Here is a 72,089-nt window from a genome sequence, read left to right as displayed (position 1 = left end):
TAACCATTTTTGAAGGACTGCAAAGGCTTGTGATCAGTTGCTAAGTAGAATTTTCTGCCATACAAATAGTGGTGGAATTTGATGACAACATTCACAATAGCCAAAGCCTCTTTTTCAATTTGTGAATAGTTACACTGAGCTTTAGACAACACTTTCGATGCGACAGCAATAGACCAGTCTTTATCACCAGTTCTGTGCGAAAGCATTGCATCAATTCTGTAAGAGGAAGCGTCAACTTGCAATACAACTGTTTTGTCAGAATCAAAGTGAACTAAGCATCGATCACTGAGCAATGCGTCTTTAAGTTTTTGGAAAGCAGCCTGGCACTCATCTGTCCAAACAAAGGGGACATAGTTGTGACGCAAGCGATGCAATGGAGCTGCGATTTGTGCAGCATTCGGTGTGAACCGAATATAGTAGCTCATTTTCCCTAAGACTGCTGCCATTCCGTGACATTGCGAGGAACTGGCAGATCTCATATGGCTAACAGATGCGACTGAAGAGTATGTACACCTTGACTGTCTATGACATGGCCAAGATACTGCAACTCAGGTTTAAAAAAATGACACTTGTCCAGTCTACGCTTTAGTCCTGCATCTGATAACACACTAAACAAAGCACGCAAATTTGCAATTTGCAGATGTACGACCTGCTACGACAACATACTCTAAATAGTTTGAACAGTTTGGCACTTGTGCAGTCACCTGTTCCAAATACCGCTGGAAAATGGCGGGTAGGGAAGCACTGCCAAAAGACAAACGCAAATATTTTAACAAGCCCAAGTGAGTATTCACTACACACACTTTTTGAGATTCTTCATCGAGCGGTATTTGAAGATACACATCGCGAAAATCAATTTTTGAAAAGTAGCGACCAGCGCCTGATCTGTCCATGAGATCATTTGGGCGTGGCAATGGATAAGTATCAATCACAGTTCATGGATTGACTACAGACTTAAAGTCAACCCAGAGGCGAATGCGACCTGAAGGGTTTGGGAGCAAAACCAGTGGACTTGCACATTGACTAGCTTGTATGGGCGCAACGGCTCCACTGTCTTGCAATTCTTTAAGTTCAGCAGCGACTTTGTCCCGTAATGCAACGGGAACAGTTCTGACCCGGAAACATTTCGGCTGAGGAATGTCTTTCAGAGTAATATGTGCAACAAAATTGTTAGCCTTGCCTAAACCTTCAGAAAAGAGTTCCAGGAATTCTTTTAGCATGCTAGCTACTCTGTCTGTTGCATGGAATGCAGACACTACAACACAATGTCTTGAATGTTAAAGCCTAACAAATCAAATGAATCAAGACCAAATATGTTCTCACAATCCCGTGATTCTAGCATCATAAAAGTCACTGTTCACATATGCAAATGATACATGACAGGCAAAGTACATTTTCTGAGAACGGGAATGTCTTGTCCATTTCAAGCCGTCAGTTGAGTTCTAGTTTTAGACAGGCGTCGGAAGCCTGACAGATCATATGTGGGCCGATTTAGCACTGTGACAGAGGCACTGGTGTCCAACTAAAATTTCCCACATTTCCCACAAAGAATCAAATGAACATAAAGTTTGTTAGACTGGCATATCAGTGAAGAAACTGCATGCTTGCTAGTTTTGCTAATGCCTGTTGCAGACTTTGAATACACTGCATTAATGACACGGGCCTTCTGACTAGATTTTTGTGAGTGGGCAGTATTCTTATGTTTGCTCCGTTGCAAAGATACGGATTGACATGTCCTTTCCTGCCACAAGCTTAACACTGTACTTGTCGGGAGGGGCAGTCTTGGAGTTTGTGTCGTGAATAATACCGAGGGCAAGACGTAATACTGTTCGCCTGTTTAGCGAGCTGCTTCTGCGGTGTGGAGAAGTGTTTACGCGGTGTGGCGAGCACAAGCTGCTACTGAATTGGCCGGTCGCAAATACGGGACTCAACCCGACAAATTGATGGCTGCTCAATTTTAACGGCCGACAGGGCGCCTGAATCGTACTGATCTAGTATTTGTACTACCTGCTGAAATGATGGATCGGGCTGTTCCAAAATCTGTTCTCTGAATTTGACATCAGTTACAGTGTTCACTATCATAACACGCAATATAACCTCTGAATATAAAGCACCACATGCACATTTGAGTTTGCATTTCCTCGTCATATCCTGCAAATCTGTTACCCACTCGCGATAAGTTTGTTCTGGCCGGTTTTCGCAATTAAAGAATTGATACCTACCTGCCACCACATCACATTCACTTGTTGGTCATAATAGTTAGTTCCCGAATCTACAACCTGTTCATATGCAAGTTTACTCGGAGTAGCGTTAGGGAACAGTTTCAGGGTTAGTCGGAACACTGCACTTCCACCATTGAGAGAAAGTAATGGCTTTTCACTGTGCCTGATACGTTGTGAGCAATTACAGGGGCTTCAAACTGGTGTAACCACTCGAACTAGTCCTCTTCTTGTTCACGAAACTGGCGAAAAGGCAGTACAGCTGTAGGTGTTGCTGTAGGTCGTGCTTGTTCTGTCGAGCACGCAGCGGTGGCCAGTAGCTGCTGCACCGTGTTGAGCAGTGTAGATATTTGCTGAGTCTGGAACTGAAACATCTGCATTAGCCGTGTTGCATCTAGCGCTGGCAGCTGTGGCGCCTCAGCAGGGGGTGCGGTTGGGGCGGGGGGGGGGGGGGCATTTTGGAAGACACAAATGCAAGAAACAGACAAGGCAAGTATGAAAAATAAGTAAAAATGGCTCTGAGCACTATGGGACTTAACTTTTGAGGTCATCAGTCCCCTAGAACTTAGAACTACTTAAACCTAACAAGGACATCACACACATCCATGCCCGAGACAGGATTCGAACCTGCGACCGTAGCAGTCGCGGGGTTCAAGACTGTAGCGCCTAGAACCGCTCGGCCAGTCCAGCCAGCGAAAAAATAAGTACAAAAGCAAAGAAAATTTCTGCAACACCCGCCTGAAAACACTGATTAGTAAAAACGATAAGAGACTGTTAAAGCAAGTAAACGCCCCTGCAAAGGAAAGGCAAGAGAGAATTAAGGCGCCAGCAAAACAAAAGAAAATTCCGTGACCGCGAGTTGCGGGGTTCTTCTTATATCACGTCGCCAGTGTAAGATCCTCCCCACTAGTCTAATAGGTCTATAGGGTGTCAGGGAAGCTGTTTTCTTGGATAGCTAGAAGACATGCAAGCAAATCTTATTAATGAAGTTTATTACAGTAAATTAAAGTGACAATACTTAACTTTGCCTTTTTACAAAGAGGAGTCGCAAGCAATTGGCGACTTGCAAATAATCAGTGTCCCTCGATATATACAATTTCCATGCAAGCAGTTAATATAGATTACAAGTCACGGCTAAATCGCTGGATCACAGCTCGTCTTCTAGTGCAGCTCTCCTAGTGCGGCCGAGGATAGCCGTAGCGGCACTTATATTCTCTTCATAATGTGGCCTACCATTCCGGGGACATCAGCTGTCTTCACCAACCTGCTGTTTCGTAATAATGACTTCCAGAGTTTCAGCCTGTTGCCTTTCCGCCATATCAGTAGGCTGATAGGTGTTCTTGTGAAAAATTTATTCTCTCTTACGACATCAAGCTATGCTGTTGCAGTGATGCGATGTCTGCTCATCGCTGAGGTCATGTTGCTGAGTTTATGATTCGAACTTCTCGATACGTGAGGCGAGGCGTTTTTTCCGCGTTTATTGTACTTTCCAGAAAGTCGTCTTTCTGTCTGTTTATCGTTCTTCAAAAATTGTTCAAATGGCTCTGAGCACTATGGGACTTATCTTCTGAGGTCGTCAGTCCCCTAGAACTTAGAACTAGTTAAACCTAACTAACCTAAGGACATCACAAACATCCATGCCCGACGCAGGATTCGAACCTGTCACCGTAGCGGTCGAGCGGTTCCAGACTGTAGCGCCTAGAACCGCTCGGCCACTCCGGCCGGCGTTTATCATTCTGATTGCGACACGGGGCGTTGGTTTGGCTTGCCGTGGTTTGGTGCGGGCTGAAGAGAACTCCGAGAAAATTTTACCTGTGTAAATAACATATTTCTGCTGTGTAGCATTCCCCCTTTTTTAACAAATTCATCCCGAATTTCCCTACTTTGCATCTGAAACAATCTCATGAAATGCATGTTGCATAGATAATGCAACACTGTACAATTTTCTATTATTTACACGTTTGGAAAGCTTATTCACACGGTTTTTTTGATCTGTTCTTAAATCTATATTGTCTCTTGAGTCCTATATTCTAATATAAGTTTACAATCTTACTCTACGTTGCACTTCTTGATTATTCTTTGTTGCTATTATTTTGCCACTTGACAGCTATTTGATGGGTTTGGTGATTCAGTTGAATGTGTGGTTTTTCGCCCCAAGCAAAAGTAAAATGCACAAAGTGTTAGAAGCATGACAGCACTGGTAGTGGGAACGCTTGTGGTCGTGATGTCATGTCACTGTTTCTTTCTATACCTCTGAATGTGGTGGACCATTTGTTCTGCGGTAATTCGTCCGTTTTGTGGCGCTACAGCTCGTCTAGCGAGCGCAATAGATCGGGGTTTACGGCGTTGTCGAGTAATGTTAGGTTTTGTGTGGGTAACATTTCTGACGGTTTTATGGCCAATACAACGTAGGTTGCGAGAACTGGAGCATTTCGTACCCGTGATCGTAACTGGAAGACGAAATTGTGCTCCTGCTATATCGCAAGTTGTACCGTCTAGTAATACACCACTGTTTCGTAGTTCTACTTTGGTGACGCTCATGGGTATTCCATTTTAGTAACGGTTTTTACGATGGCAACTTCCTGTGTGATAACTGAATAAACCCAATGTGCTCTAACAGTCTGTAAATACGATTGTGGACTTATCACTTCTCTTTGACGCAGTGATACCTCCGGTTTCCCAAAATAACATTGTACTTCATACGCAGGTACGTTAGTGTGTATCACTCTGACAGGACAAATTGTGATGCTTTCTTTTATACAGTCTTGTAATTGTGCTAATGACTCGAAGACGAAAGCTTCTATTTACTCCGAAATTAACAATGTTCCCGTGCATTATTTAAATTTTGTTTATCTTCATTGTCTGCCATACCGAAGACGGTTGTCAGTATCTTCCCTCCTGCACATAGCCATCCCATTTTTTTTCTGATCAACGTCTATGGTCTATCCGCCTTGGTTGCTGTGGGGTCAGCACGGCAGATTGCTAACCAAAGGGTGTCGGGTTTGACTGCTGACCGCGTCTGAGATTTTCTCCTCTCGGGGACTTGGTTTTGTGTTGTTCTTATATTCGTATCGTCATAACTGACTCAAAAATCGCCTGCATGGCGTCACATGACAGGTCTAAGCCTATGTAACTTCGTACCAGCGTAAAAATGGAACCCAGTGATTATTCTGAATTGTCAAGCACACTGTCGGAGCGTCTTTCCACTGTTCGGGTGGCTGTATGGTCAGGTACGAAAAGCAAATAAATTTAAAAAAATATATGTTTATGGTACCGTTTCTGATTTAGCTGTGCTCTCCGTTTCTCATATGAAAATCTTAGCTCATGACTCTGTGTATTTCCTGCAGAATATTCTCTTTCTACGCTTCTTCATGATATTCCGTAATCCCCCCGTAATCTGCGTACCTCTCACTATGCATTTCCCACATGTCGAAGGTTAATCTTAACGTCCACTGATACATCCGGTTGTCTGGAGAACAATAACCCACAATTGAATCGCTGGTTTCGAGCTGTATTCAGTACTCCTTCCTTGACGAGGAGAAGCGTTATTAGGACTAGGGTAACTTTCCTGTGTCTCCATAATGGTTCGCCACATAAGAGAAAGAAATATCTCATCAGTTCCTTGCCTTTTCGAAAATGTGTACACGTAATGAAAAGAAAATAAACCCTACCCTACTCAGTACAAAACTTCTGAACTAAATCGTACATAGTACTTCAATAAATACATAGCAACACTTAAAGATAGCGCATGTGCAGAAAACTCTAAAGCAACATAAAAAATCTCATCATAATTTCTTATTTCTCTATATGAGTGGATAAGGTATATTGTGTATCTCTTGATCGTCAGTAGATATTCGTTTCCTATCGTTTTTGGACGCGTTTTTCGAGACTAGTGCAAACGATGGAACTTGTCATAAAGCATAAACAGCTCCTTTGAACGTTTTCGCTCTGCTTATGTGAACAGCAAATGTTTCTTTGGCATTTGCAAATTAACATTTACTGGTTGCGTGATTTCAATAACTTGGTACAGTCTGTGATACTTAGTTAAAATGTTTTTGGTTTTGAGTTTTGGTGTATATTGGTTTGTGAACAATATCTACGTCCAACTCTGTATTCTGGAACTTTCCCTGTACGTTTCTCTGTCTATTCCTGACATTCTAATGCTTTTGTGTTGGTTTGTTGTACCCTTTGCCGAACGTCACGTAAACGTTTTGCGAGTTTTGTTACTGACTAGCTGTTCGCTCCAAGCTTGAGTTTAGTTATGTCAAAAGGGGATGTCACTTTTGTGCAGTATACTACCACGTGTGGTGAAAGATTGGCGCTGGTGTAAACTTTATAACTGTACCGCAAAATTATGAATGCTAGGTATGTGTCCCAATTATCGTGTTGGTTGTTAACGTAATGGCTCAACATTCTAGAAGTCGTCCTGTGAACTCTTTCTGTTCATCCATTTGCTTGTGGATGGAAGGGACTTGTTCTTAAATTGCGAATGTGAAGCAAACGACACAAATGTTTCTCTAAATCCTATATTAAATTTATACCTTGTTCTGTTATGACGGTATCTGGTACTCCAGACTTGTGAACCCAAATGCTTCTATGTTAGTTTGTTGGTCCGGGATTGGTACCATTTTGATATATCAGGAAAAGTGATCCATTACAGCCAATGTGTACTTGTTTCCTGCATGGTTTTTACTGAAAGGCCCCGAGACATCCAATCTAAGCATTTCACAAAGTTTGTACGTTTCTGTCAATAATTACAATGGAAATTTTCTGTGGCTAAGATCAGCCCTTTGTCCACTAGGTATACAAGTTCTTATATTCTCTTCCACATCACGTTGCCTAGTTTTACCGTTTTTTTTTTTTTTTTTAAACTTCGTCCCTAAACGCTGCTGGAATTATTACAAGTGGTCCACACTTTGTCGCTCTGCAGAGTAAGCCATCGTACATAACGAACTGTGGCTGCACTTTAAATGCTTGGCACCCTATGTCACTCTATAGTTTTGCTTATTGCTTATAGTACTCCGATTTTTCTGCTTAATGGATCAACGTTTGATTGTTTCCTTCCTAGTGTATGAATTACTTGATAGTCAGATTCATTCAGTTTGAGTGCCCACCTCGTTATCTACCAGAAGGATGCTTTAATCCTAACAGCGATTTTAGCGATGTGTGGTCTGTTACTACTTTGAACTTTTGGCCATGCACATAACAACAAAAGCATGTAATTCCATAAATCACAGCTAGCATCTCCTTTTCTGTCACAGAACAATTGTGTTCTGCCTTGTTAAGTTATCTAGATGCATAGGCGACAGGCTATTCCTTACCATCTACATTCTAACTGAGAATACACCCTAGCATGATACTACTAGCATGATATGAAAGGATGAATTCTTTTTCGAAATCTGGGAATATAAGTATTGGATCTGATGTCAGTATTTTCTTCAGTGTCTCAAATTCTATTTGGTAGTCTGTTTTTCATTCGAATTTTACACCTTTTCGCAACAATGGGCTCAATGGCTCAGTAATTTTTGCAAAATTTTTAATGAATCTCCTGTAATTTCATAGGCCTAAAACTGACTGAAGTTGTTCAAGTGCATGCAGTGTTGTGAAGTCACTGACTGCTGAAATTAATCAGGCATCAGTTTTTATATCTTCTGCACTAATTACATAGCCAAGGTATTTCACTTTTGCTTGTGCAAAATGGTGTTCATCGGCGCTGACGGTTAAATGTGCTGTTCATTGTCTGTTAAATATTTCTCCCAACGCTTGACATGTTCTTCCATGTTTCTCGAAAATACGATGATTTTGTCTTAGGTTACAGTTCACAAAGTACGCCATCCAACAGTCTCTGGAATGTAGCTGGTGCATTTTTAAGTCCAAATGGCATTCTCCAATACTGGTAATGGCCTGATGGTGTCGTGAAGGCAGTTTACGGTGTATTGTCTGGAACTACCTCTAATTCGTGATACTTATTTGTTAGGCCCATCAATGAAAAGTATATGCATTGACCCAGACTGTCCAATGTCTCCAGAATATTGGAAACCGGGTATGCATCAATGAGGGTTTTGACTTTCAGACATCTGTAATCACAACACAATCTGTACTACATACCATTTGGTGAACTTTTTTGAACAATGATGAGATTTGCACTCCGTGGACTATCATTATTTTCTATTATTCCCTTGTCAATAAATTCTTCAATTAACGGTTGCAAACACTAGGGAACATGATATGGTTTCCTATAGACTGGAGTGTTGTTACTTATGTGTATATGATGTTGCACAACAGTGGCACTGGTAAAAGACTGTTTGTTAAAAAATCTAAAAATCGGAGCAACAATGCTTCTATTGCTTGTCTCTCACTTCCTCAGAAGTTATTCACTTTCTTACTCAGTGCAGATCCATTAACAGTTTACTTGTGACTCAGGTCATCATATGACCTATCTATGTATTCTTGACCCAGAATATCTTAATTAGAAATCAGTAAGCCCTTTGGCAGACTGACCTTATCTATCCTAAAATTATTTAGGATAACAGGAACCATAAACTCTCCATTTAAACCTATAATTTATGCTTCTGCATAGAAAACAGGGGATTTTATCGAACTCTTCGTTACTCTGTAGTGGCTTCACCATACACGAAATTTCTTGGATATATCGGTATCCACAGGAATACAAACCAGCTTTCCTGTACCTGGTGGTATGTTATCATGCGAACTAATCTTCAGCATACATGGCCACAGTTCAGTTGGTAATACTGTCCTGAATGGTGTACCTTGCAACATACCCTTTAAAACCGGTATTACCTCGACGTATCATAAAACGCTCAAAGGACTAAGCGGAAGGACTGGACCTTAGGGCAGGGGAGCATTCACATTTTATTGCTCACAATATTTATTGAAGTCAGTCAACAGAAATAACAATTATAATAAGCTTCAAGTGAGAGAAAATTTTTACATGAAGCCTATCAGTTGGCTTTAAATACCAAAGAAAGTATAACAACTTTTCAAATGAGAAAGACAATACCTTTTCATAAAAAATAGAATACGCTGAACGCCTAAAGGGCTACCTTGAGTTCACTTACAGTTTCAGACCTTGCCCAAATATACTCGTTTTAAAAAAAAGGGTAACCTTATATATGAACTGTGAGTAACTATATTTTGTATTAACAAAATAGTGAAGAAATAACATTTACAATAATAAACTCCCAGTGATAGAACATTTATACATGAAGCCAGTTGGCTTCAATTACGAATTAATGTATAACAGCTTTTAGAATTAGAAAGGTAATACCTTTTTTATAGAAAATAGAAAACACTGCACGCCCAAAGGACTATCCTAAGTTCACTTACAGACAGTTTTAAAACCTTGCCCAAATCTATTGGTTCAAAAGAAACAGTAACCTTACATACGGACTCCCAACTAGACAGGCAATAATATACACCAGACACTTCTCTTAGAAATAGTTCCCAGGTCATGGCATCGGCCAAGTGCGGACATGAACGTACTGCGGAGCAGCCAACACGGGCCACACCTGGTTGTGCCGCTCGGGCCCGACCGAGGACTCGAATTACGGTAGGTGCGTCCGACTTCATTCCCCAGGTGCCCCTCTCCCCGAACGGTTAACTCAGAGGACTGTCATTGGGTGCACCTGGGCCTTAAAGAAACATTCAATTCTGTCAGATGCAAGAACAAGCGAGAACTTGAAGGTGTAGCCCAGAGCCACAACCTAGGCACAGATGTAGAACAAATTGTCAACAATTATAGTCCACCAAATCGCGTGTGCTGACGCAGCAACAACATGCTACAACCAAGTGTCTCAAACAGTGCTATGTTAATAAAACCAAAATCAATCACTTAAAACAACTTTAAATAAAACGGCATAGTACCAGTATCGCAAGAGTTAAAACAATGGTGACTGCTAAATTTAGCTTACAAGTAACAGTTAAACAATACTCACGGTTGTGGTATTTTAAGTAACCGATTGAGCTCACTTCCACACGTGATGCACACTTGTAATACGGAAGGCAGAAAATGCATGGCCAGTGAAGGACATAAATCGAATGATGTCACCTTATCAGGTTGTGACGGTGCGATTGCGCGAGGAGGGGAGGTAACCCGGTCGGTGAAGAGGTGTTTTGAAAATGACTGTACAGGCGACAGTTTCACTGGCCCTGCATTTTCTGCCTTCCGTATTACAAGTGTGCCTCACCTGAAACAAACTTTTAGCGAGTGCTGAGTTATGAAAACCTGTTAGTAATCCATGTTGTGGTCGGACCCTACGCAATTTGTTGCATCATCCCGATCGAACAGTTGTTGCTTGCTGTCTAGTAGCGTCGCCGTTCTGTCTGATCTTCCAAGCCGTCTCGTCCCCACCTCCAAACAACCTCTCACGCTCGCCCGTCGATCCGCTCACCGCCGTGCCACCTCGCGACCGACCCACAAGCGCCGAAAACTTTGCATCTCTGAATGAGTATTGATAGCTGCAGAGCCAGCATGGCTCTCCCTCGCTTGCTGTTGTTGTTCCCAGTTCCCCTACAACCTTCACCAACATTTGGCAGCACTTCCATGTATTCCTAAAAACTCTCAGTTCCAGTGATAAAGTCAAGTAGTGTTGTCCCTAATAACTTCATGTCATAGTCACTTACTCCACGTAACCTTTATCGTGGAGCCCTCTGTCTCTTCCTGCCTAAGAGGTCCAAACTAACGACTGACACATGTACACCCACGACTGCTAAACACTTATGTTCCCCGCCCTGTACTATGTCTGACAAGCAGCATTCTATCTCTGTATATGTGTGTCCAGCTTTCCGTTGTAATGGGATTGCCTTCAGACAGGCAATGGATTGACGTTTGCGTTTGATGGATGCTTTTTCTCATTATGTTTTCCTTTTTTTTATTCCTGCAATCCCATGCCTTATGACCAGCTTTACCATATTGATGACGAATTGGTTGGTGGCATTGCTTCTGCAGACAGTCCTTATGTCCTAATCTGTAACAGTTAACATCAAAGGCAAAGCCCCTATGGTCATCACATCCTTTCGTCACAGCATCTATTTCCACCAGCCACTTGGCAAATCTAATACCTTTGGCCACAACACATGGAATGTTCAACTGACTCTGTGTCACAAATTACGATTGGAACATGAAGAGGATCCTTTTGATCCAACCTACGCAGCAGGCATGTTTTTATGTCTCAACTTTGGACTCCGTTTTCTTTTCCTTTATTTTTCAATACAAAAGGAACATTTTCTTAGTTTATATGTACACTCTATAGAAAGCTGAAGGTTTCGAGTTGTACTTAAATATATATTTTGCATCACCTTAAGTTATTTTTGATATGAGTAGTGATGTTTTTAAAATTTTATCAGGAAAATAGGACTGAAATTTAAAAAGAAAATCAAGTTTAGGGAAAAAAATTATATCTTCGCTTATAAGAGATAATACTACACTACTGGCCATTAAAATTGCTACACCAAGAAGAAATGCAGATGATAAACTGGTATTCATTGGACAAATATAATACTAGAACTGACATGTGATTACATTTTCACACAATTAGGGTGCATAGATCCTGAGAAATCTATACCCAGAACAACTACCTTTGGTCGTAATAACGGCCTTGATACGTCTGGGCAATGAGTCAAACAGAGCTTGGATGGCGTGTACAGGTACAGCTGTCCATGCAGCTTCAACACGATACCACAGTTCATCAAGAGTAGTGACTGGCGTATTGTGACGAGCTAGTTGCTCGGCCACCATTGACCAGACGTTTTCAATTGGTGAGAGATCTGGAGAATGTGCTAGCCAGGGCATCAGTCGAACATTTTCTGTATCCAGAAAGGCCCGTACAGGACCTGCAACATGCGGTCGTGCATTATCCTGCTGAAATGTAGGGTTTAACAGGAATCGAATGAAGGGTAGAGCCACCGGTCGTAACACATCTGAAATGTAACGTCCAGTGTTCAAAGTGCCGTCAATGCGAACAAGAGGTGACCGAGACGTGTAACCAATGGCACACCATACCATCACGCCGCGTCATACGCCAGTATGGCGATGACGAATACACGCTTCCAATGTGCGTTCACCGCGCTCGACTAATCCCGTGCGGCGCTCCTGTCTGTGATGCAGCGTCAAGGGTAACCGTAGCCATGGTCTTCTAGCTGATAGTCCATGTTGCTGCAAACGTCGTCGAACTGTTCGTGCAGATGGTTGTTGTCTTGCAAACTTCCCCATCTGTTGACTCAGGGATCGAGACGTGGCTGCACGATCCGTTACAGCCATGCGGATAAGATGCCTGTCATCTCGACTGCTGGTGATACTAGGCCGTTGGGATCCAGCACGGCGTTCCGTATTACCCTCCTCAACCCACCGATTACATATTCTGCTAACAGTCATTGCATCTCGACCAACGGGAGCAGCAACGTCGCGATACGATAAACCACAATCGCGATAGGCTACAATCCGACCTTTATCAAAGTCGGAAACGTGATGATACGCATTTCTCCTTCTTACACGAGGCATCACAACAACGTTTCGCCAGGCGACGCCGGTCAGCTGCTGTTTGTGTATGAGAAATAGGTTGGAAAGTTTCCTCATGTCAGCACGTTGTAGGTGTCGCCACCGGCGCCAACCTTGTGTGAATGCTCTGAAAAGCTAATCATTTACATATCAGAGCATCTTCTTCCTGTAGGTTAAATTTCGCGTCTGTAGCACGTCATCTTCGTGGTGTAGCAATTTTAATGGCCAGTAGTGTAAATTGCTATAACTTCAGAAGTTACGCAAGGAACTTACCTAAGAGCCATAAAAATTTCAAAACTTTTTGCTGCATTGTTTGCGAGACAAAGTACCTTACAATGTACCTAATTTTACGTTATCAGAATAGGACATTCTGTTTTCCCTCAAGAAAGTGTTGAATTTGGAAGGATATGAATTCACTTTACAGCACTGTGTACTTTGTATAGTAGAGAAACACGTCGGAGACGATGATCGTTTGTATCTCCATAACAATGGACACTGTCATAAGAAAGTATGCATGAGGCAATTGTTTGTTGACAATAATATTCCTGAAATGGACTGACCTGCACTGAGTCCTGACCTGTACCCAAAGGATCACGTTTTGGATGAGTTAAAAAGTCGACTTCGCTCCACACACAAGCATCCAACATCACTACCTTCTCCGGTTTCATTCATTGAGAGAATTCCCAGCAGAGTTCAAGGCGTCATAAAGACAAAGGGTGGAAACGTCCCGTATTATTGTCCAGTGTAACAATTTTACTGTGAAATACGTGACAATTTTTTACAGTTTTGCCCTAACATGGCATCAATGGAATCATTGTTGCGTTGTAACAACCAGATTATCTCTGTGAAGGCAACACAATAAATTACGAATGAAAAGACAAACAGAACCACATAATCAAAAGAAACATGTAGTGAAACAGCATAAGATGCAGTAGCAGGTTATTCATTGAGAAAGGCAGCTAATAAATATGGAATAAATTTCATGATGCAGCAATGATTCCGTCGAAAAATGAAACCTTGTTCTGCTGGTAACAATATTTATAATTATGTGTACTTCTACAATTTAATGAGCTTAGAAAACATAGTTTTATATAAAGCTACCGAGTTAATATTTTAACATAACTTAATTTTCAAATTTATTGCTATCATCCACAACAAATGCAGAGCATCAATATGTAAAAGAACTTTAAATACAAAAATTATATAATCTCTTAGCATCATATAATGGAGATATTAATGAGATATTATTCTCCATTTGAGACCCTAATCCAGCTGTGCTCAATGTTGGATATAAAACATCTTGTCAGATTTTGTCCGAGTAGAAAATCCGAAAGATGGCAGATCACGATGAAGGACATGGAGCCAAGGAAAACAACGTATTCCTAAAAAATAAAGGCGGAAAAGAAGAAGAAGATAATGATGATGATGATGATGATGATGATGATGACGGATATGAGGAGGACGATGGTGATTGTGTTGAAAAAAAGAGTCGCGAAAGAAAATTCTCAGGGTTACCAATGCTTATAAGCAAAGCTATCTCTCATACAGATCTTTAAATTCAAACAAAGACTATAAATGAACTCAGATCGTTAAGCCAGCATTAAATAAAAGCGATGGATAATTGTTAAAAGATAACGACGTACACATCGATCTGGGAGAGATCGAAAATATACTGAATGTTCACGATAGGAATAATCTCTATGAATTGGTGGAGCGATTAGTTTTCTTGCTAGCGTCAAGAGTGGCGGGCAATATTTCACATGATAATGAAATAGTATCGGTTGAAGAGGATCTTTGCGAAGCATCAGTTATTGCTGGAAGTTTGCGGTAACTCTCGAAAATAATAAAGTTCAAGGCGCAACTGAAGAATGGTACGTTGCGTATGAGAACATTCCATGAGTTGAAAGACGCCTATAAAAAGTGTGTTTCATAGATTTGGAAACAGTTCACATAATTATTGCACGAGATTTCATAGCGTGCGTTGGATCTTGGGAACAGATGGCGAGGGATCATATTCGAGTTCAGAGGAGAATTAAAAACAGGCCGAATTATAGCGCCAATATTACGTGCTCACCTGGCGCTTAACAGAGTAGGCATATAAGGTACCACTGTGCCTTGAGACTGTCTTATCTTCCTTTCCGGGAGGTGGTCAATATCCACACATAACTTCAGACGTGTACCGAAAAGGTGTGATTATTTCCAGTTAATGTGACTATACAGCACAGTTGTGTAGAGAGGCATACCTTCATTTGAGTTCACACGAATTTGACAATTGTTTCCTGTTACTTGAAATGTAGAAGCACAACGCGTGAATTTGAGACAGAGTTTCCTTAATTGTGTGTATCCTGAAGCACACATACCATCAAGATCACGTTCCTTGAAATTCGGAACGAAATACACTACTGGAAATGGAAAAAAGAACACATTGACACCGGTGTGTCAGACCCACCATACTTGCTCCGGACACTGCGAGAGGGCTGTACAAGCAATGATCACACGCACGGCACAGCGGACACACCAGGAACCGCGGTGTTGGTCGTCGAATGGCGCTAGCTGCGCAGCATTTGTGCACCGCCGCCGTCAGTGTCAGCCAGTTTGCCGTGGCATACGGAGCTCCATCGCAGTCTTTAACACTGGTAGCACGCCGCGACGGCGTGGACGTGAACCGTATGTGCAGTTGACGGACTTTGACCGAGGGCGTATAGTGGGCATGCGGGAGGCCGGGTGGACGTACCGCCGAATTGCTCAACACGTGGGGCGTGAGGTCTCCACAGTACATCGATGTTGTCGCCAGTGGTCGGCGGAAGGTGCACGTGCCCGTCGACCTGGGACCGGACCGCAGCGACGCACGGATGCACGCAAAGACCGTAGGATCCTACGCAGTGCCGTAGGGGACCGCACCGCCACTTCCCAGCAAATTAGGGACACTGTTGCTCCTGGGGTATCGGCGAGGACCATTCGCAACTGTCTCCATGAAGCTGGGCTACGGTCCCGCACACCGTTAGGCCGTCTTCCGCTCACGCCCCAACATCGTGCAGCCCGCCTCCAGTGGTGTCGCGACAGGCGTGAATGGAGGGACGAATGGAGACGTGTCGTCTTCAGCGATGAGAGTCGCTTCTGCCTTGGTGCCAATGATGGTCGTATGCGTGTTTGGCGCCGTGCAGGTGAGCGCCACGATCAGGACTGCATACGACCGAGGCACACAGGGCCAACACCCGGCATCATGGTGTGGGGAGCGATCTCCTACACTGGCCGTACACCACTGGTGATCGTCGAGGGGACACTGAATAGTGCACGGTACATCCAAACCGTCATCGAACCCATCGTTCTACCATTCCTAGACCGGCAAGGGAACTTGCTGTTCCAACAGGACAATGCACGTCCGCATGTATCCCGTGCCACCCAACGTGCTCTAGAAGGTGTAAGTCAACTACCCTGGCCAGCAAGATCTCCGGATCTGTCCCCCATTGAGCATGTTTGGGACTGGATGAAGCGTCGTCTCACGCGGTCTGCACGTCCAGCACGAACGCTGGTCCAACTGAGGCGCCAGTTGGAAATGGCATGGCAAGCCGTTCCACAGGACTACATCCAGCATCTCTACGATCGTCTCCATGGGAGAATAGCAGCCTGCATTGCTGCGAAAGGTGGATATACACTGTACTAGTGCCGACATTGTGCATGCTCTGTTGCCTGTGACTATGTGCCTGTGGTTCTGTCAGTGTGATCATGTGATGTATCTGACCCCAGGAATGTGTCAATAAAGTTTCCCCTTCCTGGGACAATGAATTCACGGTGTTCTTATTTCAGTTTCCAGGAGTGTATGATGCTTGTGTTGATAGGACATGGCTTTATGACTATCTGCACTTTTTTGCCTATTGGATCAAGATATAACTGGTTTGAACTACTTGACATAGCATGATGGCAGTTGGCCCACAAAATGTAATTCAGTGTCATTTCGATTGGTTATCTAACGGAGATTTCTCAAATATTTACTCGAATTTCAGAAACCAACTCTTTGCAATATATGATAGTTTTAAATGTGTTGAATATATTTGAATTAGGATATTTCCACTGTTTGACAGCACAAACACTCAAACGATTTGTACCGCAAGACAAAGTTAACTATAGTTTTAGTGTATGTGTGAAAATGTGATTTATTGTATTAAATTGTAAAAAAATTACACTGAGGTTGTGGGGCGGCGCGTGGAATAATTGTTAATGTTCCTATTATTTATTTAATGCTGTTGTTTGCCGTTCTCAACACTGGCTCTCTAACTACAATATTGGCAACCAGAAAGTGATTAGCAAAACGTGAAGCTTGTAATTAGAATTCCTAACGCCCACTTCATCTGAGAAATACATTTATAGCTACAGCTTATAGCTCTGAGGAATTAGGAGATTGTCTGGGATTCATAATCAAAAACCACTCTCTCTAAAATGTTCACTATATTCTGAAGTCACAGACCAAAAAGAATCCACACAATCCAACTACCAGAGCAGCTCAGAGTCTAATGCGCTGATGCAACTATAACTGTTCAAATTAAATGTTTAAGTGAATGCTCGCCGTAATTTGATGATAATGTTCATCAAACGCCACGCTAATAATGGTAGAATGTCTGTCCTGCAGCGACACGTGAAAATACGACATACGCAAACTAAAGATCATTAACGTCATCCCAAAATTAACACTTCACTCGAAAACGATTTCATGGTTACGCGTATCCCGAGTAACTTATTACTGCATCCGAGGCTGTTTATATCAACGATACCGACGCGACGCGACTCCCAGCACAAGTGGTGCGCTAATCAGCGTCTGGAGAAAACTGGGGCCTTCTTTTTCTCGCGCAGCGTTCTTACATATAGAGCCGCGGGACGGCTAAGGGAACACCTGATCAAATCTGCTCTCCCGACTAGCCGCTGGGCTAGTAGTGCACCACTTTAAGCTATCGAATAAATCATTGCTTCCTTTGCTGATGGCCGATGAAGCTCTCAATTTAAATGTGCAATCAGCACACAGGTAAGTAATCATAATAAAAGTCTGACGTGGCTAAGTCAAATATTTTGGGCGAGATAATTAATTTAATTACACTACACGCAGTAGATGAGCTCTGAACTTGCCCTTTGGAGATACGCTATCCCTATAGTTTTATAGTTATTCTGTTGAAACTTCTCACATTTTTATGATTATAGCGGATCTCCTTCTACTTAAATTTAAACATCCTAGCTTTATTTATTCGCCTACTTAATCTATCTTGCTTCCTTAATTTCTAAGACAAAAACCAGAAAATCATGAATTTCAACTAAAATTTTAATTTGTGAGATCCAGAATACTGTTTCTACTAAATTATTATGCAAAAGGAATCTAAATATAAATTTTTAAGTTTCTAGCTCTTTTCTTTTGCGCCAATGATTTTTACAGAAAAACATCCAAATTTCGAAAATGGTTAAAGTTATTGAACTGATATCCAACACATATTGATTTTGTATTACTCCTGACATGCTAGAAACGTTTCAGGTTATTTACTTCATTTTAAAGTATTGCGCAATATTGATGACGTCAGAGCTAGTTACAGCGGACTAGGCTGGCACACAATGGAAAGACTGATGTGAATTTTATAAGGCGTGAGTATGTTGCTTCCCTACAAGGTGATAGAATTCATGGGACACCTCCTAATGTTGCGTCAGACCTCATTTTTCCCTGCGAAGTGCAGCAACTCGACGTGACATGGACACAACAAGTCGCTGGAAGTCCCCTGCAGAAATATTGAGCCACGCTGCCTCTATAGTCACCCAAATCGCTTCGTTCGAGTTGTCTAGAATGTTCTCCAAAGCAATAACGAACAATTGAGGCCCAGTTACATGGCGCATTGTCATCCATAAAAATTCCATCGTTGTTTGGGAACATGAAGCCCATGAATGGCTGCAAATGGTCTCCAAGGAACTGAAAATGACCAGAGTCCACAATATGTAAACACAGCCCATATCTTTAAGTTGTCACCACCGGATTGCACAGTGCCTTATTACAACTTGGGTCAGTGGCTTCGAGGGGTCAGCGTCACATTCTAACCATACCATCAGCTCTTATCAACTGCAGTCGGGACTCATCTGACCAGGCCACCGGTTTCCAGTCGTCTGGTGTCCAACCGATATGGTCACGAGCCCAGGAGAGACGCTGCAGGTGATGTTGTGCTTTTAGCAAAGGCACTCGTGTCGGCCGTGTGCTGCCAGAACTGCACTGTCCAAATGGATACGTTCGTCGTACATCCCACCTTGACTTCTGCGGTTTTTTCACGCAGTATTAATTGTCTGTAAGCATTGACAATTCTACACAAAAGTCACTGGTCAGGGTCGTTAAGTGAAGGACGTCGGCCACTTCGTAGACCGTGGTGAGAGGTAATGCCTGACATTTTGTATTCTCGGCATACTCTTGACACTGTGGATCACAGAATACTGAATTCCCTAACGATTTCAAAAATGGAATGTTCCATGCGTCTAGCTCCACCTACCATTACGCGTTCAGATTCTGTTAATTCCAGACGTGCGGCCATAATCGTCTCGGAAACCTTTTCAGATGATTCACCTGAGTACAAATGACAACTCCGCCAATACACTGCCCTTTTATACCTTGTGTATGCAGTGCTACCGTCATCTGCATACGCCCATATCGCTACCCCCATGACTTCTGTTACCTCATTGTATAATACAATTTACATCTCTAGTTTTTTTTGTTATGGTTTCTTCCTCCCATTCCCTCTGTAATATACTACAACGTTGTTGTCTCACGAAAGTAAATAAATCAGAGGAATAGAGAGAAAAAGAGGAATTTGCAGAGGCAGAACATTATTTGACACAAACATTTTTGTGATGTACAGTCAGGGAGACGACATTTACTGATTATGGTGATGATGAGGCAGATGTGAAAATATTGTACATAATTTTTTGGTGTTGTATGCGCAAATGTGAGACGAAATTTAGTGACAAGACAGTACAGAGAGAGAGAGAGAGAGAGAGAGAGAGAGAGAGAGAGAGAGAGAGAGACAGAGAGAGAGGGATGAAGTACACAATTAAAAGTTATGCAGTGTGCGTGCATGTGTGTGTGTGTGTGTGTGTGTGTGTGTGTGTAATGGTACCAGTTTATGCTTTCGGGTGGGACATAACTTTTTGGCAATACGAAGTCCATAATATGTTTCCCATATGTAGGTGTGTGTGTGTGTGTGTGTGTGTGTGTGTGTGTGTGTGTGTGTGTGTGTGTGTGTGTTGTTGAGGGCTGGAATGAATGACCTGATGGGGTTGCGATGGGATGATGGGTTGTTATCATGATGTTGACTGGTGGTTGTTCATGGAAACATCATCATTAATCAGACATTTTCCTAGTGTACAAGCTACAACAATCGTAACGACGCTCTGTGGTCGCAGCACCGTCCCTGACGTGTGCTGAATGAGACATACGCTGTGAAGACGCTGATACAAGCAGGCGGCACGCAGCCTACGGTGACGGCAGCGACTGAACGCGAATGCTGAAGTGACATGCGTGTGGCTGCACGTACAATGTCTGGACACAGCTTTGTAGCTAGTGGCACTGGATCATGCGGAATCCCAGGGTAGACTCTGTAGAAGAAGACAGCTCTGAACAGTTATGCGTCCCCTTGCAGCCAGAGGTAGACAGCGACAGTTTGCCCACACAGGCGAAGGTGTGTATGTGGGTGTACCTCCCCGGACTCGAGCAGCTGCCCTCCAGGGTAGGAGGCTGGCAACGACTGGGAGTAGATCCGGAGGTGGCCGACTGGGTGGATCGTGCTGAGTCTATAGCATCAAACTCAGAGCCAGCAGTAGTGCTGCCGCTAGTGGAGGTCAAGTCTTGTGGTGGCAGCTTGCAGAACCATGTAGACTCATAAACAGGTGGAGACCTCACCTCGTAGCTCACTGCTGCCGGCTGCATGCATCTATCTAAAAATGAGGGGTATTTATTCGGGGACATCGAGTCTCACCACGTAGTACCAACAGAGCGTACAATGTGGGCATAAAGCTATTGGGGCTACTACGACGCAGTAGTTGAGTGTTTCTGCCGTGTCGCTGGTATTATTAAGCAGGTCGCTCGCCTGGTCCTCGATCGGGAACTGCCTGGTGAGGCAGTGGTAGTTCTTGTTCTATCAGCAGGTAGCCCCTGAGATAGCTACACTATGTGATCAAAAGTATCCGGACACTGGGCTGAAAATGACTTAAAAGTTCGTGGCGCCCTCCATAGATAATGCTGAATTCAATATGGTGTTGGCCCACCCTTAGCCTTGATGACAGCTTCCACTCTTGCAGGCATACGTTTAATCAGCTGCTGCAATGTTTCTTGGGGAATGGCAGCCCATTCTTCACGGAGTGCAGCACTGAGGAGAGGTTTCGATGTCGGTCGGTGACGCCTAGCACGAAGTCGGCGTTCCAAAACATCCCAGTCGTGTTCTATACGATTCAGGTCAGGAGTCTGTGCAGACCAGTCCATTGCATGGATGTTATTGTCGTGTAACCACTCCGCCACAGGCCGTGCGTTATGAACAGATGCTCGATCGTGTTGAAAGATGCAATCGCCATCCCCGAATAGCTTTTCAACAGTGGGAAGCAAGAAGGTGTTTAAAACATCAATGTCCGTCTGTGCTGTGATAGTGCCACGCAAAACAACAATGGGTGCAAGCCCCCTCCATGAAAAACACGTCCACACCTTAACATCACCGCCTTCGAATTTTACTATTGGCACTACACACGGTGGCAGAAAACGTTCACCGAGCATTCGCCATACCCTCACCCTGCCATCGAATCGCCACATTGTGTACCGTGATTCGTCAATCCACACAACGTTTTTCCACTGTTCAATCGTCCAATGTTTACGCTCCTTACACCAAGCGAGGCGTCGTTTGGCATTTACCGGAATGATGTGTGGCTTATGAGCAGCTGCTCGCACATAAAATCCACGTTTTCTCACATCCCGCCTAACTGTCATAGTACTTGCAGTGAATCCTGATGCAGTTTGGAATTCCTGTGTGATGGTCTGGATAAATGTCTGCCTATTACACATTACGACCCTCTTCAACTGTCGGCGATCTCTCTGTCAACAGACGGGGCCGGCATGTACACTTTTGTGCTGTACGTGTCCCTCCACGTTTCCACTTCACTATCACATCGGAAACAGTGGGCCTAGGGATGTTCAGGAGTGTGGAAATCTCGCGTACAGGCGAACGACACAAGTGACACCCAATCACCTGACTACGTTCGAAGTCCCTGAGTTCCGCGGAGCGCCCCATTCTGCTCTCTCACGATGTCTAATGACTACTGAGGTCGCTGATATGAAGTACCTGGCAGTAGGTGGCAGCATAATGCACCTAATATGAAAAACGTGTGTTTTGAGGTTTCCGGATACGTTTGATCACATAGTGTATGTCTGGCCCGCTTTGGTCTGACCCGAGCTATGAACTCTTGCAAAACCCGTGGCAGCGTCATTATTTTACTCAGTAGCGCCAAAAGACTGTGGTGGCTCTACGTACCTCCAGTCCCCGGTTGGTCTGGCCTCCAGATCTTAGCTAACTGTAATTCTGCAAAGACTCAACATTCATCCTACAACCTGATAAATGTGCACGTTAAATTTTCATTAAAAATAGTCAGCTTAAGTCACAGGGCTCATTCGCTTAACCTAAACAGTATTAGCCCACTGGCATTTATGACTGTTAACTCCAACTGTTTGACTATCAGAGTAATGTTATCAGATTATTTACTCTCGACTGAGCCCCCAATAACAACTTACAATATATGTTATTGGGGTGCGGTAACTGAATGTACTATTAGTTGAGTCCAAACGTCTACGTAGCAGAACATTTAATTCTTACTATGGTGCAGTAAAAGCGGTCGCAAATTTCACTCTAGTACTGAAAATCATGCACTTGCTTCACAGGGTGGCACTACAACACAAACGTGGCAACACATAGGAAACAACAAACAAAATTTATTAAGAGTTATAATATAAACTTTACTTAACTATTGGTAACAGTCTGTTGCATGACATTTCAAGTCCTATACGTAATATAATAACATCTAAACAACTTTTCGGTCTCTTGGCAGCCACTGATATTGTCACTCTGCCTGAAAGTAATTATGCACAAACTGTCATCACATGTCCGTACGATCGTGATCTGTACGTAAGATGGCATTTCAGTCAACGGACAACCACGCCAACGATGACGTCAGGTCACTTTATGAAACGGGTTAGTGTTTGCTGGGTGGTCCCACGTCTACAGTCGCTGTGTACGCAGTCACAGACGGTGTAGTATGGCACAGAGAAGACTTCTAGCAGACACTCTGCGGTGGATGCGGTGGAAGGCCATAGGAAAAATGGGAGCAGGGCAGTCACAAACTGATGTGGCACGATGGCTTAATGTGAATCGTTCTGTTGTTTCTCGTATGTTTGACAGTTTATAGAGACCGTAACTGCATCCCAAAGACCAGGGCAGGGCCGACCACGTGCAACATCAAAAGAGAGGACCGTTATGTGGCTGTAAGGGCACAACGGCACAACCGTACTGCACGGCAACTGGTATCTAACCTTGCAGCATCCACTGGACGTGTTGTATCGAGGCAAACGGTTTGCAGAAGCCTTCGGCAGAGTGGCCCTTATTGTCGGAGACCTGCTGTATGAGTACCTCAGACACATCTAGAGTGGAGTCGTCAACATACTACCTGGGCGGTCGTACACTGGGACAATGTTCTTTTCGCAGATGAGGCACAATTTGGTCTGCGAGAGTGATACTCGACGGATTCGTATCTGGAGGGAATGTGGAACACGATTTCGGGACCCAACATTGTAGAACGAGGCCGATATCGAGGAGGATTCCTAACTGTATAGGTAGGGATTATTTTGACACTGGAAAACCTCTTCACGAAATTGTACGGGTGAATAGGGAAGTTTTAACTGCTCTCAGGTATCGTGACGAGATCTCGGGACCTCAAGTACGGTTGTTGCGAGGTGCTGTGGGCTCAGATTTCGTACTGATGGACGATGCTGTTCAACCTCATAGAGCATAAGTGGTTGATGTTTCCTTGAAAATGGATGATGTTGGGCGCATTGCGTGACCTGCTCGCTCTCCAGATTTTAATATCCTAGAACATGTTGTGGTTGTGTTGGGGGAAGAGACCAAACTGCGAGGTCATCGGTCTCATCAGATTAGGGAAGGAAATCGGCCGTGCCCTTTCAAAGGAACCATCCCGGCATTTGCCTGAAGCGATTTAGGGGAATCACGGAAAACCTAAATCAGGATGGCCGAACTTAGGACTGAACCGTCGTCCTCCCGAATGCGAGTCCAGTGTGAGAACCACTGCACCACCTCGCTCGGTCCTAGAACATGTCTAGGATGCATTAGGGAGACGGGTTTCATCACGTCATCATCCACTAACCACTCCCCAAGACTTGCGAGAAGCTCTGCAAGAAGATTGGGCGTTATTGCCTCAGCGTGAGATTGATGAAATCATGCACAGAATCTCTCGTCGTTGCCAGGCCTGTATTGCTGCCAGAGGTTGTGAACCCCATATTGAGCACATTAACCAGTTGTCGGGATGTCTATGCAAATCCGTTAAGTTGAAAAAAACGGAGAACATTTTTCTCTACCGTTATACGTGTTGCGGTTGTTTACGTTCTGTATTTTTACAATGTTTCTACTTTACTGTCACCTGTTTATACTGTTTTTAGGTAAAATAAACGAAACCTTGCAAAGTTAACGTTTGTTGCTTTAAGTTTGAACACCAGTGTGCAGCACGTGTAATACTACAGCCGATATTAAAAACAGAATAAAAAATTTCAAGGACTTCCTTTTCAGCACACCCTCGTATTCCCTACATCAGCCCAGGTATCAGCCTTTTAGCTTCTTTCAGGCCTCCTCAAAAGTCTCAAATTGCTTACCACCGGAGAAACATATCTGCGCTCGTTTTCAGCCAACTACTCGTCAGATTCTTTCTGCTTCTTCTCAGTATGATTTGAAGCAATTCTACAGCGTCAACTATGATCTTTTCCCCAACCTTATTTTTTTCCGCTATATATTCCTGGTCTGTTCCAATAGCTGCCATCTCGTCTGACATATTTGCATTGTCTGCTCGCAACTAAGCTAACTGGAGCGCCATAATTTCCCGTATTTCCCCTCAGGGTAGCCTCCTGTGGCCTTGACAACGACATGACTAACCCTCTTTCAGCTACACAAACAATACTGAAGGAAACAAAATCAAATAACACCATCATAATCAAGTAACATTATCACAATATTCCTCACTGCATCTCAGCGTCACCTCCTGAAACACTACACATGGGTAACACCTTATACACTTCTAGGCAATGAACCACATCCCCTCCTCATGACAAGGCATATTGTCCATAGTAATAAGGAGGAAACTTACATTTATATTTACATACCTTCAGGACACTGTCTGAGTTTATTTGTCATACTTTACATACAAAAAAAAAATTAACGTAGGACAAGAGATCGATTGACTCTCCAAGATATTGCATTCTAAAACAAAACACAAAGAACTCTTGACTCACCCTACTACATGCCTCGAGCCTAACAGCTGCGGCTGCGACATGACGCTTGTTCCAGCTGGAAACATCCATAATATTCCTGATACCCAAAATCTACAAGTGTTAGAAACCTCTTCCTCCTCACAGTCGGCAGTTGTCACCACTACAGTGACCACTGCTGGCACCAAAATGTAGAGGCCCAGGATGAATGATCTCTACAGTGCCAGGGTTGTTGTCAGGATGTTGACCGATGGTTATCACGAAACCATTATTATTAATGAAACATTTAATTAGTGAACAAACTGCAACAATCGCTGTGACGCTCTGCGGTGAGAACGCCCTCCAGGACGTGTGCTGACAGTAACAGTGAGTGTGGAGGTGGTGATGCAGGAAGGTCGCCCACGGTCTCCTATGATACTAGTGACGCATGACGAATGCTGATGTGGCTGCATGTACGCCATCTGCGCTCAGCTTTGCAGCTCAGGGCAGATTGCACAAAAAGGAGTGGAATTCCACCGTGGCCTCCACAGGGGAAGTCAGCTCTCAGCAGTAGTGCCCATTCTTCCAAGGGGGGCAGACAGCGACAGTGTGCCCACACAGGTGAAGGCGGGTGGACAGCTGCACCAGCCTGGCCTCGAACAGATGCCCTCCATGGTAGGAAGCTGGCAATGACTGGAAGTAGATCGAGAGGAGACCCACTGGCCGGAATGTGCTAAGCCCATAGCGTCGGACTCAGAGCTGGCAGGAGGTCTGTTGTCACGTCTCGTAGTGCCAGCTTGCAGAACCATGTCGAGCTGTCGACCGACGTAGACCTCCCTGCATAGTGTACGGCTGCCTAACGGCATAATGACGGCAATTTATATGGGCTTGGTACAAGGCATTGATTCCTATCGTGTAGCCCCGCCAACACTATGGTGCACGTATGAAGTGACTGGGCTACTGGCTTCAATGGTGCAGTTTTTCTGCTGTGTAGTCAGTGATTTGGTAAGTTCCCATTGTCATAGTGTCTGTTCACATTCTATCAGTAGTTAGTCCCTGACCTAACTACACAGTCCAGTCACATTAATGTGACCACCGTCTATGTTCAAAGTCAGGGTGCAATTACCAGTCACAGACGGCAGGTGGGAAAACTTGCAGTGGAGGGTGCATAAAGCGTGCTGGGGAGACGTGGAATACAGTGCAGTAGTTGTCGTAATGCGGAAATCGTCCAAAAGGGTATGATCATTGGCTTTCGGCCAAGGCTGGAAGCATTTCCGAAACGGCTAACTTTGTAAGCTTTTCGCGTGTCACCGTGCTTAAAATGTACCACGGATGGCAAAATGACGCTATCCAAAACCGGCTCAGAGGCAGCTGTGGTGCATCTGGGGCTATAGGCGACACGGGTGAACAATGGCTGCGAAGATGTGTACGAGCAAATAGACGTCCAACTGTTAAGCAACTGTTTATCCAGATGAGCCAAGATGCTCAACGACCGTTCAACGAATGATGCTGCGTATGGCCTTCGCATTAGGTGCGTGCTTCATGCACCAATGCTGACTGCCGTTCGTCGGCGACGAAGGCTGGAATTTGCACGCAACTGGACGTCCGCTGAGGGGCGACAGGTGGCCTTTTCAGATTAATCATGTTTCATGCTCCAACAGACATGAAACGTTGAAATCAAGCAATCTGCAACAATCCTCAGAAGGGTCCTGGACGGAGGGCACTTCCTGGTTGATCTCGTCATTCTGGAAGGCACAAAGGCATTTATACATCTATCCATAGAGGCCACGTCTACCCCTAGGTGCAGTTTTTCTTCAGCACGATGGAATCTACTAGCAGGAGACTGCAACGTGTCAATCTGCTTGCAGTGTGCATGTGTGGTTTGAAGAGCACCAGAATGAGTTTTCTGTACTCCCCTGACCACCAGACTCCTGGCTTTAAGCACAATCGACTATTTGTGGTGCCACCTCGATCGAGCTGTTCGCACCATCGATCGTCAACCGAAAAACCTAGCGCATTTGGCCACGGCACTGCAGTCGGTATGGCCCCTTCCTTCACGTCTCTCAGCAGTCAATGCTACAAAGGTAGTTGGTTATTGAGGCTTTTGACAGGTGTTAACAATAATATGACTGGACAGTATACTTTTGGCCTGCTCTCGTCTGGCCCATTGTCACTGCCTCTTGGAAGACATGTGGCAGCTCCTATATTTATTCAGTACCGTACAAAATAGTGGTGGCGCTACATTGTGATGGAACCAGTTCAAGGGAAACTCACACAATTTTTGGAAATGGTAAGACCGTAGGGTGTTACAAAAAGGTACGGCCAAACTTTCAGGAAACATTCCTCACACACAAAGAAAGAAAATATGTTATGTGGACATGTGTGCGGAAACGCTTATTTTCCATGTTAGAGCTCATTTTATTACTTCACTTCAAATCACATTAATCATGGAATGGAAACACACAGCAACAGAACGTACCAGCTGACTTCAAACACCTTGTTACAGGAAATGTTCAAAATGTCCTCCGTTAGCGAGGATACATGCATCCACCCTCCGTCGCATGGAATCCCTGATGCGCTGATGCAGCCCTGGAGAATGGCGTATCACAGCCGTCCACAATACGAGCACGAAGAGTCTCTACATTTGGTACCGGGGTTGCGTAGACAAGAGCTTTTAAATGCCCCCATAAATGAAAGTCAAAAGGGTTGAGGTCAGGAGAGCGTGGAGGCCATGGAATTGGTCCACCTCTACCAATCCATCGGTCACCGAATCTGTTGTTGAGAAGCGTACGAACACTTCGACTGAAATGTGCAGGAGCTCCATCGTGCATGAACCACATGTTGTGTCGTACTTGTAAAGGCACATGTTCTAGCAGCACAGGTAGAGTATCCAGTATGAAATCATGATAACGTGCTCCATTGAGCGTAGGTAGAAGAACATGGGGTCCAATCAAGACATCACCAACAATGCCTGCCCAAACGTTCACAGAAAATCTGTGTTGATGACGTGATTGCACAATTGCGTGCGGATTCTCGTCAGCCCACACATGTTGATTGTGAAAATTTACAATTTGATCACGTTGGAATGAAGCCTCATCCGTAAAGAGAACATTTGCACTGAAATAAGGATTGACACATTGTTGGATGAACCATTCGCAGAAGTGTACCCGTGGAGGCCAATCAGCTGCTGAAGTCAACATTACCTTCCCTCAATTGGGCCAACTGGCGGTGAATCGAGGAAGTACCGTACATACTGACGAAACTAAAATGAGCTCTAACATGGAAATTAAGCGTTTCCGGACATATGTCCACATAACATCTTTTCTTTATTTGTGTGTGAGGAATGTTTCCTGAAAGTTTGGCCGTACCTTTTTGTATATACACTCCTGGAAACGGAAAAAAGAACACATTAACACCGGTGTGTCAGACCCACCATACTTGCTCCGGACACTGCGAGAGGGCTGTACAAGCAATGATCACACGCACGGCACAGCGGACACACCAGGAACCGCGGTGTTGGCCGTCGAATGGCGCTAGCTGCGCAGCATTTGTGCACCGCCGCCGTCAGTGTCAGCCAGTTTGCCGTGGCATACGGAGCTCCATCGCAGTCTTTAACACTGGTAGCATGCCGCGACAGCGTGGACGTGAACCGTATGTGCAGTTGACGGACTTTGAGCGAGGGCGTATAGTGGGCATGCGGGAGGCCGGGTGGACGTACCGCCGAATTGCTCAACACGTGGGGCGTGAGGTCTCCACAGTACATCGATGTTGTCGCCAGTGGTCGGCGGAAGGTGCACGTGCCCGTCGACCTGGGACCGGACCGCATCGACGCACGGATGCACGCCAAGACCGTAGGATCCTACGCAGTGCCGTAGGGGACCGCACCGCCACTTCCCAGCAAATTAGGGACACTGTTGCTCCTGGGGTATCGGCGAGAACTATTCGCAACCGTCTCCATGAAGCTGGGCTACGGTCCCGCACACCGTTAGGCCGTCTTCCGCTCACGCCCCAACATCGTGCAGCCCGCCTCCAGTGGTGTCGCGACAGGCGTGAATAGAGGGACGAATGGAGACGTGTCGTCTTCAGCGATGAGAGTCGCTTCTGCCTTGGTGCCAATGATGGTCGTATGCGTGTTTGGCGCCGTGCAGGTGAGCGCCACAATCAGGACTGCATACGACCGAGGCACACAGGGCCAACACCCGGCATCATGGTGTGGGAAGCGATCTCCTACACTGGCCGTACACCACTGGTGATCGTCGAGGGGACACTGAATAGTGCACGGTACATCCAAACCGTCATCGAACCCATCGTTCTACCATTCCTAGACCGGCAAGGGAACTTGCTGTTCCAACAGGACAATGCACGTCCGCATGTATCCCGTGCCACCCAACGTGCTCTAGAAGGTGTAAGTCAACTACCCTGGCCAGCAAGATCTCCGGATCTGTCCCCCATTGAGCATGTTTGGGACTGGATGAAGCGTCGTCTCACGCGGTCTGCACGTCCAGCACGAACGCTGGTCCAACTGAGGCGCCAGGTGGAAATGGCATGGCAAGCCGTTCCACAGGACTACATCCAGCATCTCTACGATCGTCTCCATGGGAGAATAGCAGCCTGCATTGCTGCGAAAGGTGGATATACACTGTACTAGTGCCGACATTGTGCATGCTCTGTTGCCTGTGTCTATGTGCCTGTGGTTCTGTCAGTGTGATCATGTGATGTATCTGACCCCAGGAATGTGTCAATAAAGTTTCCCCTTCCTGGGACAATGAATTCACGGTGTTCTTATTTCAATTTCCAGGAGTGTATATATGTGTGTGTCTGTGTCTGTGTGTGTGTGTGTGTGTGTGTGTGTGTGTAGAAAGAGAGAGAGAGAGATGAATAGCGCCAATTTACACAATTCAGAGGCAATTATCTTCTATCACGGCGCCAATTCATGTGAATATTATGTATTTTTTTCGACACCGAAGTATCATAGTATTGACAGATATCGTTGAAGATAATGCCTTTGTACGCAATTCAGAGGCGAATATCTTTGAAAATAATGCCATTTCTACGTAAATAAACTGAGGCTTAATTTTTTTAGATACTATATATCTATGAACTGGCGCCAGTTTTACACAATTTAAGTGAAGCTACATTGTGAATATCTGCCTCATTTTAATGGCTGCTAAAATGCTAGGCTGTGTTTGGGTGTTTCGTTTTAATACACACTAAATTGTACGCTGTGATTGTCTGGAGAGGGGAGGGAAGGGGAGACAGATGGGAAGGGAAGTGGGAGTTGAAGGCACACGACGACGTCTTTGAATTGGGGCGTGTTTGTTACATGATGATGGTGACGTCATTAATAAGAAGGGCTCTTATCAGGGGCTAGTGATGTGGAAAGTGTTTTCGAATTGGCATAGCCTTCCTACTGACATTAGTTGTAAGGAACGTTACGAAAGGAAATTCCTGACAGTAATTTATCAGATGCGGGACACTATAAGAGAGAAGGACCGTTGAACTAAATACAAAAAAAGTCATTAGTGTGATTGAGTTCACAAATGAACTGGTGGCAGGGAAACTGCCTAGGTGTCAGTGTCACAAAAACGAAATAAATGGATGTCTAATATAGAAGACCTTACTCGAGCGGAAAGTCGCAATCTCTGAACAAGCATAGTCAAAAAGAAATAATGGATATTGTTAACATTCGCAGTTATTCTTCCTCAGTTTCTAATTCGATGCTGCTCATTGCAACTGAATTCTCCTTTTCTTTTCAACAAACCTGCTTCATCCAGTTGTATTAGGTACAGAAGGTAGCTACAGACATTCTTCGAAATAAGTGCCCATAGAATGGAAAAGCAATTGAAAACGCTCGACAGAGGAAATGCCATTGGAATGATGGGATATCAGTACGATTCTACACAGAGTATGGAAAAAAAAATTTGCTCCTCTTCTAGCAGCAGTGTACCATAGATATCTGGAGGAGCGAAGGGTTCTTGAAGGTTGGAAAAAGCGTAATTCATTTCCATTTTCAAGAAGAGTCCTCGAACAGACGCAAAAAACCACAGACCCGTGTATGTAACGACGGTGTATTGTAGAGTTTTAGAACATGTTTCATGCTCTCCTATTGTGACATTTCTGGAGACATGGAACTTCCTCCATAGGAATCGATATGGATTCCGAAAAGCCGGCCGCGGTGGTCTCGCGGTTCTAGGCGCTCAGTCCGGAACCGGGCGACTGCTACGGTCGCAGGTTCGAATCCTGCCTCGGGCATGGATGTGTGTGATGTCCTTAGGTTAGTTAGGTTTAAGTAGTTCTAAGTTCTAGGGGACTGATGACCACAGATGTTAAGTCCCATAGTGCTCAGAGCCATTTTTTTTTTATTCCGAAAACTACGATCGTGTGATACCCAGCTCGCCCTCTTCGTCTACGAGACCCTGAAAGCAGTAAATAACGGCGCCCAAGTTTAGGCATTGTTCCTTGACTCCCGGAAGGCGTTCAGTACAAATCCACACTGCCACCTAATGACAAAACGCGCCTTTGGCATACCAGACTAGCTGTGTGATTGAACTGAAGAGTTTCTAGCAAACACAACTGAGCATATCAGTCACAAAAGACCGGAATCTTCAGACCTAAAAGTAACTTCAAGCGTACCCCAAGGGAACGTTACAGGACCATTACGTTTAAAAAAAAAAATGGCTCTGAGCACTATGGGACTTAACATCTGAGGTCATCAGTCCCCTAGACTTAGAACTACTTAAACCTAACTAACCTAAGGACATTACACACATCCATGCCCGAGGCAGGATTCGAACTTGCGACCGTAGCGGTCGCGCGGTTCCAGACTGAAGCGCCTAGAACCGCTCGGCCACACCGGCACGCCATTACCTTTCACTGTAAATGTAAATGAACTGGTGGATAACGTCGGAAGTTCCATGATGCTTTTTGCGAATGATGCTGTTGTATACAGAGAAATTGCGACGCTATAAAATTGTAGTGCAATGCTGGTATACCTGCAGAGGATCGACGCTTGGTGCAAGGATTTGCAGTTGATCCTGAGCACAAAAAATATAACGTATTCTCCATAAATAGGCAGAAATAACAATAATTGTACGAGTACACGATTGTAGACAATCAGTGGATGCAGCCAAGTCCATAAAATAACTAGGACTGACATTCACTGGAATAATGTTTAGGGAATGTAGTCCGCCCACAAAACTGGCAGCTTACACAACCCTCGTTCGACCAATACTTGAATATTGCTCGTCAGTGTGGGATCTGTGGCAGAAAGGATTGATAGAGGAAATGGAGAAGATCTAAAGAAGAGCAGTGCGTTTCGTTACAGATTCATTTAGTAACCGTGAAAGCATCACGGAGATGCTCGAACAACTACAGTGCCAGACGCTGCAAGAGGCATTCTGTTTCATGGTGTGCTTTACTGTTTAATTACCGACAGCGTACGTTCCTCGAAGAGTCAACCAATGTTGCTTCATTCTATATAAATCTCATGAAAAGATCGTGAAAATAAAATTAGAGATATACGAGCTGACACGGAGGCTTACTAGCAATCGTTCTTCCCCCAAACCATTCGCGACCGAAACAGTAAAATTGGAAGGTGAATGTGGTACACCTTAAGGTGACTTGCGAAGTATAGATGTAGATTCTTAACTACAAGATAAACAGCATGGAATAATGGAATTTACTGTAAATTGGTAACAGAAAAAAATAAGTCTATATTCTGTTAGCAATTTTGGCGCTAGTACACCATCTGTGAGAAGGTGATAAGAGAGTTTTTTTCGGGTGACACCAGTATTGTAATCAATCCAAGCATACATACAGAAACAGAAGAAATAGTAAACAATGATCTTAAAAGCATTATTGGCTTGTTTTGCGAATGGCCTCACTCTAAATTTTAAAAAGGGACAATATACTCACTTATGTACATCTAGGAGTACAACACCAATGATGAGTGTAATACATGGTGCACAAATAATAAGTAGAGTGGAAACTTCAAAATCCTTAAGTCTTCATACTGATGAGAATTTAAACAGCAAAAAGCACGTTTTGGAACTCCTAGAAACGACTCAGTTCTGCCGTATTTGCACTTAGAGCCATTGCAAGTCTTGGGGGGAGCGGGGAGACAAATCAGCAAGCTGAGATATTTTGCATATTTTGATTCAATAATGTCATATGGAATAATGCTGTGCGGTAACTCATCTTTAAGGAAGAAAGTCTTCATTGCTCAGAACGTGTTGTAAGGATAATATGTGATGCCCACCCACGATCATCTTGTAGACATCTGTTTAAATAGTTGGACATTCTGCCTACTGATTCACAGTATAATTATTTCCTCGTGAAGTTTGTGGTAAATAATCCACTGCAGTTCGAAAGTAACAATGATGTACATAATTACATTACGAGAAGGTAAAATGACTTCCATTATTCCACATTAAGGTTGTCTTTAGAACCAAAAGGGATGCCCAATGTTACAACTAAAATTTTTGATCACTTACCCAGTGATATAAAACATCTGACCGACAGAATAGTAAAATTTGAAAACAGACTCAAAAGTTTCTCCTTGACAACTCCTTCTATTCCGTAGAATAATTTCTGTTATTCTAACGTGTAAAAGCTGGTGGTAGGTAGAGCAAGCATTTATATGTAAATAACATAGAATATTGCAGAACATACTTGTATTACATTCATAAAAAATCGCAGACTGTGTTAAAAAAAAGCTAATATGAGAAAAAAACAATAATGGCATATGGCAGGACCTAGTTCCTTCGATTCTGTAATCCACGTCCTTGGCCACTGCAATACAATGCAGACATGCAACTTACAACTTCAATGTTGTTGGTCGTAGTATCTCTTAAAGGATTTTACAATCAATGCGTTATTAACTGGAATTTCATTATGAGGAATCGTATCAGCGGTGACGTTTGTGATAAAATTTAAATACAGCATTGCCTTGAAACGGCATACTGCAAGCTATGATACAAAAACAGCTAAATACGACAAAATGAATATGGCATCTGTCGCATCGAGTGTCGCATTGACGTCAGTTCCGCGTAAGCCATGTGTGTATCTAATGCGTGCCCCCTTACGGCCGATCCATCCTTGAGGCAGCTCATTGTTGCGAAATACTGGAGCCTGTGATATGTAGTTTCTGTGTTCCTCATGTTCTTACGTTGTTCAATAATGGCTCTGAGCACTATGGGACTCAACTGCTGTGGTCATAAGTCCCCTAGAACTTAGAACTACTTAAACCTAACTAAAATAAGGACATCACACACATACATGCCCGAGGCAGGGTTCGAACCTGCGACCGTAGCGGTCGTGCGGTTCCAGACTGTAGGGCCTTTAACCACTCGGCCACTCCGGCCGGCCCTTACGTTGTTGCGATGTACTTTTCCACTTCAATGAAATGTAGCCTAATCACTGAATACTGAACGAGAAAGAAAATTATTATCTTCCATCTCTACGCCTATAATGAAGTCACGACACTCTACACATTGCAGTTTATCACCATTATGAAGCGTTTGTTGCAACTGAACGCTGTATAGTTTGAAGCACAAACGTCGCCGCAAAATGAACTAGCCAGACGCGTGAGGAATGCCTAACGATCGGATGGAAAGGTGAGTGGAATTCTGCGGACTAGCAGCAAAAGTCTCTCGAACACGTTCTACTTCTTGAAAGAGCAATGTCTTGAAAATGCTGGTGCTGTCATCGAATGGTCTGAGTTGTACGAAGTGCAGTGCCGCCCTCTCTCCGGATGTCACGCCACACAGCTGTATCCGCTTTGCACCTGTTGAAACGGAGAGCGCTAAACGCCTTTTGTTGCTACGTTATCGCTATCTTGACTTGACGCACATCTACCGGTAACCACATAAACTGGGAACTTACGACTGGCACCAATGTAAGCTGTTATTCCGATCGCTAATTTAAAATCCATCCCAAGTTCCTATCTGATTTCGGGTACAAGATATGGTCTTCTGAAATCGGATGAATATTTTTGAAATACCTTGTAGTATGCAGTCAGAAAGGTTGGACTACCTAATCAGCTAACTCTCAATAGTCCTACAACGTCTAGAGATGCGTTGATATGATTAGTGTAAATAGGTTCTTTGGCACTATCCTGGAACAGACGAACGAGGGCCGGCCGAAGTGGCCGTGCGGTTAAAGGCGCTGCAGTCTGGAACCGCAAGACCGCTACGGTCGCAGGTTCGAATCCTGCCTCGGGCATGGATGTTTGTGATGTCCTTAGGTTAGTTAGGTTTCACTAGTTCTAAGTTCTAGGGGACTGATGACCTCAGCAGTTGAGTCCCATAGTGCTCAGAGCCATTAGACGAACGAGGAAAAGTGGATCACAACATACACAACGATAATAGTTTCAACATATAACATACAGAGAGTTCGGAAATTCTCATTGCCAACTTCTGGGACTTGGAGAGGGGAGTGAGTACATAGCGTTTGGAATAGAAACCTCTGTCGGGAAACGTACCGCTTGCGTTTCACGGTAGTTCCATTTCGGATGTTTAACTCGATCACTTTTGCTTGAGGAATTGAATTAGGCGTGACGCAGTAGTCTTTAGAGAACAGTTCGAAAGAAAACATAACGAAACATCCATTTGTCACTTAAGCACAATTATCTGTACTAACACTTAAACATTACGATCTGTGCGTGCAGTATGCTGTGTTCCTTTATCTTTGGAATAATGTTAACACACGTTAATACAAACAAATGAACTTAAGAGATAAATTTCCGAACACCCTATATATAAAAAAGGGTTTGGAGCATCCATCAAAGACTGATGACCAAGAAGTTTAGTCCCTTTACTCTACAACCCGACATCCATCAAAACTGACATCTCATCTGAAACTAGCTCAGAAATGAGTGAAATTCCAAAGTGGATGATCTTAAGATGTGTAACAAAAAGTGGCTATAAAGAGCTTTCCACACAAATGAGCAACTGAATTACAGACGTCTACCTAGTGTCTCTCTTGTTTTGGTGGCAGAGGCTGTAGGGAAGCAGCCTACTCACGCCGTATAAAATTCACATCAGTCTTTCCATTGTGTGCCAGCCAGTTCGCTGTAACTAGCTCTGACGTCATAAATGTTGCGCAATACTTTAAAAATCAAGTAAATAACCCGAAACGTTTCTAGCATGTCAGGAGTAATACTAAATCAATATGTGTTGAATATCAGTTCAATAACTTTAACCATTTTCGAAATTTGGACGTTTTTCTGTAAAACTCATTGGCGCAACAGAAAAGAGCTAGAGACTTAAAAATTTATATTTAGATTCCTTCTTCATAATAATTTAGTAGAAACAGTATTCTGGATCTCACAAATTAAAATTTTAGTTGAAATTCATGATTTTCTGGTTTTTGTCTTAATAACAAACAATTATTCCACCCGCCGCCCCACATAGGTTGCTAATCGGCCCGGAAGGAAACTGAGTAAAAGTGAAAGTGATTTTTAAATATTCGGATTCGGGAGTGAAATGCGACACGCAACTGAGTAATAGAACAGTGACAGTGTTACGTGTGCATGTGGACGACGCAATTGGATTAACAACGCATCTGGATTGACGGAGCTGGCACTGAGTCTAGCAGCGCTGCCGGCATCGCGAGAAGCCAGTTTCGCCTCACCGCAGCAACCAGAGCTGCGCCTGCAGTTGCAGGCCACGCAAACACACAGCAGCCGTCGAAGTGCCGTCTGCAGTTTAACGCGCCGCGTCGTATCAGCAATCCTGGTACGCCGCGCCGGCAACGCCATACGTCGTGCAGAAGGAACTAAGTTAAGTGAAAAGCTGTTTAAAATTTTACTAACCTGCACTAAAAGACTGTCGGCGATGGAACCGCCAGAAGAAACTGAGGTTAAACTTAAATTAGAACCTATGTCTGTTGAGGGAACTGTAAATCCAGACAACGGTTAAAGTGTAAATATGCATGAAAATAGTAATGCTAAAGTGAAATATGAAGTATTGTCTCCCGACAGTAGTGTGAAAAGGGGTAATGATTCAATAATAGAGACCCCTGTAGTAAAGCAGAAATCAGAAAGTGTTAAGTTATTGGATGATAGTTTCTCTGATGAGTTAGAAACGAAACAGTCATCAGAGGTGGTAGAGTTTAAAAAGGATAAGTTAGATATGGCTGATCGATCAGAAGTTTCATTTAGTTTTGATGATTCTGGTGTTGGGGCTAGGTTTTCGTCACCTGAGTGTGATAAAAAACCAGCTAGTGAGCAACCCAAAGATACTGGGGCTATTGATTTAAATGTTATATTACAAACAATAGCGGCCAGTAATGCAAAATTGTCAGCCAGTAATGCTGAATTAAAGTATGAGATTGTGGCCAGCCAAACTAATTTTAATAAACGATTGGAGGTAATGGACAATACCTTCAAGGCTGGTTGCTGAGGTTCGCAGAGACTTCCAAGTGGATGATGCGAAGCTGGAGCACAAGTTATCAGAAAAGATCGAGGCGGAATCTGAACTGTGCTCAGATAGGTTTGAAGATGTTAATATAAAAGTAAACATATATCAAGCAGAAGGAGATGCAATCAAAACTGATACTACTCATATTGTGCAAGGAGTAGATAATGTTGAAATGAGAGTAGAAAATATTAGTACTAACATTGTTAACATTGAGAGTAAAGTAGCTTCAGTAACTTCTGGTAACGGTAGTATACAACAAGTTGTAGCTGCAAACGCCGCTTTTATCGGGTGTCGGCAGTTCTTGCGGTTCGATCCAGATAAAAATATCCACCTGCTAGATTTCTGGAACGATTTTGAAGATGTGATTCCACCAACTTGGTCTGAACGAGAGAAAATCTCATTTATTAGAAGCCATTTAGCAGGTGACGCCATGCGTTGGTCCGCTGATGTTGTGTTGAAGTGTAAAACATTAGCGGAATTTAAAACAGCTTTCATTAATGAGTATTGGTCTAGCAATAAGCAAAATGAAGTGTTGAGAGAATTTTGGAGTGGAAAACGCTTCAATGCAGCCAAGGAATCTATTAAAGAGTTTGCTAGGTCATTGATCTGACGTTTGTCACATTTGACCGAAAAGCTAAAAACTGAAATGATAATACTAGGTCTTGAAGCCAAACTGCCATGGTATTGGCAAACTAGAATTATATCTGCCCCTAAAGACAATCTGGATCGTTTCATTGAATATTTGGAACGTGTAGAGCGTGTTGCTGCCAATTAGGAGCAAGCACGTAATAACAGAAATGCTAATAACACTAGTAGAAATTTTAAGAACGAGCAGAATGGCAATGTAAACATCAGAACAGTAGGTGTTCGCCATACTAAGAGAGGTAGGAATTGGAGAAATAATTATCAGAACCAACAATGGCATCCAGATGATAGTAATTTTGTTCCGAACAAAATTATGCAGGTAAACAACAATGCGGAAAGCAATGCTGTGCCAGTTAACTATGATGGAAATTAAGGAAACAGTAGTAGGCCGAGGCAGGAAAACTAGTTCCCGTCTATGAGGACACTGGCGCTCACCAAGCGGTTATTTTTCCTACGCCAGTAATTACAGTAATTGGTAAGACAGATCAGAATACTCAGACTGAACATGTGGATGAGGGGTCGGTAGCATCTAAGGATAAGCAGAAATATTAGATCACTCACAGTATTTGACAGATACCGTGTTAGAGACGCTTTCTAAGTGGGAAGAGAAAGAGAAGGCGCAGCAGTGTAATGGTAGGGAAGAGCTACAAAATACTGAATTGTCAGGTGAAGAAGCAGAAGAAATTCATGCTTATATTTACGATGAGGATAATGAGCTCTTATCTAAAGTGCCTGTGCAGGATGTTGATACTGTACTAATAGATTTAGGACAGGAGGTAAGTGAGAATGTAGAGGATAGCCTGTTGGGGGTCGATGAACCCAGTAGCTGTGACCAGTTGTCACTGGAGAAGGAACCCGACGATAATAGTGAAAGTGGTTTAGCTGTAACTAGTGTTATGCCCGGTCTGGAGGCGTAGAATCGCTCAGACTACAGTAATTTGGGTCATATTCAGCAAACTAAATGTAATGAAGTCGTGCGGTGTTTCGATTTGAAATTAATAGACCGACTGGAAAAGGCAGCTGAAAATGTAATTCAGGAAACCCCTACACACTTTGACCTAAATGTAATGAAGACAGATGTCGATCACTTTAGTTGGAGACAAATCCAAAAGGAACTATTGGATGAGTTTGAGGAACCACCTGTACAAACTAGAATAAGCCACCCTAAAATAATAGTGAATATGTTGGGTATCAATGTACGTTGTTTCTTAGACAGTGGAAGTGAGGTGAGTGCGATGTCTCAGTCCTTCTTTGATGCATTACCTGGTAAAGACAAGCTTACCGTAATGAGGGTATCAGGACTAAGAATAATTGGTGCTACTGGCAAGGTGTCAAAAACGGTAAAGCAAGAAGATTTGCTGCCCTTTGATATTAATGGTAATTTAATTGATCATCCATGCTTAATTGTAAATAATCTCAGTATTGAGGTTTTAATTGGCATAGATTTCTTGTCAAAATATCAGAGTGTTTTTGACTTTAAAAGAAGCCAGTTAAAAATGGTCTTGCCGATAACCGGGATAATTACGGTACCTTTTATTGATAAACATGCAGTAACTAATGATGAAACTTGGGAACTGCCTATACGAGTTCTGAAAAATAGGAGATATTAGGACGAAAGGTGTTAATCTTAGTAAAAGTAAGCTAAACACAGACGAGAAGAAATTAAAGGCTAGGGCAAATATAAGAAAAAGAGCATTGGAAAGGAAGAAGCGTCATGACGCAAATCTGTACCCACTAGTTTTGAAATAGGTCAGTTAGTCCTTGTCAAAACCAAGGAAAAATCAAAGAAAATAAATGCAGAAACAAAGAAATTCATGTTCGTATACCAAGGACCTTTCAGGATCGTAGGAAAACCACATGCCAATGCATATAGGCTAGAGTACCCTAAGAGTAAAAACATATTAGGTCTCAGGAACGTGATCGATCTAAAGAAGTTCATAGGTAGTGAATGAATTCTATAGGGAGGAGGTTGTTCTGTAACCTCTACACAGTGTGGCAGCTGCGCAGTCCCAGCTGTGTGAGATCTTCTTTCCTTTTCAGGTCTCACTCATTCTTCATCTTTCCTATCCACCAAAATTTCGACTCTTTCTTTGCAATACAAAAATTTTCCGTCATGGCTATCAAGCCATGAGTTCCGTAACTATTCTATCCACCGATTAGTGAAGAAAATACCTAATGTGACAAACCTAACAGTGACATAAACAACAGAGAAGTATGATGTAATTAAGATACAAAGGTAATTGAGTAACAAGTATGTATAGAACCCTGGTAATGTTATAAGTACGAAGTTGTTGTTTTATTGGAAATGGTCCACCAACAGTAATTTAAAAAGATATACAAATTCGTGTAGAAGCAGGATCTGAAGTGGTAATGAGACCTAGCGTATGCATTAGAGCTAACTAATAAATAGTAAGAGAGATTGCTTAGTGTTATGAAAAATATGCAGATAAGTTGTAAAAATGAACTCACCTTGTGTAGCAAGGAATGGCAGTGTAATAGAATTGAGTAGTGTTTGTGATTGAGACGTGAAGGACACGTCCCTGAAGTATTTATAAGGTTGGAGCTGGCCATTATTTTGGTGTTGGGTGTGCGGTGACACACCTACAGGTATTGAGGTTATGAGTTGGAGGAGTGAATGCGACCATAGGTACCCTTATGGTAGATGAGGCAGAGCAGCTCATGGTGTCCTATAGGTTTAAGGAATTTAGCATTACGCTCGTCCATAATTACTTAATGCACTTTAGTGGTAGGTCGAGAGAGACTACCTGTGGTTTCAGCGTCCGATCGAGTGGAAATGGATTGCCACGTGAGCAAACTGATCAGCTGCAATACACTATAGATATGAAATAAATGTGCTATCCTATGCTTTAAATGTTAATACAGTGAGCGTTAAATAAGTACATACACTAACAACATAGTTGAGTGACATAATGGCAGACGTGAAACATTATTTATAGCTCAGCATAAATACACTTCGATGAAGTAAGTACATAATTGCAGATGTGGAACTGACACAGCAGCAGAGGATCAATAAGTGGGTTTAGTAGTCAACTGAACGTAGTGTGTTTTGAACACTCCGAACTGTACTATTACCACAAGTTACTCACTTGTACAAAGAGGCTGAGAAGACAACTACTAATCAAATATACTCATACTATCTCTAAGAATAAGGTAATCAAAGATGAGTCAGCTAAGTAAATAAAATACAAATGTATCAGGAATTGTACCGAGCATTGGTTCAGTGTTCCGGCCCAGAAATAATAAATTGAAATTAAATAGGATTTATGATTGTATGCCTTGAGCATAAATTTTCTCTAGTACGTGACTAACGGCGTTTTGAGCCATTTGTTTATCGATTTTATGACAGTTAAGTAACCGCGAGGGTAAAATTGAAAAAGTTCTGTTAACTTTGTTCCAGTAACATATTAAAAGATAAAATGTATATATATCCCCATTTCATTGTGACCCACCCTTAGATATTAAGTGAACAGAGTCTGAGACACTCTTTTTGTTTGTTCTACGGGACAAACCAGATAATGGCAGCCTGGTAGCTGCGTGGAAACGTGGAGTGACTTCGACACAACTCACAGTGACCCCTCCCCTTTTTCCATGTAATTTAGAGTGAACGTGAAGGACGCACACCATAGCAACTTCCCCTCCTCTACCCTTGTGAATGGAAGTGTAGAACGCCGGCCAAATCGGCTACAACCACGTGTGTAAAAATGATATTGTCATGATTTGTGAAATTTTCTTTCAGATTTAGAAAAGACCGCTAAGATATAATTATCTGTTTATGTATCATGAATAACTGTGTTATTTTCTTTGAATTTGTGTATGTAAGAATGTATTTAATGGATTTAAGATTTTCATAATTTTACATATTTTATGTGTTTGTCTGTCTAAGGCAATATGTATGCCAAAGTGTTTAATTGATTTTGCTTAAATATTGAGTGATAATGTTGCTTAAGAGGCAGTGAACATGCCAGCAATTTAAATAATTGAAGTGGGTAATAAATTTTCTTTTAATATTTCTATATGTTTACATTTAAGTTTTAATTTTCATAGGGAGTTAAGCTGTACTCTTGTTTCCCTTTTTGTAATTAATTTTTTTTCCATTTACATTAAAAAAATTAAGTAGAGGGTGATGTAGGGAAGCAGCCTACTCACGCCGTATAAAATTCACATCAGTCTTTCCATTGTGTGCCAGCCTGTTCGCTGTAACTAGCTCTGACGTCATAAATGTTGCGCAATACTTTAAAAATCAAATAAATAATCCAAAACGTTTCTAGCATGTCAGGAGTAATACTAAAACAATATGTGTTGAATATCAGTTCAATAACTTTAACCATTTTCGAAATTTGGACGTTTTTCTGTAAAAATCATTGGTGCAACAGAAAATAGCTAGAAACTTAAAAATTTATATTTAGATTCCTTTTTCATTTATTTAGTAGAAACAGTATTCTGGATCTCACAAATTAAAATTTCAGTTGAAATTCGTGACTGTCTGGTTTTTGTCTTAAAAATTAAGGAAGCAAGATAGATTAAGTAGGCGCATAAATAAAGCTAGGATGTTTAAAATTAAGTAGAAGGGAGATCCGCTATAATCATAAAGATGTGAGAAGTTTCAACTGAATAACTATAAAACTATAGCGATGGCGTATCTCCAAAGGGCAATTTCAGAGCCCGTCTACTGCGTGTAGTGTAATTAAATTAATTCTCTCGCCCAAAATATTTGACTTAGCCACGTCAGACTTTTATTATGATTACTTACCTGTGTGCTGATTGCACATTTAAATTGAGAGCTTCATTGGACATCAGCAAAGGAAGCAATGATTTATTCGATAACTTAAAGTGGTGCATTACCAGCCCAGCGGCTAGTCAGGAGAGCGGATTTGATCAGGCGTTCCCTTAGCCGTCCGCACCGCGGCTTTATACGTATATACGAACGCTGCGCGAGAGAGGAAGGCCCCAGTTCTCTCCAGACGCAGATTAGCGCACTACCTGTGCCGGGAGTCGTGTCGCGTCGGTATCATTGCTATAAACAGCCTCGGATGCCGTAATAAGTTACTCGGTATACGCGTAACCATGAAATCGTTTTCGAGTGAAGTGTTAATTCTGGAATGACTTTAATGATCTATCTTCAGTTTGCGTATGTCGTATTTTCACGTGCTGTCGCGGGACAGACATTCTACCATTATTTAGCGTGGTGTTTGATGAACATTATCATCAAATTATGGCGAGCATTCACTTAAACCTTTAATTTGAACAATTATAGTTGCATCAGCGCATTAGACTCTGAACTGCTCTGGTAGTTGGATTGTGTGGATTCTTTTTGGTCTGTGACTTTCAGAATATAGTGAACATTTTAGAGAAAATAGTTTTTGATTATGAATCCCAGACAATCTCCTAATTCCTCAGAGCTATAAGCTGTAGCTATAAATGTATTTCTCAGATGAAGTGTGCACTAGGAATTCTAATTACGGGCTTCACGTTTTGCTAATCACTTTCTAGTTGCCAATATTGTACTTAGAGAGCCAGTGTTGAGAACGGCAAACAACAGCATTAAATAATAGGAACATTCATTTTATTCAATTATTCCACCTGCCGCCCCACAAGCCGACGCACTGTGGCATAAACTCCACGAGGCACCAAAAGGGTTTGGAGGTGGGAAATGAGGAAAAGTGGAGGTAGGAGGCATCTCGATAAACAACTGGACTGCCACCTACCATTCATTGAAATTGCTTGGAATTAGGTCTAAGTCGCGCAAACGTCACTCAGTGACATTCCAGATATGCTCAGTAGACTGAGGACGAATTGTCTGCAGCACCTACCATCACCCTCACTTCTCTGGAATGTTCTTCAGAATGTATTACCGCTTTTCGGCAGCAACAGGGTAGTGCAGAAAATAGAGGGCACCTGTGGAGTTATATAGGAGAACAAATAGATGTATATCATTGTACGAAAGGTTTCTACGCCGTTAGCCGCTGAGAGAAGACAGCAGACTTAACAGAGACCCCATTTAATCCCATGCAAACGTCCAACATTAAAGAATATCCTCGTTACAAATTTGAGCACTGCCTGTTATTAAGTGCGATTCATCTCGTCACATCATCGCCATCAACGTCTAGCAACGTGTACCATGACTCATAAGGTGAGGCGATCTCCCTTCACGTTCTTAGTGATTAGGGGCGATGTTCCCGCAGCCACGTCAGTCAATTTGTCCTGTGCCGTATTGTGCGTCTGTTTACATGTGTGTGCAGTGGAGCCTGTAGTCACAGGCGCACAACGATTACGTTGTTCTTGATGGTATGGCAATTCATAAATGTTAACCAGCATCGAATTGCCTAGTGATTTTCTACTCTGTGATATCCGGCAAATTTTCATAGGGCATCCGCTACACGAACCAAGCGGCAATATTGAGTATTAAATTCATGTGCATACGCAGGTCAAAAGCGCAACGTAGAGATGTACAATTCCCTGTGTGAAGTGTCACAAACAGCTCACACATCCAGTGTAATCAGAACTGTAGGACCTGGGAAAGTAAAGTCAATAGTCAGAAGTTTATACTACGAGTTTCTGACAGCTATGGATAGGCATATCAGATTAGAAACGAGCAGATCACTTAAATTTTAAGACTGAAATCTCCAGAGGCGTATCGGAATCTTGGGCTACACACCTAAAAAGCGAGTTCAGCAAGATATTTGGGTTATTCAGTAAAAACTCTTAGATGGGAAGTTTAAAAATCTAAACGTCTTGCTACGGTTGGAATTAGTAATGAAACCCGGCTAGGGGATGGAGCCATACTACATACCTCCACGAAAATTCAGTGTTGGACAGCCAAGATCAGTAACAAAGAAGCATCACACAGGGAACACAACACGAACAAAAACAATCGAAGAGTGAAAATGGAAGACGTTTTGTGTGCCAAGCCTCATATTTATCAAGATGATAGGAAAAAAATGTGACTTTTTTGTGCATAGCTTATTTGTACTCAAAAAATTGAGAAGGTGTTCTGATTCTACAGAATTATGCTGTCCACCTCATCACTGCAAAAAATATTGAGACAAATTAGAAAATAAATAATTTAATAAGAACATCCTAAGTGCCATACACGGAAACTGATTGGCGACAGTTAGAAAGCTTTACTTTCAAGTGCTATTAACACTGGGGCGCTAAGTTGTGTTCCTGATAATACAAGTACAGTAATACAGCAGGAATATTTTAACTACCTGAGTTTACTGTACAATTTCCCGTGCTGTAAAAGAAGAAACGGCAACAGAGTTTTCTGTATGGAAACTGATAAAAATGGCTGGTCTTTCAAATGAAGTACGACATAGCATACATCTGCCATGGTCTGCGTCTCTTGAATACATTAACATTTTTTCCATTCTCATATATCACAGCTATTTGAGATGGATGAGTATGAGACCTGGAGAGCTTACACGCCTACACTTACAATGTTTTAGCAGCATCTTTAAAATAAAAAAAAGTCAGTTGTAAGCATTGGAATTACATATAATGTGTTCATAGCTTTAGCTGACTCAAGAATCTTGAGTAAATCTTACAGAACAATGGCCTTGCTTACGTCTCTATATTGGTCTATTACTAGAAAATCTCTGTCACAGTTCAAAAAGCTGTGTCCAACACCAAAAACTTCTGTGTTATCTTTTAAAATCATCCTAGGCTAAATTGAGGAGTCTTTGACACATGCAAGTACAACTTCAGAGGGATGCACCGCTTAGCACAAAGACCATGTGCCACCCAGTAGTGAATGTTAGTAGCGGGGCTGTGGGGATATTGGTACAGTCTGCATCATTGCTTAACTTCTCACTTCCCCTTCTCCAACCGCCTCCCCCACCCCTATGAAGTCATGCAACAATACCAGATTTCTCTCTGACCTAACCCATCCTGTGATATAGGCCAATTTCCCTATGTATAAAATGGCAGAAAACTCAAAAATTGGTAGGAAATTCAAAATAGTGCAATTATGCTACAGGATATTCATCCTCTAAAATGATATCACAGCTCAGACCCCAGTGTAAATAGGTGGGAAATTCAAAAACCCAAGATGTAGAGTTATACTATTAGTTCAAAATTAAAAATGGCAGAAGTAGTTCAGTCGTGCTAATTATAGAATCCAAGATCTCTGACTCTGAAATACTCGTGCAGCTTGGATGGTTGTCAGACTTCCTTCAGCCTTATGACATCAGAATTCACAACAGCCGACCCTGGGATACAACTGTTGCTAGCATGGTTGCCAGATCACTTACTACATAATGTGGAATTGATCACTAGGCGTCATTTACATCTAAATCTACATCTACGTGATTACTCTGCTATTCAAAATAAAGTGCCTGGCAGAGGGTTCAATGAACCACCTTCAATCTGTCTCTCTAGCGTTCCACTCTCGAAAGGCCGCAGGAAAAACGAGCACTTAAATTTTTCTATGCGAGCCTTGATTTCTCTTATTTTACCGTGATGATCATTCCTCCCTATGTAGGTGGGTGCCAACAAAATGTTTTCGCAATCGGAGTAGAAAACTGGTGATTGAAATTTCATGAGAAGATACCGTCGCAACGAAATACGCCTTTGTTTTGATGATTGCCACTCCCATTCACGTATCATGTCAGTGGCACTATCTCCCCTATTTCGTGATAATACAAAACGAGCCGCCTTTATTTGTACTTTGTCGATGTCATCCGTCAGTCCCACCTGATGCGGATCCCACACCTCCAGAATAGGGCGGACAAGTGTGGTGTAAGCAGTCTCTTTAGTAGACCCGTTGCACCTTCATGTTCTGCCAACGAAACGCAGTCTTTGGTTTGCTCTACCCACAACACTATCTATTTGATCGTTTCAATTTAGGTTATTTGTAATTGTAATCCCTAAACATTTAGTTGAATTTGCAGCCTTCAGATTTGTGTGACTTATCGCGTAATCGAAATTTAGAGGATTCCTTTTGGTACTCATGTGAATAACGTCACACTTTTCTTTATTCAGAGTCAAATGCCACTTTTCGCGCCATACAGATATCTTATCTAAATCACTTTGCAATTCGTTTTTGTAACCTGATGACTTTACAAGACGGTAAATGACAGCATCATCTACAAACAATCTAAGACGGCTGCTAAGATTGTCTCCTATATAGATCAGGAACAAAAGAGGGCCTGTAACACCTCCCTGGGAACGCCGGATATTACTTTTGTTTTACTCGATGACTTTCCTATCTACTACTCAGAACTGTGACCTTTCTGACAGGAAACCATGAATCCAATCGCACAAGTGAGGCGATGTTCCATAGGCTCGCAGTTTGGTTATAGGACGCTTGTGAGTCACGAGTCCAACCCACCAGTATGTAAGGATGCAGGGGGTATTGAGTTTGTTAGTAGAGAAGCAGTAACAGGGAATGGCTTAGTAACTTCGAACATGGACTACTGATTGGATGTAGCCTGAGTAATGCTTGCCAGCTGTAAAACTGAGCACTTTTAATGACGCATAAGTGCAGCTCTTCTTATACATAAAGTCGTGTACTGATGCACAATGCAGATGTAACTGTATGTTGTAAACTATTAGATGGTCAGAACTGTCTAAAAAGCTTTTAAGGGTGTTGCAGGATAGGTTTTGCGGAGAAGTAATTTTTAACAAAAAATTCGGTATGTTGTGTCATTTCTGAGTTAATTCTCATTGAAGTTAGCCAGTGAGGCCGTTGCATGCACAGACTGAAGCGGCCTGCCATATATAATTACTGACAGTTGTTCTCATGCTATAGATGATAGCGATCGAGACTGCTCAGCTTTTGGCTCGGTTTCGATCCTTACTACTGCTCCATGTACACTTTTTGTATCGCTCACTTGTTTGGTTATAGTAAAACAGACGAAGAATATGTTTGGCAACATCATCTCTGGTTGGTCATCTGAATTTATGAGGGCAACACCATACACAGCTTAGACCCCCCTCTAATGACCTAGTTTAGACAGGGCATTAAACACTAATCTTCCTTTCTTTTTTATAGCATGGTCTGCAGACTTGAAAGGGTTAGCACTCTAGAGTGATTATTCTGCCAACAATGTGGCGCATTGTATGTAGAATCATTAGTCTGTGTGTTTATCATACATCTAGCACTCTAGTGAGTGCGAAGGTTTTAGTGCCACCTGTTCCTATCCTGAGCAATGTTCTAATAATTGCAAAGACTCATGAGGTAACAGCATCAGCAGAAGTGTTATTTCACGATACTTCCGGTGTCGACTTTCTTAGCAGTAGGAGTCGGTGCCATTGTCTTCTACAATCAACGTCATCATTCGATTTACCACGAATCCGACCGTCCAGTAGTCTGGTGAAATGGGATTCAGTAGTTAGAGCAGTTGTTAGTTGTCCACCACCCTCTTTGTTGGAAAACGCATACAAACAGGAGGACTTCGCCCACCAGCGGCGTGTCTCAAGGCAACTGGAAGCTCATACAAAAGTCGCCTACATGTCGTTGTCAAAGAATCCCAGAAAAGGTTGGCTCCAGCCACTAACTACCTCACTACCAGTTCTGTAACATACTATGTTTTGCATGCTAAAATCTGGGGCATCTAGCAAGTGTCTGTTTTGCCTGGAGGACGACAGCAACATCAGTCGCCAGCACCCTGCAAGTTATCTTGCAGTGCCAACAGCAGCAGCATACAGAATGCAGAAGCCCATATTGCAGCTGTAAATTGATAGAGCAGTGGCAGAATTCCAGTTGGACAGAGGCGCAGCCATTTGTCTGATTAATGTTGACATGTACCAGCACATCAGCTCTCCTCAGCTGTTTTGTCCTCATTGCAGAGAGGTGATATGCAATGGACAGTCGAACCCGTTGAAGGGTCAGATTGTAGTCCAAACTAATTATAAAAAAGTCGTTCAGCAGCCGGCCGTTGTTGCCGAGCGGTTCTAGCCGCTACAATCTGGAACCGCGCTGCTGCTACGGTAGCAGGTTTGAATCCTGCCTCAGACATGGATGTGTGTGATGTCCTTAGGTTAGTTAGGTTTAAGTAGTTCTAAGTTCTAGGGGACTGATGACCTCAGATGTTAAGTCCCATAGTGCTCAGAGCCATTTGAACCATTTTGTCGTTCAGCAGCTAGCCATAATGGTAGTAAACGTTTGGCTGACATAACATTTCTGGCTTTGACACTTTTTAATTTCCTACGGTTTGAGTGGCTAACTTCAATGTTAATTAACTTGGAGATAGCAAAATATATCGAAGATTTTCTTAACAATTTGTTCTCATCAAAACCTACCCTGCAACATCCTTAAAGGTTTTTCAGCCTGTTTCTGACCACATATGGTGTGTCCATAATTAAAGTTCCAGTTTCAAAACACCCTATTACTAACTAAGGGGGAGACGTTATGGAACAGAACAAATTTAACCAAAATTTCAGCAATAGATGGTACTGTAAGCGTCTTAATGTAAAACAAATGACAGATGAATCGCAATACGACGTCTATGGTTTGAACTGCACTTCACACCATCCATACTGTTCAACTTCCATGACAGCACTAGTTCGGCAATTCACAGTTGCAATACTGTTAGGTAAGCCCATTCACCAGGCAATATCGTACCACATCTGACTTGAAAAATCTATTTTTAATTGTTCTGAGACCAAAAACATCATAAAAACCAAAATGATTTCGGCTTTTAACTGTTCTGGGACCCAAAACCGCATAAAAAGGAAAATGACCTCGGATTCTAATTGTCCAGAGACTGGCGCAAGAAATGTTCAATATGCTGTCCACCGTTTTCTGCCACAAGCTGAAATCGAAAAACAGCAGTTTCCATAACAGATGGGAGTGTCTCGGGGCTCACGTTCAGAATGCGTTGCGCAGTGCATGCCTTCAGTTTATCTACATGCGTAATTGGAGAACTGAACACGCATCTTTCAGACAACCCCAAAGCCAGAATTCACACGGATTAAAATCAGGTGATCTAGACAGTCAGAGTGTAGGAAAATAACGACTGATAATTCCAATATTTCCGAAATGTCTCTGCAGCGGCCGCTTCGCTGGCTTTACAATGTGCAGAAGAGGGCTATCTCGCATAAAAGTGATCCTACCCACGTATCCAAGCTGTTGAAGGGTTGGAATGACTGATGTTGGTGCGCAAAAGACAGTGACTGCGCAGGTAACAAGACCTGCAGGACTCATCTCCTCGCCGCGCGGGATTAGCCGAGCGGTCTTAGGCGCTGCAGTCATGGACTGTGCGGCTGGTCCCGGCGGAGGTTCGAGTCCTCCCTTGGGCATGGGTGTGTGTGTTTGTCCTTAGGATAATTTAGGTATGTAAGATTAGGGACTGATGACCTTAGCAGTTAAGTCCCATAAGTTTTCACACACACTCATCTCCTCGAAACAATATGGCCCTACGATAAACAAAACAGTCAATCCGCACCACATCGTCAGCTTTGCAGAATAAAGTGGTATCGGTTGATGTGCCTACGGACTTTCCGTTGTCCAGATTCTGCAGTTCTATATATTGACATGTCCTTGGAGATGGAAATGGGCTTCGTCTGTCTACAGAATGTTCCATAACCATTCATTGTCCATTTCCATACGAGCAAGAATTTCCAGAGCGAACATTTGACTTGCTGGCAGGTCAGCAGGAAGCAATTCCTGAACATAGGTGATTTTGTATGGATAGCAATGCAGGATGTTTCGTAGAATTTTATGTATTACGGTCACAGGCATGTCCGACGTTCAGACAATTCCCCATCCACTGCAAGTTTACACAACACCGATTGACCCCTCCTGCAATGATGTGGCCGCATCTTCAACAGACGTTAGATCAACTGCTTTCCTTCGTCTGCCACATTTCACTTCAAAAGAATCCGTCTTTTCGAATATGTAATTATTTTTTCCAGAGTCTTAGTAGACATCGTACCAGTGCCTTTTTTTCATACCCCTCACTGTCCGGAATTTCTTCAGGGCTACTGGTGCACAGTCACCATTCTTGTAAAAGAGCTTTAACAGCAGCGTGCTATTCTTAGTGGAGACAGTCAGGTTGCGCGTTTAGGACACAAACTGGGGAAAAGCCGTGTGCCGCATGTCTTTTAGTGTGAATATTCTGACGCTTACAGTCCATCTTTTGATCAAATTCTAGTTACATTTTTTTGTTCCATGACGTTTCTCCATGCATCAATTATAAGTTTTTCAAATTTGATGTCGTTCTGAGCAGTGGTTCTCTTTCTAGAGCGTTTTGAAACTGAAACTTTAATTTCTGAACGCCCTATATGTATATATAGCGTGTGTACTAGGGTAGAATGAAAGAAGATGACTCACTAGAGTTTAACAAATTAGATTTACTTGTTCTAGCTTTTTCTTCAAAATAGATTTAACAATTTAGACAATATGCTTTTTAAACATTTATGTCCCACATGTTGGACCAATACATAAACTTTATATTTCAGATTGTTTGAACACATGATGAACTATTTCATACTTTACACAGAAAGATAAGGAATAAAAACTGAAAATGCGATATTTACATAATAATTTAACAGAATACCGAAAGAAAATATACAATATATGTCTCAGAGGTTGACACACTATGTGTTTTTGGAATATACTTCATAGTTAATGTATTTATACGTTTTTCCAACAACTCTGAATACTTGTGGCATAGTTTACAATGTTGTAATAAATTTTCTTCATAGTGTAAACTGTTAATGGACTTCCAAGCCTTAACCATCTAGGCGTCCCGGGCTAGTGACTCATTTGGCGCTTTTTATTATATAATAATATGTACAATTAAAAAAACTAATTTTGAATTGCGTACCACATTTTTTAAATTTAATATAACTCTAAGCAATGAATCTACACTGTCTGTCAGTAGTCTGAACACAAAACATTTAATGAAAAAGAAATATATACAAACAGCTAAAACTTTACTTTTGTAGCTTTTTTCTCAACAAACTCTCTGATAAAATTAGCAAAAGCTGGGTTTTTCGCAACTTGATTTTCACTGGCAAGTGAGGCCAAACTGGTCAATCCTGTTTCAGACATTGCAGACCACAAATATGTTTTTATCAGTTTCAGTTTGGAAAAACTGCGTTCGCCGCTTGCAGTAATTATTGGTATTGTTAGCAGAATACCCATCGTTATCCAGGTGTTGGGATATAACTCTTGAAGATTACGCATTTTGATAAAGTTTAAGGCTTCAGTAGGCGTTGCCTGACTGTCTTCGAGATAATGTTACAGGCCTAAAACTTCGTTGCACAACAAATCGCCATCATTATCTGATTTCACGTTGACAGTTAACATTTCTTGTAATTTGGAACAACGTTGTATTAGTTTTTTATTTTGATTTTTTCTATGTTAAACAAGAAACTCCACATCGTAGGAAAATCTTGCATCTGTTTAAGTCTTTCTTTCATGGATATGAACACGGTGTCCAAAACAGCATTAAGAACTTCACTTCAAATTTTTATTTTGGGTCAATTATTTGATCATCAACAGCATCTTCATCCGGTCTGCGTTTAATACGTCTTAGTCGCATTTGTTTTTTAAATAATGGCTGTATATCAAGATCTGACTCTAATTCAGTTGCTGTTACAATAGCTTGTTCGAAACATGTTTGCCTATATGTTTCCAAATAAGAGCAACATTTATCAAGGATTTCTATAAACTCGACAAAGCTGATTGTAGTTGAGTGACTTGCTTTGCTCACAATGTTAATTTGAAACAGAACATCACACCATGTCACGAGAGAAACAATGAAGGTGAAGTCATTTGATTGTCATCCTAGTGCTGTCGCTTCGTGTGACGTCGCAACATCGTTTTGTGGGGTAAAATCGGTCAAGGAAACCAAAACATTGTGCAGTTCACATAATTGACAACGAACCACTTTGACGCTTTCAATTCGAGCTTTCCAGAGCGTTTCATTAAAATTTTCAAGGTGTATATTTTCAAATTTTTGGTCAGAATTTTCTATCTGTTCACCGAACCTGCAATTAAATTAAACATTTCTTGTAACATTTCGAACATGGTCACGGATTTTACTGATGATTTTGTCACATCATATAATACCAAATTATTACTATGGCATCCACGTGGTACAAAAAGCTAGCAAATTTAACTTCGTAATTCCGTTCCGAACGCCTTTATTTTTCTCCCTCATGTTCGTGCCATTATCGTAACCCTGTCCTCTGCAGTAATTAATTTTAATGTTTTTAAATGTTTTTAAAATGCTTTCTGCACGACGTGCACCGGTTGTATCATCTATTTCCAGACTGAAATAAATTATTCTTTTGCACTTACGCCATCCTCTGTTATGTCGGCGCATCTGAAGGTTATTGAAAGTTGCTTTTTATGGCGTGTACCGGGATGACAATCAGCTATGGTTGCATAGTGCTTTGAACCTTTTATGTCAGACGCTATTGTAGTCATAACGTGTCATGCCATCAGTTCTATTAATTTAGTTTGTATATTTTTGCCGCAATATTGGTCAGCCGAATACCATTCACTGCCAATCTGACATGCTCTTCCATGATTGGATCAAATTTTGCCAATAACTGGACAAGGTCTACGAGTTTTCCAGTACTTGGTATAAATAATTTATCTGGTAGCCGTTTAGTGCCATATTGTTTTCAGTCAAATACAAAGTTCTGTGCATCAATCTTTGGAGCACATTGTTCCATCATAAACTTCCTTTAGATATTAGCGTTTGTTCTTCCTTGTCGGTAGTTAATCCAGCTTTAAACCTGATTTCAGCTTCAGTCCATTAGTAAATGCTTTTTTGTGCTTCATTTAAATGTTTCCAATTTTTTAAACCCTCAGTGGTGGACAAATTAGCAGTTTACTTTAAGTCAAACAGTCGACAACAAAAGCAAAAGACTCTGCCCTTTGATACTGAATAAATTAGCCCCGTCGCCTGATAATTTCTTTGTTTGATAGTTTTCTTGTGTAATGTGGTGAAGAGAAATTATGCCGATTTTCATCTGCTGGAAAATTATTTAGATATGCTTGTGAGGCTCCACATAGTATAATTAGATCCATTTCTCTCACATTAACTACTTTTGGCCACGTACCTACATCTGAAGCATTGTATTCTCTTATTTCATGTACGTTGATACTTTCATCAACGACAGAAGTCATACATTGATTCTGACTTGGAGAAATCTCAGAGGGTTCATGAAATTATTTACTGGGCTGGTCAATTTGATTACCTTGAATAGATTATTGTATATTTATAGTGCCTAATTGCTCAGAATCTAAAGAAATATCAGCTGATACATGTACTAATGATTCAATATCTGAAGTACTTGCCTTAGAATTTCTTTTAAGGTATTTATAAATATTCATGTGATTTTTTAGTTTCTTCAAGAACTTTTCTTTTTCAGCTTTTCTTTTCCGATTTTTTGAACTAGAAAGCTTTTTTTAATTATTTCCCTGTCTTCTGGCATGATTTAATAATATGGTAAATTATTTCGCGACCACAATATTACAACTATAACAAATAAAGAAAATAATCTGTAGACGTAACTAAAAAAAACGTGACCCAAAAGATAAAGACGTTGTTTTGACTTACCAAAAATTAGAATATTGACACAGTCACCACACTCGTTTCAGTCACTATGACTCACCAACGAAAACATGACATCTGCCTCCGACGCTTACTCACAATTACTGCGTGTAAATCGTGGCGCTACCAACATATGCTGTCTAAAAATGAGTGGTGTTGTATTATTCCAGTACGTATTCTTTCGTTGTGACGTGGTATGTGAGATAACATGGGCGAAATTCTCGTGACTCCTCAGACACCATGTATTAAGCCTGTGGTGCGAAAAACGACCATGAATGTGTATGAGTGCTACAAAGAAGCAAAAAAATTAAATTCATTATACTGTCCTTTGGAGCAACCTGTGAATCGTACTACAACATACACAAAGTTCGGCAATTTGGCCGAAATAATCCTGAAGAATCACCCAGTACTCCTGGAAGGAAAAGATGAGTATTTATTCAATATGTTCATTCGACAGCCCACTGTGACTCATAGCATCCTCCATAGTACAAATTACATATTAAAATTCAGTGTATTCACCCCACACTAGGCAGGCAGCATGTAATCATAGCTGCATATATGAATTGTCAGACTGGGTGAAAAGAGTATTGTCAGGCTACCATTGTTGTAATTATTATTGCGAGTGATATTTACTTTGTTTTTGAGAGTGAGTTGCCGGCACTGACAACAGCCCGCCTCCCCGCACCTCTGTGTCTACGCGGTCGCCAAGCCCTGACTTGGTCGTTTCTGTGTGCCTCGCGGCACGGAGCCAGGTTTTCGTGGTTGAGTAGTACACATTATCATTTTTTGAAAAGTAATAAAATACTGTATTTAGTTTAGCCTAAAGCCTGACCAAGTACAGTAATTTTCACGACTCAATAAGTATGAACCGTTCCAGCCAACGTTTAGAAAGAAGTGTAATGTAGTTTCAGTCATTCGTTAATAACTTCAGATCAATTTACTTCAAAAAATAATTCCACAGTCAGACAGGGCTACGTCGCGCTGTACTTAAGAGGATTTCCACCAGATGGCGATGGCATCGTTTTCACAGTTCTTTGGATTTTAATCCATCATTTATGTATCGACAGACAGACAGAGAGAGAAAGAGATATACTAAATACCATCCGCCCTCCCCCCACTGGTTGGCCACCCACCTACAAACTATCGTATGGGCGTCCTTGGTTACAAAATGGAGAATTGTTTCATTCATCCTTTCTCAATACCCATTTCTTTCATGACCGACTGTGCCTATTTTTTTTACTTATTTTTATCTTTTTTATCCAAAAAAGTGCCATAAATGTCATTGCGCTACAAGCATCTACTAATTCACAGGTTTTTTGAATAACATTTTTAGGCATCTACAGAAATCCAAAAATTTTATAAAATAAATGTTTTTGAGGTAAATGCTACAAATATTGTAGTGTTATGGTTAATTTTAGACCGTACATTGTGCGTCTCCTTTAGCGATTTTTTAGGCATGCGTTGGCCCCGGCGCCCTGGGCGACCGCCCGTCCCCCCCCCCCCCCCCCCACACACACACTCTCCACCCTGCCCCACCCTCCAAAGTCGGCGCTGCTTACACATTTTTCGGATATAGATTACAGTTGACGCACTTTAACCATAATTAACTCAGAATATTTACAGTTCGCCTGTGAGACACAACATTAAATTAAATGCGATCTTTATTAGTATTGTCAGCAGCAGTGCAACTTACCCTAAATTTCAAGCAATATATACAATAAATAGCGTAATAAACTCACAGGCACAGTGCGCAAAACAATATAATCCACAAAAAGGTGCTCAAAACAAAATATACGAGGGCTATTCGGAAAGCAAGTTCTGATAGGTCGTGAAATGGAAAACACTGTGAAAATTCTATGAAGCTCTGGACAGTGTCTTACAATACCCATCGATTGCGTCACGTTGCTCTTTTCACTTCTGAATGCACAGTGACCACGTAAAGCGTCTCCCGCCAAGTATGAGGGCCTGGTGTGGGATTTCACCTGATGTCATGCAACCCACATAACACAACTGTCATGCGGTTCCTCCTTCATGACAATTGTCGGCCGCACTATGCAGAGGCAATGAAGATGATCCTGCAATGTTTTCGATGGGAAGTCTTAGATCACTCACAATACAGCCCGTAACTGGACGCCCCATTAGTTTCATCCGTGCTCACATGAATCGGTGGCTTTGAAGCCAACATTTTGGCGCACAAAGCGAGCTGTAGACCAGTGTATCGTATTGGCGGAAAGCACAGGCGCCTGCCTTCTCGGACCAGAGTATTATAAAGTTGGCACAACGCTACGACAAATGTGTAAGTCAGAGTGACAACTATGTATAAAAGTAGCTGGAAGGTGTAGCTGTTGTTGTTGTTGTTGTGGTGGTCTTCAGTCCTGAGACTGGTTTGATGCAGCTCTCCATGCTACTCTATCCTGTGCAAGCTTCTTCATCTCCCAGTACCTACTGCAGCCTACACCCTTCTGAATCTACTTAGTGTATTCATCTTTTGGTCTCTCTCTACGATTTTTACCCTCCACGCTGCCTTCCAATACTAAATTGGTGATCCCTTGATGCCTCAGAATATGCCCTACCATCCGATTTCTTCTTCTAGTCAAGTTATGCCACAAACTCCTCTTCTCCCCAATTCTATTCAATACCTCCTCATTAGTTATGTGATCTACCCATCTAATCTTCAGCATTCTTCTGTAGCACCACATTTCGAAAGCTTCTATTCTCTTCTTGTCTAAACTATTTATCGTCCACGTTTCACTTGCATACATGGCTACTCTCCATACAAATACTTTCAGAAACGACTTCCTGACACTTAATTCTATACTCGATGTTAGCAAATTTCTCTTCTTCAGGAACGCTTTCCTTGCCATTGCCAGTCTACATTTTATATCCTCTCTACTTCGACCATCATCAGTTATTTTGCTCCCCAAATAGCAAAACTACTTTACTACTTTAAGTGTCTCATTTCCTAATCTAATTCCCTCAGCATCACCCGATTTAATTCGACTACATTCCATTATCCTCGTTTTGCTTTTGTTGATGTTCATCTTATACCCTCCTTTCAAGACATTGTCCATTCCGTTCAACTGCTCTTCCAAGTCCTTTGCTGTCTCTGACAGAATTACAATGTCATCGGCGAACCTCAAAGTTTTTATTTCTTCTCCATGGATTTTAATACCTACTCCGAACTTTTCTTTTGTTTCCTTTACTGCTTGCTCAATATACAGATTGAATAACATTGGGGAGAGGCTACAATCCTGTCTCACTCCCTTCCCAGCCACTGCTTCCCTTTCATACCCCTCGGCTCTGATAACTGCCATCTGGTTTCTGTACAAATTGTAAATAGCCTTTCGCTCCCTGTATTTTACCCCTGCCACCTTCAGAATTTGAAAGAGAGTATTCCAGTCAACAGTGTCAAAAGCTTTCTCTAAGTCTACAAATGCTAGAAACGTAGGTTTGCCTTTCCTTAATCTTTCTTCTAAGATAAGTCGTAGGGTCAGTATTGCCTCACGTGTTCCAATATTTCTACGGAATCCAAACTGATCTTCCCCGAGGTCAGCTTCTACTACTTTTTCCATTCGTCTGTAAAAAATTCGCGTTAGTATTTTGCAGCTGTGACATATTAAACTGATAGTTCGATAATTTTCACATCTATCAACACCTGCTTTCTTTGGGATTGCAATTACTATATTCTTCTTGGAGTCTGAGGGAATTTCGCCTGTCTCATACGTCTTGCTTACCAGATGGTAGAGTTTTGTTAGGCCTGGCTCTCCCAAGGCTATCAGTAGTTCTAATGGAATGTTGTCTACTCCCGGGGCCTTGTTTCGACTTAGGTCTTTCAGTGCTCTGTCAAACTCTGCACACAGTATCATATCTCCCATTTCATCTTCATCTACCTCCTCTTCCATATCCATAATATTGTCCTCAAGAACATCGCCCCTGTATAGACCCTCTTATACTCCTTCCACCTTTCTGCTTTCCCTTCTTTGCTTAGAACTGGGTTTCCATCTGACCTCTTGATATTCATGCAAGTGGTTCTCTTTTCTCCAAAGGTCTCTTTAATTTCCCTGTAGGCAGTATATACATTACCCCTCGTGGGATAAGCCTCTACATCCTTACATTTGTCCTCTAGCCATCCCTGCTTAGCCATTTTACACTTCCTGTCGATCTCATTTTTGAGACGTTTGTATTCTTTTTTGCCTGCTTCATTTATTGCATTTTTGTATTTTCTCCTTTCGTCAATTAAATTCAGTATCTCTTCTGTTTCCCAAGGATTTCTACTAGCCCTTGTCTTTTTACCCACTTGATCCTCTGCTGCCTTCACTATTTCATTCCTCAAAGCTACCCATTCTTCTTCTACTGTATTTCTTTCCCCCATTCCTGTCAATTGTTCCCTTATGCTCTCTCTGAAACTCTGTAAAACCTCTGGTTCTTTCAGTTTATCCAGGTCCCATCTCCTTAAATTCCCACCTTTTTGCAGTTTCTTCAGTTTTCATCTACAGTTCATAACCAATAGATTGTGGTCAGAGTCCACATCTGCCTCTGGAAATGTCTTACAATTTAAAATCTGGTTCCTAAATCTCTGTCTTACCTTTATATAATCTATCTGAAACCTTTTAGTATCTCCAGGGTTCTTCCATGTATACAACCTTCTTTTATGATCCTTGAACCAAGTGTTAGCTATGATTAAGTTATGCTTTTTGCAAAATTCCATATCCACCTACTACGTTTCCTTCTCTTCCTTTTCCTACTGTCGAATTCCAGTCACCCATGACTATTAAATTTTCGTCTCCCTTCACTACCTGAATAATTTCTTTTATCTCATCATACATTTCATCAGTTTCTTCATCTGCAGAGCTAGTTGGCATATAAACTTGTACTACTGTAGTAGGCGTGGGATTCGTGTCTATCTTGGCCACAATAATGCGTTCACTATGCTGTTTGTAGTAGCTTACCAGCACTCCTATTTTTTTATTCATTATTAAACCTACTCCTGCATTACCCCTATTTGATTTTGTATTTATAACCCTGTATTCACCTGACCAGAAGTCTTGTTCCTCCTGCCACAGAACTTCACTAATTCCCACTATATCTAACTTTAACCTATCCATTTCCCTTTTTAAATTTTCTAACCTACCTGCCCGATTAAGGGATGTGACATTCCACGCTCCGATCCGTAGAACGCCAGTTTTCTTTGTCTTGATAACGACGTCCTCTTGAGTAGTCCCCGCCCGGAGATCCGAATGGGGGACTATTTTACCTCCGGAATATTTTACCCAAGAGGACGCCATCATCATTTAATCATACAGTAAAGCTGCATGCCCTCGGGAAAAATTACGGCTATAGTTTCCCCTTGCTTTCAGTCGTTCGCAGTACCACAACAGCAAGGCCGTTTTGGTTGGTGTTACAGGGCCAGATCAGTCAATCATCCAGACTGTTGCCCCTGCAACTACTGAAAAGGCTGCTGCCCCTCTTCAGGAACCACACGTTTGTCTGGCCTCTCAACAGATACCCCTCCGTTGTGGTTGCACCTACGGTACGGCCATCTGCATCGCTGAGTCACGCAAGCCTCCCCACCAACAGCAAGGTCTATGGATGGTTCTTTGGGGGGGGGGGGGGGGGAGGTGTAGCTAGCTGTTGCAAATAAAACATTTTTTATTTTCGCAGTGGTTACCATTTCACGGCCGATAGGAACTTACTTTCAGAATAGCCCTCGCATCTTGTACACAAGGTGTGCACTGACACATAAAGAATGACCTCTGTCACACGCACATAGAAAAAATTGCATTGATCATGTTATCTGAAAGGAGTTAAACTGTACGTAATTGGCATAGCATGATCAATCGTACAAAAACGTGTGTGGACAACGATCAACCAGGATAAGTTCACTTTCGAGTCACAGAAAACACTTAAATGACAAAATATTAATTTGATACTAAGACAATCACGCATCCCCATAGAATTCCTTATGAAATTAATAACGTGAATTCGGATTCACTTCTTAGCCACTTTCCGATTCCATATTTCACAGAACAAAGCAACGCTCACCAACATAGAGATGCCTTCAGACCCTGCAGGTATAGTCTGCGTCCATGAAAATCTAAGGCCAGGAAACAAGTATCGCCATCGAAGTCAGATGCCAGGATCACAAGAGCCTGTGCACCTGTCGAGATCTCAGTGTGTAACGCCTGTCTCAACCGAAATATCAACCCAGAGGGTCAGAACATCTGCACCAATCGAGATCTGACGTCAAGACCAAGTGCCGCAAAACTTCTCTTCTACCCACTACTGAGCGTTCCGCAAAAAAACAGCCCCACCTAAACTTTCTCAGGCGATCAAAACGGGTAACTTGTGCTCAGACAATGACATGAGTGGAGATCGTCTCTCTACAACTGTCTCCGAAGAATTTCTTTTTGAAAAGAACCCAGTGGAAGTTTCCACTCAAGAAAAGGAAGAGAGAGAACGAGACAGGGAGAGCGAGCGAGCGAGAGAGAGAGAGAGAGAGAGAGAGAGAGAGAGAGAGGAGAGAGAGACGGTACATCAGTGTTCAGAAAGCTTTGAAATTCCATTGTCCAGTTGTATCGGCAAAACAAAAGGGCTTCCTCCCATAGTGTGGCAGACGCCTTCAGGATGCCAGACGGAAACCTCGGCCCTGGCCTGAGAAACGGTTTCAGCTACCCAAGGGTTGCGTTCCTCATTTTAGCTATTCAAATTGTAACGGGACAATTACTTCAGGAAAAAAGGAGAAACTTGCAACTAAATGATCACTCCTGGCTCCCGTCGGTCTCGACATGGCTATGCACAAACAGTTCTCACACTTGTAAACGCCGATTTCACCAGTACACAAAAGGAGGATGTGTCTTGAAAGAGTTACGTGACATCTTGGCACTAGCCTTACCAACCACTGAGCAAGAAGTGATTCTCTTCTGAAGCTGTCCACACCCACAGCATCTGAAGGCGTAACTGGCCACCCTTTTGTGCAGTCACAGAGAGACGCCGCACATTGGCCTGGATACACCAGAGCTGCACTCACATGCTGTGTGGGGCCACTCTCGGTTGAGATGTGTCTCTTAGAAAAGAATTTAATGACAAGTAAAAGCGCACCTACTTTATTAACGAGTAAATTTTGTCAGTCATTGCCTCTGCAGGGAAGTACATCCAAATTACAGTCGGAAAATGGAATGTGAGTACTATTTACCTGCCTCCTGCAATTATTTCTGTTATTCTGGAATTCAGTATTCATTCTCTCCGTCAGGGTGGCAGAAGCTGGTATCTCATGAAACGAGTCATTCAGTCAATTGGTGGATGCACTTCAGACTCTATCAGTCAAGCCAATAGTGTATGTAGGGTAGAGTTTCAGTCCCATCAGCACAAATGACACGCTTATCATCTCGTTGTGATAGACCGAATCTCAGTTGCAATACAATACGCACCTCATCTCTTCATGAGTGAATACTAACTTGGTGCACCATATGCAAGGAGGAGGTGGAACACCGCCAAGTAATCCTCAACTGTAAGAGTCATTGAGGCCGCACACTTAAGTGGCCTAAGGGTGGCGCCTGTGCCTGTACAGTATGCTCAAATTTTTGAGCGAAGACCTACCAATTCCACGATTGGTGACCCATTCGCTTCAAATTTCATCAAGCCAATAACCTTATTGTTAGCAGGTTTTATGCCATAAGGATTATCAGCTGTATATCCAGATGTGTCGAATGCATCGTGATGGCACCATGTAACTTCATATGGATCACAATTCTCTGCCCAAAGGGTGAAGCTGTCCGTGTCCATACAAAGTAGCTTTTGATCAGCAAAATGACATTTCGCAAACTCAAAATGGAACTGGTATATTTGGAGTTTAGATCGGTCTAATATAAACTTACCTTTGTAAACAGGTTACATGAAATCGACCGAAACCTGCGCCGTCTCTAGAGTGACGGATTTTTTATTGAAGATTGTGGCTCACTTAAAATTTAACCTGGTGAGATAATCTCCTGCGCCATAACGCCCCTTCCGATGGGTGACTAAGTGAATTTCACAGTGGTTTTAATATTTTCCACAGTTTCGGGGAAAGCTGCAGCATTCATAAGTTTATAAAATCCTTTTCAAATGAACACGTTGCGGAAGCCCACTTTTTAGATTTTACATCAATCTATTCCTTCAACAAGGGACGCTACCTGAAAGAAATAGCTCGCTATCCATTTTAAGCCCCATCTTGAGACATTTTTTCAACCCCATCTTGAGACATTGCTAGATGTTTAGATAATGTATGATGCACCTTGTTTTTATCTCTAGCGTTGTCAACAGCTTGGGTGGGAACCGTTTTGTGCAACACGGTGATCTGAATATATATAAAATTCCTGAGCATGTCATGCGTACTATTAGGATAAATTAAGTCTACCTCCAAAACATATCTTACATCAGAATCTGCTGCCACAGATAAGAAATTACCCAATCCCATGATTTCCTCATCAGGTGGTCATTGAGATCCTGCAACAGGTAGAGATTGTTGCGTGGCATGCCCTTACAAGCTGTTCACATGCATGTACGTGATATAGCTTAAATCGTCGGATGTGTCATTCAGATGTTCACCCATTCGTGGGTGATTTGCCTTAGCGTGCCTACGGAAGCATTGGAAAAGCTACGTATGAATCACTTGCTCTAAAAGCAATGACATGTCAATATCACTCAAGAGTTCCAATTTGGCACGAGTGAATGTGACCATAGCGTCCTACGAAAGCCATAGCATAGTGTAGTAGAATACAGGATGCAGGGAGGATGTTTCCAGGCATACACTGCGAAATCGTTCGAAACTGTCTGCGAGTGAGCGTACATCTGTGTCCATAGAAAAACTCACATACCCCCACAGTTTAAAGATGTTAAACTCCTGCCAGACATTCAATTACTGCTCATATTCCACATTCGATGTGACGGTGCCTCCAACTTTGCTGGAGAATGCAATTGTGTTGGGAAGTGTGGTTTCGTTGAGTTTCTCCCTCGAATCCAGATATTGGTATGGAAAGACTCCTTTCTTTACTACAAGGTGATTATCAGGAAATGCAGACTGAGTGAGATGTTGATCCTCCTGAGATTTGATTTCACCTAGCTACTGTAGTGATGCCTGCATAAATCTCTGTTACTCCAGGAAGGGCAGTGTAATTTTCTTTGTGATTCCCTTTGAAAATGAAATATATTTCTATGTGATGTCAGACAGGACACTAACCTTGTCATTGCTCAGACTGAAATCTGCCAAGGGATCACCTAGGAAATGAATATCACACCCACGTAAATTTTGGATGAGAAAGAAAATGTGCCATGGGAGATGATAATTCAAGTTGAATGAATTGTGTGCAGCGCCACGGAATAGGCCAGTTGGATGACAATGATCTCTATGCACCTTTTCAGCTTTATTAGCTAATGGCTGCACATAAAAATAACAATGAACTGCATTCTTGTACAGATCTAGCTTCCTGTGTGTCAGTCATGGAAGCACTGATGCAATAAATCACATCAGCTTTCCTTGCAAAGTCTTCAAGCTCAAAGAGCAACTGTCTTGCATGATCATCCCCAATATATGATCCGAATTGATTATGCCTAGAATCGTATGCACATACAACTTTATATACTGCTGCAAAAGGTGTGTGGTGTTCTGTGACAGTACTATGTGAAGCACTGTTGTCACCATCACAGCCCACCATGGGAGTGAGATGGATCTCAGAGTCAGCATATACAGCAAAGGGTACTCATGTATTGTATGAAAACTTGTTAAACCTTAAGAATTTACTCGCACAGTGGCCATTTCTACACACGCCAGGTACTGTGAAGAGCAACACAGTAGATGCTGTTTTAATTGCTCATTTGTAGCAAACGAATTATGGTACCCAAGGCATGTATGGAATGAACCTTTATATTTTGACAGTTGATGGTACAGAAGCTGGGACATGTTTTTGACCGAGAAGTTGTATTGTTTCTCATCCTTGGAGATAAACAACAAATCTGCATATGCTGCATGCTGACCAGAGAATTTGGAAAATTGAAACGGTTCAATGATTTTATGAATAACAAGACAATCATATGACTTGCACTATTTCAGGCTATATTATGAATAGATACAAGCAGATTATGCCTCTCAAATTTAATGATGCAGTGAAGACTCATGGTAAATTCGAGAACATCATGTTTTCAACAACCACAAATACCTTTGTGGTGTCACCGCCAGACACCACACTTGCTAGGTGGTAGTTTTAAATCGGCCGCGGTCCATTAGTACATGTCGGACCCGCGTGTCGCCACTGTGTGATCGCAGACCGAGCGCCACCACAAGGCAGGTCTCGAGATACGGACTAGCACTCGGCCCAGTTGTACGGACGACTTTGCTAGCGACTACATGGACGAAGCATTGCTCATTAGCCGAGCCAATAGTTAGAATAGCCTTCAGCTAAGTCAATGGCTACGACCTAGCAAGGCGCCATTATTAACATTGCATGTATCTAAAGAGTCTCACTTGTATCGCCACAATCTCCAGATGTACCAAAAGGATGGATTAAAGTTAATTATTCCAGAAGCTACGTACTTTTCTTTATAGCATTCATTACGTATCCTGTTTCAGACCTCACGCCATCCTGCTTTAACTTAGCGCGTGCCTTTCGGCTTCCTCTCATTGTGTCTAGGCTGTCTTGTCTAGACACAACAATCTTCATGGTATTTACTTGTCCACTGATGACGATTTTTAACTCACAAGCCAGAAGTGACCACATAAAGCAGCATTTGTCGTTATTTTGGACGTTAATAACGCCCTGTTTATCGGATGTATCGTTTGTAAGACAGATATAAGAGGACACCCCTCTCTCCCCTCTCCCCCCCCCCCCCATGTGAAGTATCAGACACATGGATGTGTAAGTCCAAATATAGGACTCTACTAAGAGCTTTCCTGGAATTCCCCCTGCTTATGTGTAATGGTATTTTGAAACACTCCTTAGGCTGAAGAGTTAAATCGCAGAATAGTGCTGCACTTAATGGCAGGATACTTTAGATCATCTTGGAAAGTTCCCTGTCCAAAATGGGTAGCCACATATTTACGAAAATGATAGGTTCATGTTATCCTGTCCACAAGTGCACCTCAGAGCAGACTGAGCATGGCAGTTCCGCATGGTATATCTGATAATCTTCATCCTCACTACCAGAACAGGCAGAGATGTTGCTGCAGTCCTATAGCTGATCATCACTAAAACTACAAAGACCACATCCAGATGGTCTGGGTGTCGGCCATGGTGCTACTGCTCATGGTAAACCAAACGTTGGCGATACTCTCGGTCTGTATATGTGGACAGTGGAGGCGTCAGCGCTCGCGTTAGCCATGTCTAAGGCATTGGATCTGGCACTGTCGGCCCCTGCAGTCCAGGCACGGGCTGTGTCATGGCTGCTGGTGCTGCAGGCTGTGTTGTACCCGATGCCGTGGGTGTAGATGCTGACATTGCTGCTCACAAAAGCCCAGGCTTGGGTGCAAGTGATAAGGGTGGCAGTTCCAATTCGTCCAGCATTTCTGAAACATGATAACAATCTATATGTATCATGCTGAAAACATTATACACACATACTCATGTAGAGAGAGGGAGACAGACAGATTCATATGTAAAAACGCTGCCTCCTGAAAATCAGTGACGGGTGTGAATCGCTCCAGTTCTATCTCTAGTTTATGCGTTTGCTCATAATCTGTGATAGTAGGCTGCAGGTCATTACCATCCAACTCAACATCGTCATGGGACGGTGTGCGCCGGCTCACTGGGAGTAACGCATCATGACGAATAGCATGCACTGCATTGAGGACATCTGGCTCACTAGAACAAACTAAATAACGAGACTTGTTAAGAATACATGGAAACAACAGCACTTGAAACGTATGTGCACAAAGAGATATAGACATAAATTACATAGCTTCATCATCATTACCTTCCTTAGTGTGACCAATATTTCTGTGCACCTATTAATGTTACGATGTGAGCCATCCGGGGCCAGCAAAGTCGAATACTGACTCGGTATACGAACATCATTCATCAGTCCTAAAGCAACAACGACACTGGGTAAGTAAAACGTGAAAAATACAGACATTAGCACATATATGTATATATGATACTCACCTTGAAATGGGGCAGCCAATTTTTCTATGAACCTTTTAACGTTAGGGACAACCTTCTAATGCCAGTCAAGACAAGAACAGAATGGGTTGCACAATACCAACATTAATCCATCATAAAACAACAATGGCACTGGCCAGATAAAAATGCTAAAAACGCAGACAAGAACACAGACATGTACATACGATACTCATCCTGAGTTTCTGACAATCATTTTCGAAACTGTTAATACAACGATTCACATTGGGACCCCAGTTCTCTGGTGCTGGCGAATCTGAGAACTGACTCAGTGGCAGTACATCATTATTGATAGATCCTGAAACAAGAACGACACTGGATAAATAAGAAGCGAAAAATACGATTGTGTATTGTACCGGGGAACTAGAAACGACGAAGAGGCTTCGTCCTGCCGTAACCTTCAGTGGTTCACAACCCCACAACAGGCCACAGCAGTCCACCCACCCCATCGCCGGCCACACCGAACCCAGGGTGATTGTGCGGTTCGGCCCCCAGAGCCCCCCTCCCCCCCTCCCCGTATCATACCAGACGAGTGTAAACCCAAATGTTTGCGTGGTAGAGCAATGATGGTGTACACGTACATGAAGACAGTGTTTGCGCTTCAATCGCCGACATAGTGTAACTGAGGCGGAATAAGGGGAACCAGCCCGCATTCGCTGAGGCAGATGGAAAACCGCCTTAAAAACCATCCAGAGGCTGGCCTGCACACTGGACCTTGACACTAAACCGACGGGCGGATTCGTGCCGGGGACCGGCACGCCTTCCTGCTCAGAAAGCAACGCGTTAGACCGCGCGGCTAGCCGGACAGGATAACTATACGATACTCACCCTGAGATGGTGCTGTCACATCTACCACAGTTGCTCTGAAATGATTATCATCATTCAACATTCGTATAACAACCGCAGTCTGTAAGTATCGAAAATTTATACACAGTCGCGCACCCATGCAGGAAACAGCTGCTAATTGTGTGCAAGACGCTCGTCTGTAAAACGTTCCATTAAACCTGAAAACATGTCTTCATCAAAGAAGATTGATGACATGCTATCATCACCCTCCCTCTCATAATGAGGACGCTTGTCGCCGCTGCTGCTGCCACTGTTGATGCTGCCAAGTCTCATTATGGTGTTGCTGATGATGATGATGCTAACGACACACACGAATGCTGTAAACAGAGTGAAGTGAAATACGGCCTGCTGGCCTGCCTTATATAACTAATTTTATTCTCTCCATGACTCGCACCTACTCCTTTGATGGATGAGTTACCATCCATTCCATTTCGTACTAAAATGTCTTCCTGCTTAAAATTAACTAAAATGCACTTCATACAGTTCAAGTTTCCTACCATCATCTTGAGAGGTATGCACGCACTGAGTCGCTTGTATTCGTCGGCTGATACCGGTTTCTCCACAAACCATCCAGAATTTTCTAAGCCATTGAAGTCTAATTTTGATGCTGGACTAGTGTTTTTAAGGTTGATGTGATACCTACATTATGAGTGCAGTCAATGTCAACACCATTCAGCATGTGTTACACTCCATCAAACAGGAAAACAAATGCATTACGTATAAGATGAGATGTTGCTGTAGGAGCTTCATCCTTCTTCAAGAATTTCCCCTACAAACACAGGAAACTGTTGGTTGGAATGGTCAACTCATCTTGGTGCTCGATGAGAACTCGGATCTCGCCATTGTTCTCGAACATCACTGAAGCAGAAGGTTTCTGCCAGAATTAATGCTGGCAAATGATTCATTCATCATATTCGACTGGAGCGGTTATGTTGAACGACGAAGTTGTTCTTGCATACTTTCAAGCCCAAAGACAATGAATTGATGATTCATAATATTTCGGTTCTAAACTGATGTGCTGGTTTTATATCACATGCCCATTCTGCTTCAAATGTAACCGCATAATGATTTCTTCACAACGCAAGTCGATGAGACGATCGTATTGGTCCACAATCTTTCACATGAGATGATCTAATATCTGAACCGTCTCTGGGAAGTAAATGGCGTTGCTTTCCATATCTGGGTCGACTGTACAGAAGACTCCGTAGATTGTATGACTCCGTTTGTCATTGAGAAACCAACTGGTTGCAATATTACACTTAGTCCAGATTGTGCTAACGGGTAGTGTATCCACTTAATGAGCTGACTTGTAAGTCTGTTGCCTCCTTGGACATTCTTACTGCCATTTTAAGCATACTGACATTAGTGTGTAACTCAAAATCTGGTATAGCCTGTTTTAAATATATGTTTAAATCATCAGTGTCAAATGAGCCGTGGGATATTCACACAACTTTACCACTTCTCAGATGTAGAATGCTTTCCAATAATAGTGACATACATATCCATTCCAAGCATGCAGTACTCCAATCCTCTTTGCTTAAGTCGATTGGTTGAAAGTAACTGCTATGTTGCACCAGCGATAGAACTTTTAAAGTCAAAGTGTAACACCACCCCTCAAGCTCAACTGATGAACTGATGTGTTTGGCCGGCCAGAGTGGCCGAGCGGTTCTAGGTGCTACAGTCTGTAACCGCGCGACCGCTACGGTCGCAGGTTCGAATCCTGCCTCGGGCATGGATGTGTGTGATGTCCTTAGGTTAGTTAGGTTTAAGTAGTTCTAAGTTCTAGGGGACTGATGACCTCTGATGTTAAATCCCATAGCGCTGAGAGCCATTTTTTTATGTGTTTGATTATTGCTTTTATATCTTCTTCTTCTTTTTGGCTGACAGGATGAACATAGGACATACGTGTCCACTCAGGTATGTATTGAAATTTTGTTAACATTGAAAATTGTAGTATATCGTCACTGTAAACTGTTGGCGTAATTCTTCTGGTGGTTGTAATTCGCTGATTGAATAAAAGTGACAGATGATATTTTGGGTTTTCCTTTTAACATACGCCACCCAGTGAGTTCCACCAGCTCCCTCAACGTCAAAACTTACAACCTTGCGTTCATTAGATTTTTACATAGTCTTAGGTAGTGTATTCCACATGAACACTCCACGAAATCTTGGAACAGAGAACTTTTTGACAGATTTAAGCAGATGTACATTTGCCAGCGGTCTGCAGGGCAGTATGGCAAGCAGCTTTTTTTTATAATGATCAATTCATGCCCTTTCCTATGTGGTTTTAAATATGGTACTTTCCAAATAGCCACAGATTCCCTGAACCTATTGTGTCTTTTTGCTTCACCAAGCTGCTGCTGTGCATTTTCCGCATGTTTCACTGTTCTGGCGATAGCTGCAGCGCCACCAGCGAAAGAGCCAATTGCTGAAAGTCCCACTATAGCTGGAAGAATATCACCCGATGTGCTGGCAGTGGCAGGACACTTGGCATTTGAATTAGTTTCCCTTTTGAGGCTCTTTCAGCTGCCGCCATTGATAACTGAATGCATTTTTTAAACACTTTGATGTGATCTTCTCCTTCTTCTTCCTTATCTTCAACAGACAACTAGCTGCATTCATAACTCAACTGAAATTTAGCCCCATACCCGATTTAAGTTTTGCACGTATTCTTTTATCAAATACAAGTGTGGCGATACGCTTATCAACACCGTTATCCCATCTTGCGTGTATTTTCGTAGCTCTGCCAGCCAAATTTCGATGTGCAAAGTGAAATCCTAGGAGATCCTTGCTTTCTGCCTACGCGATATCGTGTTGTCTGCAGGACTCATCTAAAAATTTATTCCCTTGTAAAAATGTGTAAGTCATTTCTCAAGCTCAGTGCCTAGCCCATAATAATTACATGTGAATAATTATATGTGGTGATGCGAAGTTGTACAGGTAATTCGCCAAGAGTGCCACTACCTCTGCTGATTTGCTTCTGTCATTCACATAATCATACCAAACTGTTTGAATTTTGTGTTCCGTTTTACACAGGTTGAGTCAGGAGGAAAGGCACATCCTTTGAGGGTTGATGGTATTTATGATTCTGAACAGAAAACTTCAATTTTCTTAACCATATACAGGGTGGTCCATTGATCGTGACAGGGCCAAATATCTCACGAAATAAGTGTCAAACGATAAAACTGCAAAGAACGAAACTTCTCTAGCTTGAAGGGGGAAACCAGATGGCGCTATGGTTGGCCCGCTTGATGGCGCTGACATAGGTCAAACGGATATTAACTGCGTTTTTTTTAAATAGGAACCCCCATTTTTTATTACATATTCGTGACAACATGCGTCAGCGCATCGTCAATGCATGTGCGAACATTACGGAAGGCGAACTACTCGCTGTTGAGAGGAATGTCGTTACACGTATTGCCAAATGCATTGAGGTTGACGGACATCATTTTAAGCATTTATTGCATTAATGTGGTATTTACGGGTATATTTACAGGTAATCACGCTGTAACAGCATGCGTTCTCAGAAATGACAAGTTCACAAAGGTACATGTATCACATTGGAACAACCGAAATAAAATGTTCAAACGTACCTACGTTCTGTACTTTAATGTAAAAAACCTACCTGTTACCAACTGTTCGTCTAAAATTGTGAGCCATATGTTTGTGACTATTACAGCGTCATCTATCACAAAGCGAAAAATGTGGTCCAACTAAAACATTCATATTTCTTTGCGTACTACACGAACATGTAATAAAAAATGGGGGTTCCTATTTTAAAAAACGCAGTTGATATCCGTTTGACCTATGGCAGCGCCATCTAGCGAGCCAACCATAGCGCCATCTGGTTTCCCCCTTCAAGCTAGACAAGTTTGGTTCTTTGTAGTTTTTTTCGTTTGATGCTTATTTCGTGAGATATTTGGCCCGGTCACTATCAATGGACCACCCTGTATAACATATAGCTGTTTGACAATTATGGGTATCAGTCGCATGACCTTCTTCACCAGCATTCACATGCCACTATAACCTAACCGACTAGGCTACATAGCGTTGTCCTTACTGAGCATATTCAACGTCCACTTCACATGCGCAGATGGGGCGACAAGTCCTGCAAGTGTACACATTGTTAATACCACGTCTCAGTACCACAGTGGTTGCACCAGTGTACTACAGTGTTGTTACGTGCACAGTCAAAACATTACGGGCCAGTGTAGCGAAAATGCCACAGATCTTCATACATGCGGAGTAT

The sequence above is a fragment of the Schistocerca piceifrons genome, chromosome X (assembly GCF_021461385.2).
Source record: "Schistocerca piceifrons isolate TAMUIC-IGC-003096 chromosome X, iqSchPice1.1, whole genome shotgun sequence".
Classification (NCBI taxonomy): Eukaryota; Metazoa; Arthropoda; class Insecta; order Orthoptera; family Acrididae; genus Schistocerca; species Schistocerca piceifrons.
The sequence above is the reverse complement of the archived record's forward strand: the minus strand, read 5'-3'. Positions refer to the sequence as shown.